At 41.8% G+C, this 72,089-nt stretch overlaps 1 protein-coding gene and 1 pseudogene across 1 annotated transcript; both read left to right on the plus strand.

Moving 5' to 3' along the window:
* The first annotated feature begins 1,862 nt into the window (after positions 1–1,862).
* LOC101843823 (alpha-1-inhibitor 3) lies at positions 1,863–48,099 on the plus strand. The gene is made up of 36 exons (XM_040737099.1): positions 1,863–1,948; positions 3,070–3,253; positions 3,958–4,117; positions 4,230–4,282; positions 9,856–9,876; positions 10,151–10,319; positions 10,693–10,777; positions 11,719–11,827; positions 16,453–16,570; positions 16,717–16,826; positions 17,518–17,679; positions 19,289–19,513; positions 19,699–19,762; positions 24,178–24,326; positions 25,715–25,864; positions 29,492–29,644; positions 30,653–30,725; positions 32,096–32,249; positions 33,250–33,478; positions 34,184–34,310; positions 34,559–34,680; positions 35,166–35,217; positions 37,419–37,502; positions 37,753–37,929; positions 38,821–38,908; positions 39,698–39,854; positions 40,087–40,161; positions 40,535–40,715; positions 41,462–41,685; positions 43,055–43,273; positions 43,435–43,562; positions 44,938–45,028; positions 45,654–45,722; positions 46,482–46,584; positions 47,651–47,692; positions 47,958–48,099. The coding sequence occupies exons 1-36, from the start codon at positions 1,863–1,865 to the stop codon at positions 47,972–47,974; spliced, it is 4,410 nt and encodes a 1,469-aa protein (XP_040593033.1). The 3' UTR covers positions 47,975–48,099.
* Positions 48,100–67,107: 19,008 nt separating this feature from the next.
* On the plus strand, positions 67,108–67,732 carry LOC101843553 (annotated as a pseudogene).
* Positions 67,733–72,089: the final 4,357 nt, after the last annotated feature.

The raw sequence follows: 72,089 nt of genomic DNA on the forward strand, positions 1-72,089 counted from the left end.
GAAAATTCCACTCCCCCTCTCCCTACTATTGATATTGTAGGATAGTTTACACCTGTTAGTGTCAGTTTTCAATTATTTTAGAGTTGGGATTGGAAGGAGGTATTCAGACTTCGGTATTTCTTTCAGATAAGCTTAGGTTTAGATGGCATAGATGTTTGAGACATTTTGTTCATTAACACAAGTTACTTTTGTTTTAAGTTTAAATATATTCTTTAGACTAAAAGGGGAATTGTAGGAGGAAACTTGGGACTGTGCCATTAGCCACGTGGCACTCTAGAGGTGCATACAGATGTGGTAACGAAAGGGTGGAACCGTGCCACTAACCACAACCACTTTGGGCATGACTAGAGACGTATACGGATATAGTAATCAAAGGGCAGTGAACTACGCCGCTAGCCAGGGCCCACTTTTGGGCGTGGCTAGAGGCGTGTACGGAGGTGGGAATAAAAGACCAAGCAGCAGAGCCTCTTGCCCTCTTTTCGGCTTCCAGTTTAGTAGCGAAAGCTACTTGACTCATCTGAGTTGCCCGTTTTCTCTTGTAATTTCTACAATAAACAATTACCTATACCCTCAACAAGTGTGCCGTTTATTGTTATAGAGACAATCTGTGAGTTCTGAGCCTGAGTTATGCACTGTCTCAGATGGGCCCTGCCATCTGATGTTATCCTGCATTATCAGCACCTGTCAATGGTTTTGTATGTGTTGCTTCTAGCATTATCTTACAAGAATGTAAGGCCATTCGTTGTCATGCTCAAAAATAAAGAGCAGGGAGTGAAGATGGGAAAGTCTGATTATTGTTTCAGTGGGATTTTGAGAAAAAGGACCAGTTCAGGAGCTGATTGGGCTTCCTACTGATTAATTGGAGTTCATATGTCAATCGATGAAATACAGAAGTTTTATCTCTCTTTCCGGCTTTACATGCTTGCCCTACATTCCCTTTTAGCATATTCTCTCTCTTTACTTAATGATTCAAGATTATAGTTTATTTAGCTTATGCTATACCTTCCTCTCAAGCCACTGTCATAGCTCTTTGAAAACTAAACAGCCCCAGGATCTAGAATAGAAATGCTAATGTGTTTCCCAACTCATACTGTAATGCCATTCCAAAGGAACTGAGTTGCATCCCCAATACTGATCACCTTAACATTCAAAGCCATCACCTTTAGTTGCACAGATTATATTTGGCTTCTCCGTAGATCGTGAAGTTAAGACTTCTCAACTGTACCTCTAGATGAGGTTTGTGAACTTCTAACAAAGTAGGCACAGTGACATGTAGTATGTGAGTTTTGGAACTTTAGAGGAATCCACAGTCCCCTCTTTACACATAAGACCCATAAAAGCAGATACTTGAATGACCAGAGACAGAAAAACTGAAAATCTCTAGCCTGGACTACTCTAGTGACTCTCAAATGAGGAAAGAGAAGCTGAGGTGTCCCATCCCAGGGAGTAATGCTAGATTCCAGGTGACTAGAAGCAGTGAGATAGCAAATGTCACACAATCATAGCACAACAACCTGCTGCAAAGATTTACTGGTCAGTAGTATTAAGACTGTGAAGGTCTGCTCTGATTCAAAGTAAGTAGAGTCTATGACCTTGACCTTTTGCCAACACCATCCACAACTACTCTGGCACCTTTCCTGAGACTGTTGCAATTTATTTGAGTTGTACTGGGGCCACCACTGAATACAGTGACACTAGCAAAAAAAAAAAAACTTTTCTTGTCTGTTTGGATACCTGGGGTGGAGCTTCCTGATTATACAGGGCACCCATAAATAAAATGCTGTGTATCAGTGAGCATCTGGAAACGGTATCAGGGAAGAGGACACCAGAGGCACGGTCCTCTTGTCCTTTCTTCCTACACCATGTGGAAGGGCAGACAGACTCTGCAATGTCTTATTCCAGTTCTTCTTGCCTTCCTGCATTCTGCTTCTTCACTCTATGCACAACCGTGAGTACCTCCAAGGCCCTCTTCCGTATTGTTCCTCTTCCAATCCAAAACCACCAATCTCCTTTCACAGTCCCTTCTCCCACAAACCTCTCTCTATGCTTTTTAATTAACAAATAATAACTGTATGTATGCTTTCCATGATTCTATGTGATTTTTTCAATTATTCAGCAATCAGTGTTACTATACTACTGCGATATGATTTAGAATAACATTTCTCTTATGACCGTACCAGTAATATCTAAAATCCATTGGTCAGAGACATCCTTACATGTTGAAATCATTTAATCACTTTGAAAGTAAGAATTTACATTGTTGGCACTCTTGGTTGGAAATGTGTAGCCTACAGTTTAACCTTGGGACAGGTGAGACTTCAGGCACACCAGAACTCTATGAATGTTTGTGTCCTAAAGCAACACCCTTGTTAGGATCAAAGAACTTATACTAAGCTACGGGTAGAACTCACTATTTGGTTCCAAATAACCACATTATCAGAATTATATTGTTGAGTGACTTTTCTTGCCATTTTTAATCAGAAAAATAAAATTAAAGTGGTGATTTTTTTCATTATGTGATGTAGTAGTGACAGGCTAGATTTTGGGCTAGTTGGGTAGAAAAATTCGAATTCCAGAAAAAAGTAGAGAATGATTCCTACAGACAGTCTTTGGCACTTGCTCAAGTGTAATATATGTGAATTGTGCAACTCTGAGTTGCACAGTCACTTATAAATCTTAGGTTTAAGAGTACCTAAAAATAAGAACATGGTACTGAGCTATTTTTCAAGAATTAAGAGTGGTCATTAAGAACAACCTTGATAAGTTTTACAGAAAGGATAATTATTCCTCCCATGTTTTCATTTTAAAAAATTAAAAACCCTTCTAGAGCATGAATGTTAGCTGCTTAAGTGAAGGGAGTACAGGCCATTTGAACCTGCCTTGATGGATATCACTGCTGAAAGCTGAGATATTATAAAAACTGATAATTGTCTGACCTCTCTGCTGTATCATGCTGTCAACCTGCCACCTCAAGCTATAGAAACGTGGATGGTAATGATTATTGTGATGAAACAACAGTCATGAACAATGATATCTATTCTCAGCTGGCCTGAACTCTTTCCTTGCCAGGAAGTTTATGGTGCTGGTCCCTTCCCAGCTCCTCACTGAGACCCCTGAAAAAATCTGCCTCCATCTATACCACCTGAATGAACCAGTGACTGTTAAAGCCTCCTTGCAGTTTAGGTGGGGAAACAGAAATCTGTTCAATGAGCTTACGGTTGACAAGGACTTGTTCCACTGCATCTCTGTCACTGTGAGTACTAGACACCGTCCCAATTTGTTTTCTATATTTATGTACGTGTTTACAGATATGCATATACTAACATATTTCTAAAACACATCTACTGCTTCAAAACAACAGAAACCTAGAACATTTACCAAATAAACAAATAGCATAGATCATCCCACCCCAACATGGGAAGAGCCAATACTTGTACATATGCTACTTTCCAATTCAAGTCCCTCAAAAATCCTACCACCCAGAGAAAGAAGGGTTTTGCCACTTCATAATACTTCCCACTCATATGTTATAAGTTTCAAGTAGCACTCCAACTAATCAGGACCACATCTCCTTTGTGTAATTGATATCCTGAATAAGTGCTGAGCTTCTTCTTTTGGACTGATCCTCAAGACACAAAAGACACAATTCCTACCACCATTAATATATTAGTTTTTCACTCTACCACAGTTTCAGAGTTAGATCTAATTTTCCAATCAAGATTATGTTTACTCCATAAAAATAGCTGCATCTTTGATGTTTCCATTGACTCATGAAAATTTGTGTTTTCTTTCCATACCTTTTTTCTGATGTACCCTCCTCCACATAATATGTAAACAGAAACTGGTCTCCCCCACCTCCTTCCTGTGGCATGGAAAGAGAGGAGGTTAAAAAAAAAAGCAATCTAAGAACTCCAAAGGGTCAGATGGTGAAGGGTCTTGTGTTCCTCTCATTCTCAGCTCCCCAGGGTCCCAACTTCTCATGAGAAGGTGTCCCTCTCTGTCCATGTCAAAGGACCAAAACATGAATTCAGCAAAAATAATGTGGTGATGGTGAAGAACCAAGAAAGTGTTGTCTTTGTCCAGACAGACAAACCCATGTACAAACCAGGACAGTCAGGTATGAAGCCATCATTGGCAACGAAATTAAGAAGTCATCAACATGGCACAGAAAAAGCCTGGGTCTCTGGAACTCACTGGGAAATTCTCTTTCTCTCTCTCTTTTTGCCCAGTCAAATTTCGGGTTGTCTCTATGGATACAAATCTGCACCCCCTGAATGAGTTGGTAAGTCATTCACACATGGGCATTGGTGGGTTCATGAAGACATGTTACTGAAATATTCTCTTTTCTAGCCCCTTGCTAAGGTATGAGTTTACATTGTTTTCTATCCTGCTCATTTGCCTATTTAAAACACCGCTGTTCAGTTACCATTGTCCATTCTATGTCTTCCTTATGTGACTTCCTTATTTTGCAGTCTGGTTAAGTGCCTCTGTGTCTTCTTTATACTTCATGGAGACTCTTACTGTACAGAACCATTTGGCTTAATCATGTTTTTCAACCATTTCTTTTGTAGTTTCTGCCATCCTTGAGAAATTCATTTCTAGTGCAACAGGGGTATTTCTCACATATAACTTTTATTTAACATTCAAGCCCTTTCCTAAATGGACTCTCTTAAGCATAAAATAACAATTCACGGTCTCTTGTCTCCTGCACTTCAGCAAGTTGTGGGTATCTATGTTAATCACCCTCTACTATAAATAGAAGCTTCTCTTACAAGGACTGAGATATACTATAATCTGTAAGTATAAAGATTAGTCAGTAGTAGTTGGTCAAGTACTATGTCCTTTAGCAGCCTAGGGCCTATGACATGTCTAGCCAGAGGTTCTTGGCCCTACAATGATGCCAAATGTGGGTTTCATCTTTCATAGTGGGACTTAAGTCCAGTCAGAGAGTAGCCTGTTACTCCCATGACATTTGTGCTACCATTGCACAAGCGGGTATGTCTTGTCAGACCAGAGGTTCTCATAGTTTATAGATTCATAGATGGTTGAGTTTGATGACCCCCCAGTAGTGTACATGGCACCTTCCAGCTCTGTGACAGTTAGCCAGTAGGGATGATGGCTCTAGTCAGCACCAGTTTGACTGTGGAATGCGAATGCCCAAATTAGACATCTGAATAACATCCTCTCCCCCCAAGGAACAGAGGTTACTGTGTCAGAGAGGAAGGAGAGACTATAAAAACTAGATGTAGTGAATGGATACAAAGAAACAGTCCTCTAGACTCAGCATGGCAGCCAGACACGTGAACTTATGATTGTGTTAGCACGCACAAGCACATCCAAGATCAAGCCAGACCAAACCTTAGAATGGAGAGGGGAGATGTACATGATATCCCACCCTTAGCTGAGGCACTATTGCTAGCTGATAGCTACTGAGAGAAGGTCAGTTTTCTTTTAGAGTATAGATGCATGTAAGTTAACTGTACTCCAGTGGAAGCCCACATATCCAAGAATGTTTGGGCACCACAAATTGGAGTTAATGGGTGAAAAAAAGAAAAAATGCTAAGTCAGGTTGGTAGGGAAGGGAGGTAGATCTGTAATGAGTTAGAGGAAGGGCTGAGTATTATCAGAAAACACTGTGATAATATTAATCCCAGTGCTCAAGAGGCAGAGGCAGGTGGATATCTGTAAGTTCGAGGACAGCCAAGGCTACACAGAGAAACCCTGTCTCAAAATCAAAAACAAAATAAACAGAAAATTAAAATAAACAATAAAATAGTGATCTGATTTTACTTAACTTGTTCTTTACAAAGTATAATAGACACCGTTTGTTGGAGAGTCTAAAGATTGTCTTATCACAATAATCTTTTGTATAATTCTATCAAGGATTTTTTATTTTTATTTATTCTTCTCTCATACTGACCATGACCTCCCCTCCCTCCACTCCTCCTAGTCTCCCTCCCTCACCTAGATATCAGTCACGCATAGCATAACAAAATGCAGTAAGACCAGGCACAAATCAAGCTGGATGAGGCAACCCAAGAGGAAAAGGGTCCCAAGAGCAGGCAAAAGAGTTGAAGACACCCCAAATCCTACTGTTAGGAGTCCCACAAAAACCCCAAGCTAAACAGTCACAGCATGCATGCAGTGGACCTAACACAGCCCCATGCAGGCCCTGTGGTTTCTCCTTCAGTCTCTATAAGCCCTGCTTAGTTGATTCTGTGGACCATGTTCTCCTGGTGTCCTTGACCTCTCTGCCTCCTACAATCCTTCCTCCCCTCTTTTGCGGGGTTTCCTGAGCTCTGCCTAATGCTTGGCTGTGGATCTCTGCATCTGCTCCCATCAGTTGTCAAAGGAAGACCCTCTGATGACAACTAGACTAGTCCTTAATCTTGTAAGTATAGCAGAATATCACTATGAATCATTTCATTGACTTTTTGGGGGGAGAGTCGGTCATGTTTGGTTCCACAACTTTCAGTTACTGACCATCCAGTCAGTGTGGGACATGGGCTGCCTCTAGTAGCTTGGGCCTCAAGTTAGATGAGTCATTCATTGGCCACTCCCACTAGCTCTGAGCCACAATTGCCCCAGCACATCCTGCAGGCAGGAACAGGTTGTGAGTTGAAGATTTTGTCGCTGGGTTGGTGTCCCAGTCCCAGCACTGGGAGCCTTGCCTCATTACAGAAGATGGACAGTTCAGGCTCCATATCCTCCATTGCTAGAAGTCCTCAATAGGATCACCTCATAGGTTCCTGGAAGTTTCCATTGCACTATGTTTCCCATGTCCACTGGCCCCCAGTCCTCCTGCAAAATCTATTCTATTTCCCTGTCCAAGGGAGATCCATGCATTGCCCCTAGTTCCCTCCTTGTTCCTTAGCCTCTCAGGGTCTCTGGACTGTGGCATGATTACCTTTTACTTAGCAGATAATATTCACTAATAAGTGAGTATATATCATGCTTGTCTTTCTGGGTGTGGATTGCCTCATTCTAGTCCCACTATGTATGGTTCTGCTGGACAATCTCTTAATCACTTTACCTATCTCTGTAGACTTATGACATTGTAAAATTTCCAGTGTAGAGTGTTGACTCACTTCCTAGTACTTTGTGTGTCTCTGTGTAATACATGCTCAGTGTGTGTGTGTGTGTGTGTGTGTGTGTGTGTGTGTGTGTGTATACACATGAAGATGCTACCCAGAAGACAATCTTAGATTTCATTTCTTGGGTGCTGAACAACGTGGGTTTGATTTAGGGTCTGACTGGCCTAGGGTGGCCTAGCTAGTGACCCTGTGAGAGCTGGCTGTCTCTGCTTCTCCAACTGGGACTACAGTAAGCACTTGTCCCTCCTTTCATGTGGATTCTGCAGGTGGAACGCAGGTCCTTCTGCTTGAGCAGATAGCATTTACCAATTGCCTCTCCCTTCTGTCTTTTATCTCCTAGTTTCATGAGGGTTACAGCACTTTCCTTCTCCTTTGAATTAATCCTTTCTTCATAATTTTATCAACTGCTCTTGGATGCTTTATATGAATTTTATTATCAGATTGCAGTTCTACAATCAGAGTTGGAAATGTCATTGAAATATTAATAATGTATATATTGATTTGAAAATATATAATATATAATAACAAATGTTTTTGTCTAGTGCACATACATATACCCATTATTTTAGATTTTCTTTTATGTATTTCCTGATGGTTTTCAATATTCTTCTTAGGCCTATTGAATTCCATAATTAATGTAGTGTTTGTTCATGAGCATGAGCATAAATTATTAAGAAGGCAACTTGGCACCATGACAATTTGGCTAAACAAAGGTGTGGTCTCTCCACTTGGACTTAAGACTTCCTCAGCCATGGGTTGTTGACTGGCTTTTCAGTACCCAGCATGAACTCCATCTTACAGAACAAGATTCAAATCCAATCAGAGATCAATTGGTTACCGCCATAAAAGTTGTGCCGCTATTGACGCATGTGCACAACTTGCCTGGCAGGTTGGAGTCTTAGATCCCAGGGTTCTCACCTGGATGAGAACATTGATGCCTTGTCTCCTTCAGCAACCGGTACAGCACCTTGTGGCATTGTGAAAACTAGTCAGCCTGGAGGCAGGGGTGAGGGGGTGGGGAGATGGGAGGGATGTCAGCAGAACACCAGTTCAATTGCTCTACACCCTTCAACCAAGGTGTGTGGTGTCTTCCACAATAGAACATTATAACTAGTTATTGTGGGCAATCAAGAATAGCATCAAGATCCTATAATGCTTGGGGTCTCTAGGGCCTCCCTGGCCAGCAACTCCCAAGACAGTGTCTCATGCCTAGCACTGGGACATTTGTTAGTGACCCTGGGCTGTTAGGAGCAGCATTATCTAGACATTCAATGCCTCTTCCCCCTGACTCTCCTTTTAACTTATGCTTCTAAATAGACTTAGAAAACAGTAAATTTCCACGTGGCTTTTCATGGATCCTTGTTTCGGTTAACCCTCCCACCCTCCCCTCTCGTCTTTCCCAGCCCACACACTCATCCCTGCTTAAATGTTCTACCCCCAAAAGTGTGACTGTGTTTTGACATCACCTATGTCATGCTGTCACCACTACTTTGAGGGATTTCCCACCCCAGTGGTCCTCTTCTAGTTCCCACGTATGAGAAAGAACATACAGCAGTTCTCTTCCTGAGCCTGGCTTACCGTTATAATTTTCTCAAGCCTTACCCATTTGCCTGAAAATTCTGTGATTTCATTTTTTACAGCTGAGTAAATCTTCATTGTGTGCACGTGTACCCTAGTTTTGTCATCCATTGTCATGATTTATTTTTCTATGCTTTCAGAAGTTCTATATCGCTAAAATTCCCTTGCAATTACCACTGCTTGCTCCCTCTTCAGCTGCTGGAAATGACTGTTTGCTTTAAGTTGATGCTTACCCAAACTTAGTTTACCTCTTCAGACAGCTCAGTTATTACAGAACTTTGAAAGACCTTGTCACTGTCTTTACGGTGTAGTCTTCATCTGACCAATCAGAAACACCTCACCCGAAAGACCTCTGAACGTGCAGCCCGTGCCTTAGTCAGCACCAACCCTCCTTTGAAGCAAGAGCAGCTGCTGAGCCCTTTCTTCCTCCGTATTTCCAGGGCAATGGTTAGGCACTGGTTTGCTCTGTTGGCGCCATGTTCAAGAGGTGTACATTAAGCGCAAGTGCTAATCCTACGAAACTCATTAGGCGAGGAATGGGAAGCCAGTGCCTTGTGTAGAGTGGGCATGTATAGCTTGCCCAGGACACCCCCAAGTTAAACATTTTGACTGGATGTATTTAAAACTAGCAACCCCATTTCACACTAAAAAATATTCCTGATCTGAACAATGAATTCTGTAATCTCCATACTGTAAAGTCCCAGGGTGGGTCTCAGCACAGAAACATCTTAATGATAATGTCCCACATAGTTCCATTTCTCAGTTCCTATCGGTTAAGTAATTCACAGGACTCAGATAGTTCTAGAACATATAATTACAGTGTTTCTGTGGTGGTTAGTTGGCTTTCAGTTGACTTTGTTATTGGATATTAAGTTCATTGAATTCTGGCTGGAACTCCCATCCGAAGGCCCATTCCATAAACTTATTGAATTTGCCATATGTGTGAAATTTCTAAATCAGTGGTTCTCAACCTTCCTAATGCTGTGACCCTTTAATACAGTTCCTCACATTGTGGTGACCCCCAACCATAAAATTATTTCATTGCTACTTCATAACCATAATTTTGTTACTGTTATGAATCATAATGTAAATATTTTTGGAGACAGAAGTTTGCCAAAGGGGTCATAAACCATAGGTTAAGAATTGATGTTCTAAACTAACATAATTTTCCCTTTTGTTTTAGTTTCCTCTGGCTTACATTGAGGTAAGAAACTTAACTATTTTACATTCAGAGAGAAATTAATCCACTGAAATTAACTGGATGCTGGAATGTTGTAGCAGTACTATGGATCAGCAGCCTTCCACCATTCCAGATAATTGGTTCATTATTTCCTACTTTACCTTTATTCCTCCCTACCCAAAAAAGAATATTAATATTAGCAAGTTCCCAAATGCTTCTATCACAAACACAGTGGTCTTAGATGTGTTGTTGTAATGAATGCTTTATTTACTTAGAAAATTTACTACCTGTTTCACAGGATCCAAAAACAAATCGAATTATGCAGTGGCAGGATATTAACACAGAGAATGGGCTTAAGCAACTGTCCTTCAGTCTGTCATCTGAGCCCATTCTAGGCTCCTACAAAATAGTGGTACAAAAGCAATCAGGAGCGAAGAAAGAACACTCCTTCACCGTGGAAGAATTTGGTATGGCTTGAGAAGGTTGAAAGGGGAAAATAAATGTCATAAGTTTTTGGTTATCATAGGAGGATGAATTCTTTTGAGTTCCAAAGGTAAGGCTGGGCTACATCTGACTCTAGCTAGGCTATCCATCTAGCAACATGGGACTTTCAGAAAGTTCTGGGATCCATGGCAAACTATTTGGTTTTTCTTATTTAAGTAGATACCTCTGTGATTTGTAAAACCTGATCTAACCTATGACCACTCAGTATTCTAACTTTATTGGGGGAAGGGGCTGTGACCTTAATTATATGAAATCACCGTTTCTTGGCAGAAGCTGACCATTTAGACAACTAGAAAAGTCATTTCCCACCTGAATTTCTCCTCTCTCCCCCAATAGTGCTTCCCAGATTTGAAGTTCAAGTAAAGGTCCCGAAGGCCATCTTCATGAAAGATGAAACAATAAACGTGACTGTGTGTGGAGTGTGAGTTACCCGTATTTAACCGTCTATCCTTAAGAAACACTTGGACACAAAGTAGCCAGGATAATGTCTCCCTGTAGACTGTAGAAACGCTATGGCTGTGTGTTTCCCTCCTAGCATGCTTCCCTATGTATTCATTTCTTCTTCGAGTCCCTGACTGCTCTGCATTGATTACTTCTTGAACATTCATTGCGTATGTTACTGATGTTAATTCTGATGATGCCAATGGTAGAATCAATTTATGTGGCAGTAGAGAGTTCCTACCTTTGGAGACAGGAAGGTACCTAAAAAGATCCCTTGACCCACGTGAAGAGAACACAGGCACTAGACACAGCATTTTGATGACCTGTTATGGGTTGACAGAAAGAGCAGAGAAAAAAGAGCTCCCGGCCTGGCTCCAGTTCCAACCACTGCAGCCCAAGTTTAACTTTCAAGCATCTCACTTCTCTGTTTGCATTTCTGTACCTGATAAATAAGGATCCCTCGCCACAGCTCTTTAAGTCAAATCACACCAGAAGGAGCCTGAGTCCAATAGAAGAGACACGCCTTAGCTCACATTTGCTTGTCTATAAAATAAGTGTGCTCAAAAGAAAATTGAAAGAAAGAAGGAAAGAGATTGAGGAGGTCTGTTAGAATAGTTCTGAGTCATGTCGCCCTGTTTCCCACTCATCTCAGCCCTGCCATTTACTGCCTAAAGATCCTGATTGGATCGCTAGTCTTTTCAGAGCTACAAAAGGGAGAAAATTGTGTCTCCCAGAGGTTCTTAACAGGGCTAAATTGTTAATATATCTAGTAAGACAGTGTCAAGTGGTACTCCATATTTGCTGTCAATGTGAAAGTATACAATCTATGGTTACAGATTGGCAGTGTGGACTATATGTGGGAGGAGTGTGTGTCTTTGCTTTAGGAAGACCCTTGGTCTCTCTGAATTTATCTTGTGACAGATACACCTATGGGAAGCCAGTGCCAGGACATGTAAAGATAAGTATGTGCCATAAATATCAGCAGCACGGCAAGGAGACAGAGACTAGATGCCAAGAGGCCAGTTACCAGGTGAGTAAAATTGTTCAAAGGCCTGTTTTCAATATGCAGGGTTAACTGATACAGAAATACAGACGGCAAGGCCGAGAGGAAATGCACACCCAGATACTGAAAGAGGTTGTTCTGGGACCTTGGTACCTTGGGATCTAGGTGTGTAGCTCTGTGGTGGAACACAATGTTTAAAAGTTCAAAGTCTCTTGTGGTGATATATTATTTATGATTTATTAACGCTTGCCTGAGTGTTCAGAAAGCAAACCAAGCCTCAAGCTATAGAGATCAGGCAGTGGTGGTACACACCTTTAATCCCAGCCTCAGAATTAAGAGGTAGATTAATACCTCAGTCCAAGACCACCCTGGGCTACTAGACAGTGAATCAGAGCTCATGTCTTTAATCCCAGGATTTGAGAGGTATAGAAGGTAGAGCCATTCATTCTCCAGCCACATTGAGCATAGGAAGACAGTCAGTCTCAGGATTCTCCAACCATGCTGAGGAGAGCATAGCAGTCTAGGATTGCAGTCTGAGGTTTGGTGGAGCCAAGATTGCCTTCCAGTCTGAGGTAGAGGTAAGAGCTAGCAGCTGGTTGCTTTGTTTTTCTGATCTTCAGCTTGAAGCTTGAACCCCAATATCAGTCTCTGGGTCTTTTATTTATCATACTACATTCTCTTCTGAGACTCATGCAATCTTTTAACCTTAATCCCCTATAAAATAAAAATAAAAAACATATCACATACTTCCAACATATAATGTCATAGGATATCATTACTGTTCCAAAGCATATGAAAAGGGGCATAGTAAGGAAGTACTGGACCAAAGAAAGACCAAAAACCAGCTGGGAAAACTCCAAATTCTGCATCTCCCTGTTTGATGTCAAAACACTCTTCAGATCTCCAACTCCTTTCAGCTTTGTTGGCTGCAACACACTTCTTTCTCTTGGGCTGGTTCACTCCCTGTTAGCAGCCTCCTCAGCAGGTATCCCATGGCTCTGGAATCTCCAACATCTTGGGGTCTCCAGGGCAATCCAGGCTTCAACTTCACAACTTCATGAAATGGCCTCTCTAGGCCTCCATTCAGGGACACCCCTGTCACACTCCTGGACTCAGCAGCTTTCCTTAGTCATGGAGGCAAATTCCATAGCCCCTTAGAACTTTCCTTAACTCCAGAATCGTGGCTGAGGCTGTCAAATTCTGTTGCTTACTGGAGCTGGAACATGGCCCCCTTGTTCAGTTATGTTTATACAAACTTTCTATTTTTTATGCTTTCCTTCACTGCCTAAGCTTGGATGTCCTGAAATTGGATCTGAAGACCAGGCTGGTCTCAAACTCAGAGATGTGCTTTCTGTGTGCTGGTATTAAAAGTGTGCACCACTACACCCTGCTTTAAGCTTTTCTTTAATTCCTTTCCACAAGTTAGAAACTTAACTGGGTGGGATCTTACCCTGAGGGTACCACTCCCTTTATTCCATTTCTTAATTTCTTAATTAAGAAATCTTTAATCTTGATTAAGAAATATTTAATTTAAGGAAATTAATCTTTATCTCCTTGAACACAGAACTTAGCTCCATTCCACTCCCTGATGCTCTTTTTCTCCTCAAATTATACATTTTGTATTTTTTTCTTGCTCAGCTTGCTAATTTTCATTATAAATATGTATAAGAGTGACCAGTAATAACTACACAACATAGCCAATACCAGGTTGTTTTGAGATTTCCTCTACCAACAACATTAATCCAAATCTCTTCACTTTAGCCTCAGGCAGACTCTTCAAACAAGGGCAACCACATTCTGCACCAAATATCTTTGCAAGAACAATCTCTATTAATTATTATCAGTATTCTTCTCCTTGACATCTCTTGAGCCAGGCCTTCACAGTTCAAATCCCACCCAGCACTACCGTCTTCCATGTTCTTACTAGGATGTCCCATTAACTTAAAATATTCAACTGCTTTTCCAATCCACAGTCCCAAGGTCCCTGGTGCCAACTTCTGTCTTGGTTAAGGTTTCTATTGCTGAAAATAGATGCCATGACCACAGGAACTCTTTTTCTTTTTTACTTTTTTATTTAAAAATGTTTTATTTACAAACTAACCCCAGTTCCCCTTCTCCAGTCCCCACCTTCCCCTTCCACCTCCCACATCCATTCCTCAGAGGGGTTAAGGTCTTCCTTGGGGAGTCAACAAAGTCCAGCATACCAAATTGAGGCAGGACCCTCCCCCCGTATCAAAGCGAGCAAAATATCCCACCATATGGAATGGGCTCCAAAAAGCCAGTTCATGCACTGGGGGTAGGTCCTGGTGCCACTGCCAGCCCCCTCACACACAAGATCAAGTCACATAACTAATTTGGTTTCATGCAGGTTTACCAGCTGTCAGTCCATAATCCATGAGCTCCCACTAACTTGGGTCAGATGTCTCTCTGGTTTTCCCCATCATGATCTTGACCCTCTTATTCATATGAGATTCCTCCTCCCTTTCTTCAACTGAACTCCAGGAACTTAGCCCAGTGTTTGGCTGTGGGTCACTGTATATGATTCCATAAGTTACTAGATGTAATTTCTATGACAATTAGGGTAGTCACTAATCTGATTAAGTGGGAAGAGCTGTTTAGATAAACCTTTCCAGTACTGCTAGAAGTCTTAGCTGGAGTCATCCTTGTGGATTCCTGGGAATTTCTCCCTAACCCCACAATGGCTCCCTCTATCAAGATATCTCTTTCATTCCTTTCCCCTTCCATCCCTCCCCCAACTTGGCCTTCTCCATTCCTCCTGTTCCCATCCTCCATCACCTCCTTCTACCCCTTCCTGGTTTACCCAGGAGATCTTAACTATTTTCCCTTCTTGGAGCCCTCCATATGTGTTCCTCTTAGAGCCCCCTTTTTAAACCTGTACCCATGTGTTCAAGGCTACTTCCCATTTTCTCTTCTATCAGGTTCGGTGTCACTGGATTTATGTTGAGGTCTTTGATCCATTGGACTTGAGTATTGTCCATGGGGACAAATATGGATCTATTTACATTCCTCTATAGGTCAACATCCAGTTATGCCAGCACCATTTATTGAAGATGTTTTCATTTTTCCATTGTTAACCACAGCAACTCTTATAAAGGAAAAACATTTAATTGGGTAGTTTACAGTTCAGAGATTTAGTCCATTTTCATCATGGTGGGATCTGGCAGTGTGCAGGCAGACATGATGCTGGAGAAGTAGCTTGTGCAGGCAACAGAAAGTGTCTACAAAACTTAGTATAGCTTGAGCATATATGAGACCTCATAGTCTGCCTCCACAGTAACACATTTCCTCCAACGAGACCATGCATACTCCAACAATGCCACACTTCCCAATAGTGCTGTTCCCTATGAGCTTATGGGGTAGGGGGGAATTGCATTCAAACTACCTCGCTATCTTTTCATTTTTTAGTCTAATTAGTTATCATGTGTCTCTTAAAATCATGTATATTGCCGGGCGGTGTGGTGCACGCCTTTAATCCCATCACTCAGGAGGCAGAGGCAGGCGGATCTCTGTGAGTTCGAGGCCAGGCTGGACCAATAGCCTCAAAACAATACAGAGAAACCCTGTCTTGCAAAATAAACAAACAAATGAAATCATGTATATTTATTTGCTGGCAATTATTTATTTATTTACTATGACTTTATTGTGTGTTCTGGTTGGTTCACACGCTAGTTGACATTCTCATTTTTGTCCCGAATTGATGACATTAATACCTTCACCTGCTTGTTTGAGTCCTCTTTGAGATCACTAGCCTTTTCCAAAACTAGACAATTAGACTATTTGCCAGCATGATGACAATTTCAGTATTCTGGGATTTAGTTAGTGACGAGTTGTGCCCTTTTGCAGTTGTCACACTGCCTTGCTTCCTGTTTCCTGTATTCCTACACTGTGATCTACACATCTCTTATAGTAGAGCTCTCCTCCAATTTTATTTGGGGGTCTTTTTGGTAAAAAGTTTTCACTTCACAGCTCAATCCCCACTATCATTCAGAGACAAGAAAACAAGCAGCCAGACACCAGGAATCCAAAGATGATAGAATGATGCAATTCAAACTAAATAAAGTGCGCTAATGTGGCAGCAATCACTTTAGACATGAAAACGGCAGAAAATGTAAAGTAGTCTATGAGTTTGAGTTGAATTAAGAACAAAGTAATACCATTGTGGTGACTTCTCTCACATTTCAGAATAATGTCACAGAAAAACACAGAGGCAGCTCCTAAGCCCCCACTGCACTCTGGGAGTAGACTTCACTTTATCTATTTACTAGTACTCAGTATCAGGTCAACAGTTTCGTGCCTGCTAGTAAAATGTACCTGTGGCTGCTATTTTAAATAATGCAAGGTGATTGTTAAGTCCTAATGACATACAAGTGTTCTGATTACATTGTAATTGTGAGTCTACTTAATACTTCCTATTGTCTATAAAGGTAATCATGATTTTTATAGATGACAAAGCCAAGGCAACTGTGTGACTGGCTCACGATCATGGCACACAGCAACTCCATGTGTGAGCTGAGTTCCACGCTTATGACCAGAAAGCCATGCTGTGAGGCCCTGAGCCCTCACATGTGGGTTTGAGTTGACCGTCGATCTGAATAGTGTGCCATGTCACCTTGTTTCCTCTTGCATATCAGCTAGACAGCAATGGCTGCAGCACACAAGAAGAAAACATCACTGCGTTTCAATTAAAGCAAAGAACAAACGAAGCCCAGCACCTTCATGTGAACGCAACGGTGACAGAGGAAGGGACAGGTATGTGAGTAACCTGAGAATATAGAAAATGAAGTTGGGAAATTTCACACTTGCTCACACCAGTGGTGGTCTGAACGCTATAGAAAGCAAGCAATTCTTCTCCAACTGGCTTGGGCTCTCAATGCTGCTGCTAATTTCTTTTTCAGGACTGGAATTCAGTGGATCTGAGACAACTAAAATTGAAAGAGCCGTAACAAAATTCATATTTGTGAAAGCGGATTCACACTTTAAACAAGGGATTCCATTCGTTGTGAAAGTAAAGTACTTTTTGATTCGTAGATGATTGGGTTGTATCGTGAGGCCTCAACCTAAGCCATTCTGCTTAGGTGTTAAACTTGTCTGACATCACTGGTTGCAATGCAAGAATTTAACTTGCTGGTAGAGTTTGCACCTCACATGCTCAAGTGCATGCGCTCAATTCCCAGAGCTAAACCGAACACTTAGAAAAGTTATCAAGAAGCCCCAAATCTAAAGCATATGTAGCAAAATTTTTATTTGTAACTACTGTCCTTGAAAACCTTAAACCCAAAAGTGTCACTGCGTTTCAACCATGAAGCAAGATATGCTAATATTCATAAGAAATGCACGCTCTCCACTCACCTGGGGCCCTAACTAGCTTTTATTTTGACTGTGTGGCTGCATCTGCCTTCCTTTATCCACACAATGAACCCATCTGTGATTTCTTATGAATAACAGGCAAGTGTAGGAAGCATCTGTTACTGAGTCATATTAAGAATGTGACACCTTCAGCCTCTGGTTTCCACAGCGCATCCAGCTCTGCTGGTGTCGATCTCAAAGGGTTAGATGTTTGAAAAACACTTTTTTGCATACTCAACTAGTTGGTGCATCTTTTCAGATCTTTATATAATATTGAAACAGGTTTTTCTCTTATATTCTAAATAGTATCTTCATGCCTAAGCTATACTTTTCTTCTTTGTTCAATTTAGGTCCGCCTAGTGAATCTAAAAGGAGCTCCTGTCCCAAATGAGGAAGTCCTCATCAAATCTCAGGAACTTGACTACAGCAGTGTTAGTACCACTGATCAGCACGGCCTGGCAGAGTTCTCTATCAACACCAACAACTTCGAAAAGCATTCCCTCACTGTCAAAGTAAGTCAGAAACGAGGGCATTAGACACGTGGTGGTGAATCTTTGTAACAGCTTGAACTCAATAATGTGTAGCACAATGAAAAAATATTCCCATGCCAAACTTTCTTATTTTAGGGTAAGACACAAAGTGTCTCTACTGAGTAATAAAAGTATGAGCAAAGAGGCTATAGAAATAAGCACAAGCACTATAAATGCATTCTTTTTAATGTAATATTTTTCATGGTCTTTCTCATCTTGTCTTTATGCACCTTCATGCAAAAATGATTTAAAAGCGTGTGTTTATCTATTCAGTCAGGGATACGTGCTGTGTATCCTCAAATTCATTGTCCAGATATGCTGTGCACATTTTCTCAAACAAGGGACAGTTATTCTCAAACTAAGTATGTTTGATGCTACACTAGTTCCTGTTTTAGGCAGGCAGGCACATGTACACACGCACGCTCACACACACACACACACACACACACACTCATGCATGCACTAAGAGGGTTCCTCTAGTGTAAGAAACTCAGCCAGTCAGAAGATAGGTTTAGCTGGTTGAGATCACATGATGCTCATACTGTCATTGTTTAACAGCCATAGACTCAGTGACCTAAAGTCAGCCCTGCAGTGTTTCAGACATTGTCTTGGCTCAGCTAGTAGCTTAGGCTAGGACCTATTCTTCTAATGGCCCATCTACCCTCTTCTTCTGATGGTCCGTCTACCTTCCTCTTCTGGTGGCCTGTCTACCTTCCTCTTCCGATAGCCTGACTACCTTGATCTTCTTGACTGGGTCTCAGATGCAACGAGTCACACCACTATACTTTCTCATCCTTGGATTCCTGGTGAATCCTAGAAATAAAGCCCTGGGAAAGATTGGTTTCCTCCTAAGTCACAATAGTTAGTTTTCCTTTTTTTCTTTTATGGTTTTACTTCAGGTTTTTCCTCCTTGCCCTCCTGCCCACCCCACTTCTCTTTTCCCCCTCCTCCTTTGAGTGTGTTACTTTTGTTTGTTTGTTTGTTTGTTTTAGTTAGCATAGAAAGTAACAGGTTCCACTATGGCATTTTCTTTTTTTTTTAAGATTTATTTATTTATTACGTATATAGCATCCTGTCTGCATATATGCCTGCAGGCCAGAAGAGGGCACCAGATCTCATTACAGATGGTTGTGAGCCACCATGTGCCAAGAGGCTCCTTTCTCTACTTTTTAGCCCAAGTGTTTAACTTACATTATATTTTCCCCTTTCTATTCATTGGAATTGGAAGTATAGTATGTATTTTGAATTGTTTTGTATAATAGTCATACTTCACTTTGCTTTGGTGTTGATGTACTTTTTGAAATTTCCTCCTTGCTCCTGAGGTTTACTGGCAATCAAGCCTTTAAAATAAAGCTATTCATTAAGAAAATTCGCTTATAACAGCAGATGTCTTATATCCATCTTTACAAATGTACAAGTTGCAACATCAAAATAGAAGAAATACGAAAAACAAAACAACATAACTTACCCCAAACCTCCTAATTTTCCAGTACCTGAGCTCAAAGCTATTGAAGCACATGAAATAATATATAAATAATCTTATAAGTCTAATTTTTTAAATGATTAATGACAAAATGTGTTGTTTCTACAGGTCTACCACAAGATAGAAAGTTCATGTTCCCATGATCTTTGCCAAACAGAACACTCAGAGGCACGCCATGTAGCTCACAGTGTTTACTCCTACAGCTGGAGCTATATCTACCTGGAGACGGATGCCAGCGTCTTACCCTGCAGTCAGAATCACACAGTTCGGGCACACTTTATTGTGAAGGGACAGATCCTGAATGTGCTGAGAGAGCTTACTTTTTATTACCTGGTGAGTTCTAGCCCCACATTGAGAAATACAAAGAATCCTTCCATCTCCTGACAACATCTCTCCTCCTGACATGTTGGGTTCCAGGCTGGGAATTTCTGTCTGAGTCTCAAACAATAGATTTGTCAATTAGAAGAAAGCATTGTAAACTATAGATGTAAGATTGGAATCCTCTTTTTTTATTTTAGGTCATGGCCAAGGGCAGCATTATCCAGACTGGAAGCCATACTCACCACACAGAGCCAGGAAAATGTGAGTGTTTCCCACCCAGTAACAACTCTCCAGCTGAGTACCCAACACACTCACCAGGGACACCTCACCACTGAGCAGCTAAAGATGCCATGATGCTCATGTGTCACCCAAACACTCTTCACAGTGGGAAGTCAAGGTTCTGCCATCTAATGTAGGTGATCCCTTACACCATGGCCTTCAGGAAGGAAAAGTCTCAGACTCCCAAACTGGGTATCATTCAACATGGTGAAATATCTATTCTGAAGGTGTAACACCTAAAACACAAAGTACTATAATATGCACCCCCAAGTGAGGAATCTATGCATTTATACACACATTATCACCATCAAGACAAAATGTGTTATCTTAGTGTCTGTCCTCCCCCAAAAAATCTGGGGGCTCCAGCCTTGGTCTTTAAACCATTCTAGGTACACCAATTTTTATTTATTTGATTCATTTTTATTGTTTTAAATAGTGGGGGGGGGGTTAGGGTGTGTGTGTGTGCAGGTGCCCTCAAAGTCAGAAGTATTAGATCCCCTGAAGCTGGAGTTACAGAGAGTTCTACACAGCCTGACGTGGATGCTAGGACTCACACTGTGGTCCTCTGGAAGATCCTCAAGTGATCTTAACTTCCTAGCTATCTCTCCAGTCCTCTGGATTTCCTCGGTGTCTGTTATGTCCCCCTTTTTGTTTCTGATTTTGTGAGTTTGGATAGTCTCTTTCTATCTTTTGGTTAATTTGGATAAAGGTTTGTCTATTTTGTTGAATTTCTCAAAGAACCAAGTCTTTGACTCATTGATATATATATATATAGTTTCCTTTGTTTCTGTTTTATTGCTTTCAGCCCTCAATTTCAGCCATCTACTCCTTCTGGGTGAGTTTGCTTCTTTTTGTTCTAGCACTTTGAGTTGTTCTATTAATTCACTAGTGTGGGATTTTTCCAGCTTCTTTATGTAGGCATTTAGTGCTATGAACTTTCCTCTCAGCACTGCTTTTATTGTGTCCCATAAGTTTGGGTATGCTGTGAGGTCATTTTCATTAAATTTTAGGAAGTCTTTAATTTCTTTCTTTTTTTCCTCCTTGACCCAGTGGTGGTTCAGTTAAATCATTGTTCAATTTCCATATGTTTGTGGGTTTTCTGAAATTAATGTTGCTGTTGAATTCTAACTTTAAGCTGTGGTGATCTGATAGGGTACAGGGGTTTATTCCAAATTTGTATCTGTTGAGGTTTGCTTTGATACTGAGTATGTGGTCTATTTTTGAGAAGGTTCCATGAAGTGATGAAAAGAAAATATATTCTTTTGTTTTTGGGTAAAACATCCTATAGATGTCTGTTAAGTCCATTTGAGTCATAACATCTGTTAGTTCCCTTATTACTGTTAAGCTTCTGTCTGGCAGAACTGTTCAGTGGTGAGAGTGGGGTGTTGAAGTCTCCCACTATTCGTGTGTGGGGCTTGATTTGTGATTTAAACTTTTGTAATGTTTCTTTTACAAATACAGGAGCCCTTGTGTTTGAGGTATAGATGTTCAGAATTGAGATTTCTTCTTGATGGATGTTTCTTGTGTTGACTATGAAATGCCCTTCTTTATCTTTTTTTATTAAGCTTGTTTCTTAGGTCCATTTGATTGTAAAAAAATTTTCCCAACCATTTACTCTGAGGTAATGTCTGTCTGTGAGGTTGAGGTGTGTTTTTTGCATGCAGCAGAATGGATTCTGTTTTCATATCCAATCTATTAGCCTATGTCTTTTTATGGATGAATTGAGACCATTTATGTTAATGAATATTAATGGTCAGTGATTGCTAGTTCCTGCTATTTTTCTTTTTATTGTTGGTGATGGCGTTGTGTATTCAGTTCCCTTCTTTGGGATTTGCTGCTGTAAGCTCATCTATTGTCTGTGTTTTTGTGGATGTAACTGACATCCTTGGGCTGGCATTTTCCTTCTAGTACCTTCTATAGGCCTTGATTTGTGGATAGATATTGTTTAAATTTGGTTTTATCATGGAATATCTTGTTTTATCCATCTATTGTTTTTTAAAGTTTTGCTGGGTAAAACTTTGCTGGCATCCATAGTCCCTTAGTGTCTGGACAACAACTGTCCAGGACCTTCTGGCTTTCATTGTTTCTGTTGAGAAATCAGGCGTAATTCTGATAGTCTGCTGTTACATGTTACCTGGCCTTTCTCGCTTGCAGCTCTTAATATTCTTTCTTTATTCTGCATGTTTATTGTTTTGATTATTATGTGGTGAGGGAACTTTTTTTTTGGTCTAGTCTATTTTGTGTTCTGTAAGCCTCTTGTATTTTTATAGGCATGTCCTTCTTTAGGTTGGGAAAGTTTTTTTTCTATGGCTTTGATGAATATATTTTCTGTGCCTTTGAGTTAGACTTCTCCTTCTTCTATGTCTATTATTCTTAGGTTTGGTCTTTTCATGGTGTCCCAGATTTTCTACATGTTTATGTTAAGGATTTGTTGGATTTAAATTTTACTTTGACCAATGAATCTGTATGTTCTATAGTATCTTCAACATCTGAAATTCTTCTGTCTCTTACATTCTGTTATTTATGCTTGCATTTTTGTGGTTCCTGATTGTTTACACAGATTTTTCATTTCCAGAATTCCCTCAGTTTGTGTTTTCTTTGTTGCCTCTATTTCAAATTTCAAGTCTTGAGTCGTTTCCTTCACTTGTTTGATTGCTTTTCTTGGTTTTCTTTTAGGGATTTGTTGATATCTTCCAATTTTTTGTTTGTCTTTTCCTAAACTTCTTTAAGGAAAGTTTTCATTTCCTCTTTCAGGGCCTCAATCACCCTCATAAAGCTATTTTTAGGTTATTTTCTTTTACTTCATCTGAGTTGGGATGTTCAGGTCTGGCTGCTGTAGGACCGCGTTTCTAGTGATGCTCTTTATGTTGTTGAGTGTGCTCTTCCCTTGTCTGTGCATCTCTTCCTCTGTTGGTATAGGTGGAGCTTTGCTTCAGGGGTCTCTCTTTCTCCAATTGGTATATCTGGGGGCTATGGCCCTGGTGACCCCTCCCTCAGGCGCAAGCAAAGCAGAACCTCTGGTGAACGCTCCTCCTGTGGAAGTGGATAGAAGTGGGCTCAAGGCTCAGGTGCAACTTGGGCTATAGCTCCAGTGGATGCTCCTCCCATTGGAGGCGGGACCACAGCTCCAGTGATTGCTCCTCTATGTGTAGATGGCACCAAGGGTCCAATGGTCGATGGAGCAGTGGGTTATCTCCAAATGAGAAATGACAGTGGCTACTGACTGGGACACAGGTGCTCTTTTCCAGAGGAACTTCTTGCAATAGTTTCTGGAAGCTACTGCTGGAAACCATTACTGTTGTCTCACCCAGTGGCTGCTCCCTGTTCCTGGGCCTGATGCTCAGGCCTACCTCTGATGCTGCTTCCGGGCTGAGGTTCTGGCCTCCCACTGATCCTCTTGTTTCTGTTCAACAGGCCTCTCATGGATATCAACAAAGCATGGAGTATCAAATTGCAGTAAGTCTAAGCACCTCTCTTGTATTAAGGCTGGGCAAGGCAACTCAGTATGAAGAATAGGTTCCCAAGAGCCAACCAAAGGATTAGGGACAGCCCCTGCTCCCATTGTTGGGAGTCCCACAAATAGACCAAGCCACACAACTGTCACCTGTATGGAGAGGGCCTAGGTTGGTCCCACACAGGCTTTCTGGTTATTGGTCCCGAGTCTGTGAGTTCCTATGAGACAGATTAGTTGATGCTGTGGGTTTTCTTGTGATGTCCTTGACACCTCTGGCTCCTCCAGTCCTTCCCTCTCTTCAGCAGGATTCCTCAAGCTCAGCCTAATGTTCAGTTATGGGTCTCTGCATCTGTTTCCATCGGTTGCTGGATGAAGACTCTCTGATGACAATTAGGGTAGTCACCAATATGATTAGAGGAGAAGGCTAGTTCAGGCTATATATCCACTATTTCTAGGAGTCTTAGCTGGAGTCATGCTTCTAGATTCCTGGGAGTTTCCCTTGCACAAGATTTCTACCTGACCCAAAATGTGCCCCTTTTCAGTCATCTTTTTTAGTATTCTCTCCCTCCCTCCACCCCCAACACTATCCCTCAAGTTCCCATCCTCACCCACCCCCAGTCCACCCATGAGATCTCTTCTATTTCCCCTTTCCAGGGAAATCCATACTTGGGATGTTAGGGTATAAAAGAGATTAAGAGGTTAGTATATCATTAGCTACAAATAACCAATATAACTTACCACGATAGACATCTTGATGGAAGATATCTTTCTGTGAAGGTGCCATACCTCCTGAGAGCATTAGCATAGAAACAATTAACCACAGAACAGACCAGAGGTCAGAATGTCTTCCACAGACAGATATTCCTCCAGATCCCTGTGTTTAGTTATTTGGGTTTTCCTGCCAATATTCTGACCCATAACTCCCACTTCCCATTCCCTCCAGCTCCAATAAAAGGTTACTTTGACCTGGAGATCCCTGTGGAGTTGAGCATGGCCCCCGTGGCTAGCATACTCATCTACGCCATCTTTCCTGATGGAGAAATTATTGCAGATTCTGCAAATTTTGACATTGAAAAGTGTCTTCTCAACAGAGTGAGTGATTTGTTTCTTAAAACTTCTATTTAGAAAGGAAAAAAATGTCTTAATGAGACAGAATTCAGATAAACTAAACCCAGCAATGGGTGTGTGCCTCAATGGCAAAGATACAGGCAGCACTGAGTGCCAGATTTCAGTTCACAAAACCCCCCATGGCTGGAAGAAAGAAAGAAAGATACAGACAGCACTGAGTGCCGGATTTCAGTTCACAAAACCCCCCATGGCTGGAAGAAAGAAAGAAAGAAAGATACAGACAGCACTGAGTGCCGGATTTCAGTTCACAAAACCCCCCATGGCTGGAAGAAAGAAAGAAAGATACAGACAGCACTGAGTGCCGGATTTCAGTTCACAAAACCCCCCATGGCTGGAAGAAAGAAAGAAAGATACAGACAGCACTGAGTGCCGGATTTCAGTTCACAAACCCCCCATGGCTAGAAGAAAGAAAGAAAGATACAGACAGCACTGAGTGCCGGATTTCAGTTCACAAACCCCCCATGGCTGGAAGAAAGCAAGGAAGTGGGAAGTGAAAGAGGGGAGCCGAGGGCTTGATAACTGACTAACTCGTTCAAAGTCACAAAACGCAAAAAGTGTATTATACTTCCCTGCGCGTGCACGTGTGCACATGAACGCACAGATGAGGAGGAAGGAGAACCATTTTCAGGTGTCTGTCTCCTTCCACCAGTCCAGGAGACAAAGTTCAGGCCATCAGGGTTAACAGCGGGTGCCTTCACCCAGTGAGCCATCTCATAGACCCTTAACACTGCACACTTTTATGCAAGACCAGCAGTAGAATCCAGGCCTGCCAGTTGTTAGTATATTTATTTTCCCTCCGGCTTTTCATTCTGACTTTTCTATGTGTGTGATAAGGACTTAAAGCCTTGCTGTTACTAAATTTCATGACACAAATGTGTGCTGCATCCCGGATCCCCAGGACTCAAGTAAAGCACTCAAGGCCCGCACGCCTGGTAGCTCTTATAACCTGGAGACCGAGGCAGGAAGACTGCTGGAACTTGGTGCTTGCCAGCTCCAGGTTCATGAGAGACAATCTTCAGTCGATAAGGCAGAGAGTGAGAGCAGCCCACGCACACCCTCCTGCACACACACATGTGTATTACACCACACTCACATACATGTGCACACATACCAAAAATGAGCTATTTGCAACAATTTCAGGGAGCCGGAATAGTCATTTATTGCCTCAGAGTTTGACTGATAGATTCCCGTCTTCCTAAATCAATCCCAGCGATGAAAAAGGAAGCGAAGAGCCTCGGCCAAGCCTCCAACAGTCGCAATGTGGCAGACAGATGTGCGCAGGGTGACTCATGTGGCAGGTTTCCGGGCTAAGAGAGCAGGAAGCTGACTAAACTTGATTCCCCTTCTCACAGGTGGACCTGAGCTTCACCCCAGCCCCAAGTCTTCCCGCCTCACAGGCCCATCTACGAGTCACAGCTTCTCCTCAGTCCCTCTGTGGCCTAAGGGCCGTGGACCAAAGTGTGCTGCTCCTGAGACCTGAAGCTGAGCTCTCCCCTTCCTGGGTGAGTCCCCATCATCCTCTGTCCAAGAGGGGCCAGTGGTGAGGCTCTGAGATGCTGGTTCTGATAAATCGGGTCATTCAGATACTAGGGTTCCTTAACATAAAAATACCGTGTTTCATGCTAAAGGCATCGTTAAGGGAGCCCTTAGTTATAAAATCCCAAAGAACAGCTCAAAAACTTCAGTAAATAAACTCAAGTCAAAGCCTAAATCAAGTGTTCAGTGAGTTGTAAAGCTTGTGTGTGACCCAGGCGCTCCGGGTCGTTACTGCCCCTCTCCTGCCCCGGGAGTGGCTGGCCTCCCAAATGCTCATGATGGAGCTTTTCCGAAAGATGCTGTCTGTGGGGTCCAAACAAAACAGTTTATACAAATGGAATCGTGTACCTCACAAGAGTTCCCCAAATAAGAAAAAGACAGAATGCTTTAAAATTTAAAAACAGAGTAAAAGGAGGCTCTCAGCTTGTTTTGAAAAATTCTTAGACATGCAACTGAAACCATCAACTATTTACAGGAGTCTCACCCAAGTTAACCATAGCAAAACTCTTCTTTATATTGAAATTAGAATAGGATTTAATAAGAAAAACTACAGGATCACTGTAATCGTTTAAAAAATTATTCTTAACACTGGCTAATAGCCTGTTTTAGGATGTATATGTAAATTTAAAAACATTAACCTTTAGTCCAGATAATGCTGGGAACTTACCGGTCTTCATAATGTGTAGGTTATATCAGCATCTAATTTAATTTTAATAATGAAATTTTATGATGCACATGCAGAAAATGCTTAGGAAAATATTTGACTAGAATGTTTTTCCTTTAGATTTTGACTTCCCCAAATCCATTCAGTAAGAGATTTTTTGAGCAATTATTTTAGCTGACAAATACAGGCAATTAGTTTTTAAAAAACAAAAACAAGCAAACAAAACCACATATACTGCCCAAAGAGTAATGAACAGAATTTCCTTGCTCCCACCACCCTATCCATGTTTTGGCTGCTTGTGCTTTCACTGATTACAGCTATGTCTTTAATACTTTATCCCACATTCTCTACTAGTCTTTGAAAATATTGGCCCTCCTTCATTTTTAACATCATTTGTTCGTTCTTCTTATTATAAAGTGGCATATTCAAGCTGATTAGACAGACCCTTCCTGTCTTCATCTTGCCTACAAATCTATATGATTACTGTGTGAAATCCTTAGACAGTTTTATTTCTATAACCAAAAGATGTGGCTAATTATTAAGTCAGATAGTGTGCTGTGGCTGTATTTCCTCCCATTTGTGTTCCTACGTCCTGACATTTGATCATTCCTTTTCCTATTTGCTGTAGGGTCATCCTCCACACTTCATTTCAGTTCTCTAACGTCTGTGGCAGTTCTCAGTTCTACTCCTGTCCCCAGTGGAGTTCTCTGTCACCCTGCTCTCATCCTGGATGATGTGCAGTCCAGATTATTTTGGGGAGTCCCTTCAAAATTCCCTGTTTGGTTCACTATTTTCTGACCTCCTGTGACTTCTTTTTTGGGTGCTGCCCCTCTTGGGCATTCAACATGTGGTAGTGAGTTTCTGAGAAAAGGAATCAGAGACAAACTTCTTTTGCAGCTATAAATACTTACACTTATGGTAATAATTAATACTTTGAAATGGGGCAAACCATCAGCTAAGAAATTATGTTCTCTGAGAACTCTGGAGACATTGGGTCTATGGATTTATATCTTCCTAGGTTAGTGCTATAATGCTCGATGCCATTAATTCTGCATCTTTCTATTTGTTCAGTATTTCCCCTCTGGAACCTCTTAAGGTCTTTCATTTATATCTGATCCCCAGATTACTGAGTAAATCATCTAACGTTTCTTTTACTCCAATTGTCCTTGGGTTTTCTATTTTCTGAGCAATTTCCTTCAGATGTACCTTTCACATTTTTGAATATTTTGTTGCAATTTAGCTTTATGTCCTAACCTATTTTTTTTCCTTCTCTAGATTTTAGTCTTGAGTTGCTGTATGGATACAATGTTTCCTATCTCTGTGAGAATGGTATATTGTTTATTTCTTCCTTTCTTTTTACTAGAAGGTTTCATTTTATTATTTTGTTTCTAATTACTGCTCTTTCCTCAATGCTCCTATCTCTGCTCATGTTGGTTTCTGTCACTGACACTGGAACTCTGCAGAATCGTGAGTTTATTCATAGAGAACTGAAGCCAGCCCTGTGGTCTGGGCTGGGGTGATGCTGTCTGTCACATGACTGGCTGTGTTGCTGTTTTATAAGCACTGTTCTTTAGAGAGAAGCCACCAAAGGCAAAAGCCAGTTTGTAAGGTTTGTTTCCCCAGAGTCACCACGCTGTCCCAAGAACAAGTTCATGTCTCAGAGACATAGGTTAGGAACATCATGGATTGACAAAGCTTTGGTTTCTTGTTTTCCTCACACACCTTCACCTAGCCTTGCCTTCTAGGGACTCCTGACCTCCAATGCCCAGGCTGGGTCCTGTGCAGTCTGGCAAAATTGCTTGTATGTCATCAGCATCCCCTACGGCTAAAGCATGATGTGCTTCCATTTGGACATGTCACCTGCAGTCCCTCTACCTCTTTCTAATTACACAAACTGCAATTTGAAGGGTTGAATGCATCCTTCTGTCAAAGATGGAGCTGGATTGGGTTTGTTTGTTTGTTTTGTTTTGAAATTTTTCCCCTGAATTTTAAGAAGAAAAATATGTAAAGAAATCTTCATTCAGATCTCTTCAGGCTATTTACATACTGACTAACTCGACTTTTGTTTTGTTTGCTTGTTTTTATAGTATACCAGTAGGTTGAAATATACGACCTTGGCTGGTTGAACCCCCAGAAACAGCTGACCAGACAAAGGTTAACTCTTGAATCCCAGGCATCAGCCTGGGAATCCAGCATGGGACTGATCAAGACCCCCTGAATCTGGGTGTCAGTGAGGAGGCCTAGGTAATCTATTGAGCCTTGGACAGCAGATCAGTACCCATCCCAAGTATACACACGGTCTCTGGACTCCCATAGAACAATGTGAGGTGCACTCTCACCCTGAACTCTTGGGGAAGGGTCTAGGCCCTGCCCTATATGAAATGACAGACTATGGACACCCCCATGGAGGGCCTCACCCTCCCTGGGGGAATGAGGGGATAACGGGGGGGGATGGGGGAGGGCACGGGAGGAGGGAGGGAAAGGGAGAGGGACCTCGTACTGACTTGTGAAGCAACCTTGTTTCTTATCTAAATTTAAAATGGAAAATAAAAAAATATTAATAAAAAAAAAAAAAAAAAAAAAAAAAAAGAAATATACGACCTTGGTATTTTGTATTTATTGAAGTTTATGCAGTGTAAGCATATTTCTAAATGTTTAATGTTTTATATTAAACTATGTTAAAATACATCATTCTCAAATATAATATGCAGGATTTACATTCATACCTCTATTTTTAATATGTGGAGTATGTTTAGTCTTTTTCTACATCTTGTGAACACCTTCAGAATGAAGTACTTTTCAACAGAAAATTTAGAAAACCTTGAACATTCTAGAAGTGATTTGCAGTGATCACACTGACCCGTTTCTTTTCATGAGTATCTTCTACAAAAGTCCAAGAAAGAGGCTCCCTTGTCCCCTGTTCTTACAGATATACAATCTGCCAGAAATGCGGCATAGCAGCTTCATCCCAAGTCCAGACCAACTTGAAGACTACGACCTGTGTGTGTGGAGTGGCTATACACCCAATCGTGAAGAAGTAGTCTTAGACCCAGAGGAGAAGGACATCTACAGTTACATGGAGGTAAGCTCTACTTCCCATTAACGTGTTGCTTTGTGTATTGTTTAGGTTTAATGAGATGCTGTATTAGTAAAGAATTTCAGAGTCAGACAAGGGATATGAATCACCAGCAGACCATCTACCTTATGCGTGGTGGTTCACGGATTCAAATCCAAGCATTCCAAAATCTGCATCTTGGAAAGTGCCCAGTCTAGACCTTTTTTTTTTTAATTCTAGTTTTTTTAAATAGGCTGAGCTGTCACTATGTAGCTCTGGCTGTCCTGGCACTCACTCTGTAGACCAGTCTGGCCTCAAACACACAGAGATCTGTGACAAGTCTTTCTCTGCCCCACCAGCCAGTTGCCAAATAAAGACACAGAGACTTGTTATTAATTATTAATGTTCAGCCTTAACTTAGGCTTGCCCCACTAGCTCTGACAGCTTAATTTGACCTGTTGCTATTCATCTGCAATTCGCTTTGGGGGCTTTTTACCTTTCTTTCATTCCGTATATCCTGTTTCCCTGCTTCCTCTGCCTAGCTGTCCGGCTAGCTGGCTCCTGGCATCTCTTTCTCTTTTTCTTTCTCTTTTTCTCCCCCCACCCTGTCCCCTCTATCTAAATTCCTCTTCCTACATACTTTCCCTGCCTGGCTATTGGATGTTTCCCTTTTTATTAAACCAATCACAGTGACATATTAAACCTTCACACAGTGTAATCAAATATCTCGAAACAGAGATCTACCTGTCTCTACCTCCCAAGTGCTGAGATTAAAGGTGTGCCACTGTGCATGACTATGAGTGACTTTTTAAAATAACAAGGCATTGTATCAGAAAGAAGACCAGCACACGTGCCTCACTACGAATTTTGTGTTCCTCACCACACTCTCTAAATAGTATGGAAAACGCAATTTGAATATAAATTCTACTTGAACCTGTAAAACTATATCCAAATTAGTTACTATAACTTTTATACACATTGAGTTTTCTTAGGATTTTGAGATATTTTGCTTGATTTAATAATTTTCTTTTCCAGGGCGTGGGTTTAAAGGCATTCACCAACTTGAAGATCAAACATCGTAAATTTTGTGTTAGACATCCAATAGCAGGTAAAATAAGCAACCAGTTTTCACAGCACCTTTGTTGAAAATGCTGTCTTTCCTCTAGTGTGTGTTTTGGCATCTGTGTCAACTATCAGATAATTACATGAGCTTTATATCTTGTATTTTGTTTCATTGACCTACGTGTCTATTTTTGTGCCAGTACCATGCTGGTTTTATTACTATACCTCTGCAATATAACTTGAAAACATGAATCCCTATCTTCATTATTATTTATTATTTCATTATATTTATTATTCTATTATTATTACTTAGTATTTATACTAAGTACTAAAATCTGCTTTTACATTTGTGTTAACATAAAACATAATTTTGACTGGGATGTATTAATTTTCCTCATACTGATTTGAAATCAAAAGATCATCACAGGTTTCTAAAAGCAACAGGACCTAAGGCACTGTGACTACTGTAGACCATGGATAAAAGGAGAAACTATCCCTGTAGCTGCTTAAGGTAAAGAGTGAAGAACTTAGTCACTGGGAATCACCAAGTAAATAAAGGCAAATAGACAGGTTAGAGATTGTGCCCAGCACAGAGAAGGACCTGTAGACATGAAGCTCTCTGTGTGGATGTGTTTTAAATAGGGGAGAGATTTTCATTGCTGAGATTCAGTTGGGAGACATGTAGGTGAATCCCTGACTGAATCGGCATGTATACTTGTTCTTGGAAGAAGCAGAGCATAGACTCTCCGTTACCACCTTGACACCTTGCATTTCTCACCAGTACAAATCCAAAACAATGCTATGATTATTGAGTAATGAACTTCCTTTGCATCACCAATAAAAACAAAAACAAACAAAAAAACACAACCTCAATATGGACTTTTCCATTGTGTGGATTTCTGATCCAAGAGTTTGTACCTATACCCCTTTTAGTTTTTATATACATTGAAACCTATTAAACTACTAGGTTAATCCTACAGATCTAGAGATCTAGAGAAAGAAAAATCATTCCAATAATGTCTCTGCTAATGATATAGCCATCATTCAGCTCTAGTCTGAAGTGATTCTCATTGTAGTCACAGGATTTGTTGTCTGGGAGGTAGTATTATGGATCTTCATTACCCCGGGGGCACATTACATTTGCTAGCATTCCCTGACTATCCAACCCAAGAAAATATGTACCATGCTTCCTTCCAACTCCAACTACACTGAGTGATGTTTTCTCCAGGATGTCATAGTTTCTGCTTTTGACAAAGATGTTACCCACTTTCCCCCAAAATGAGAGGTTCAATGGATCATTTCCAGTGCTGTTGTAATAGCATTTAACAGCCAGAAAGAAAGTGAGTATTAGCTATGTTAACGCTGCACATTGTGTCCACTGTGCTCAATACTTTGTTCATATCTTGCACTTCGTAGTGCCTGTCCTGGTATATGACTATATGGTCACCAATGAGGACTCACCAGTCAAGAGCACAGTGGAACGTGAAGATCCACCGCCTGTAGATCTAGCCACTGAGACCATTCGAAAATATTTTCCCGAAACCTGGATCTGGGATTTAGTCACAGTAAAGTAAGTAATTTCCATTTGTAGGATTCAGGCTGGGTATGAAAATTCTATTTCTTTGTTTTCTAGTGCTTCTCTAATTTCCATCATAAACAGTCAAAATGGCTAATCAGAAGAGCATCAATTATAAAATATATTTCTATCACTCTCATAAAATTCACATAAAATTATCATATACCTCTTCAATGCTTAAATCCATTCAGGAACACTATATTGAGTATTAAGTGAGGCAGTCCTACATGGAGTACACCATATAAGTCATAAAATTGTCATATAGTGTTTTGGAGATGGGAGTTTAGAGACAACTTTGCAGCACAAATAAATAAAAACCAGGCACCAATATGTAACATGAAAAATAAAAGACCCAGAGATTGATATTGGGGTTCAAGCTTCAAACTGACGAGCAGAGAAGCAAAACAGTCAAGCCAGCGGATCTTAACTCTACCTCAGGCTGAAGTGGCAATGCTGTCTCCATGAATTCTCAGAGACAAAAACTCTCAGTTCCTGTCTCCTCCTCCTTGTTTTCCTTTCTCCACCCAGCCATATCCTTCTGTCTCTTCCTCCCTAGTGCTGGGATTAAAGGCGTGAGCTTTTAATCTTGTGTAGGCCAGGGTGGCCTTGAACTCAGAGAGATCCGTCTGCCTCTATTTCCTGAGTCCTGGGATTAAAGGTGTGTGCCACCACTGCCCAGCTTCTACAGCTAGCTAGTGTGGCCGGCTTTGCTTTCTGATACTTCAGGCAATCTTCATTAAATCATAAAATAATAAATCACCACACAACTTCAAATGTATGTTCAAATTTCCGCTAGCGTATAGACTTTGAAGTGTCATGAGGCCATGATTTGACGTTTTATTTTCCCATCTGGAGTCCTGTTCACACTGTTTGCTCTCTATCACTCCTTTGAAGGACTCAGCGGGGTGGCTTTAGGTCACACTCTTTGGTTACCACCTCAGAAATAAATCATCCCCACTCTAACTTCCCACGCTTCACACTCTCACTCTCCCAGCTCATCTGGAGTGACTGAAATGGAAGTGACGGTCCCTGACACCATCACTGAGTGGAAGGCTGGGGCCCTCTGTCTTTCCAATGACACTGGACTTGGCCTCTCTCCTGTGGTATCTCTCCAAGCCTTCCAGCCCTTCTTCGTGGAGCTCACGATGCCCTACTCTGTGATCCGTGGAGAAGCCTTCACGCTCAAGGCCACTGTGCTGAACTACCTCCAAAAGTGCATCCGGGTAAAGACCTTTCCCAATTAAGCATGACCAGTGGGAAAGGGGGAAATTAGTGTGTGTAAATTTTAACTAAGAATTAAGTGAAAAGAAGGAATAAAGGGAGGAAGAAATTGTATTGACCCCTCAGCACTGGTTCCAAATGCTTAAAAAAAAAAATCTCCAGACTCTGACTACATATACATACAGCAAAGAGTTGTTTAGCAACATGGACACTACATAAAATGCACTAGGTTATTTTGCCACTATTTAAATAGTACATACTGTACTGGCAGACCCAGGATATTCCATGTGGCCTCTGGATACAATCAAAAGGTAGGGTCCACAAAGATATAGTAAGCTATTGTCAGTATGAAATGGCATATTTTTCTACAATGGATTTTCTTTTGTTAGAGATAGATACATACTTAACATAGTAGTTAAATCTAGTAAATTAAATATATCTTTGCCATCAAAATAAAGCAAATATAAATAGATAAATAGATAATTATCTATTTGTGTAGCTAATACATAAACAATAGCTAAATTAAGTTCTGGACATGTATGTGCATATGAAGCCTATACAAGCCTTCTGTGTCAGCTTCTGTGACATTTTAGGCACATGTGTTCTGCTCCTACTCTCCACACCCTTTCACTGACCTCCACCCACACCTGATACGTTGTCCTTCTGCGGTGACATCTCTGACTATTTCTTGGCCCATGGGGCCACAGGTGGGGGTGCTGCTGGAAGACTCTCCTGATTTCACAGCGGTCCCAGTGACAAAAGACAAAGATTCCTACTGCCTCTGTGCCAATGGGCGGCACACCACATCCTGGTTGGTAACTCCCAGATCATTAGGTGAGTGAAAATTCTGTCAGGGTTCCCAAAAACAAAGGGTGAAGGTAGGAAGGTTTCTTAAGTTACTTCCTTCTCATTGGGTCCCCCAAGTTCTCGGTCACCGCTGCTTCTGGCCCATGCTCACCACATTCTTAAATACAGGACAAGCCCTTGGACCACTCACAGACCTGAGGATGCTTTGCAGATCTTGGGGTTTGGAGGAGGCCAAGTTCCTGGCACATCTGAGCTCAGCTCTGTGTGTGTTTCAGGGAATGTGAACTTCTCTGTGACCGCAGAAGCACGACAGTCCCCAGAGCCTTGTGGTTCTGAGGTGGCCATAGTTCCTGAAACTGGGAAAAAGGACACAGTTGTCAAAGTCCTGATAGTTGAGGTGAGTACCCTCTCTTGATTGACAGTGAGCTAAGAATGGAGCAATGTATTTAGATGAAAACTAAAAGATACTAACGCATAACCTCGAGACACTTCACAGCACAGGCGAGCTGGTGCTGTTAAACCAGTGTGTGTTCTGTTTCTTTCCTTCCGGTTCTCTTAACTGGAGCTTGGCGGGATGGGCCATGCCAGTTTGTCTTCTTAAGCACTGCCTCTTTCTTCTGATCCTATTACGACCCCCTCTTTTGTCTTTATTATCTTTCCTAATTACCTTCTTCTTGACCTGGCATGCCCAAATTCTCAAGTGTTTATGCCATTCCTGCTATGATGGAAAAGTAGACCATCTAATTCCAGCCCCTGCCCCAAAAGTAAAGAAGCTCTCTCCCCCAACCAAAAAGAAAAATATATATATATATATATATCCAGCATCTTTGTGTTTACACACGCAGTAATTCCTCTTGTCTGAACTTTCTTTCTTTTGTCAAGCCCGAAGGAGTAAAGAAAGAACATACCTTCAGTTCACTGTTCTGTGCATCAGGTGAGAATCCTTCAAAACAACAGTAAGACAATAACTGGCGTCATCTACTTAGGTCTCTTGCAGCAGTAAGAAAGCCAGGATGGCTGAGCGGCTTGGCCTGTTTGTGGGGCTCCTAGCAGTGGGATCAGGACCTGTCCCTGGCACAAGCGCTGACTTGGATGCAGCAGCCAGCCTCGATGCTGGGGGAGGGGGTCCTGCCTCAACTTGATGTGCCATGCTCTGTTGACTCCCATGGGAGGCCTGCCCCTTTCTGAATGGAAAAGGAGTGGAGCGGGCAGTGGACTAGAGGTGGAGAGGAGGGGGAGAACGGGAAGAGAGGAGGGATGGAAACTGTGGTTGGTATGAAAATACTTAGTCAAAAAAAAAAAAGAAAGAAAATCAGGATACTGTGTAACTTAAAACCACTAAAATATAAACAAACTGAGTCACATAAATTAGCAAGATCTTTACTTACCAGATACAGTTATCAAGAGTGCAGTCATAGTTCTACCTGGGACTTCAGAGTTCATTGCAGCACTTCTTTTTAGAACACAGAAACCTTTTCACCCAGCCCATCTCAGCACTTAGAAAGTTATAGCTAGGAAAAAACTAAGAAGAGCTCACAATCAACATTTTCCTTACAAAAGGAAAAACACAGAAATATCTTGGATAGGACTGTATTTGTTTTGTATTAGATCAAAAATAAAAACAAAGATTTTATAGCTGAATAACTTCCACACATAAACCAAGCTAAACTATGATGTGTACTAAACATCGTATTTTTCTTTAATGGTTGTTTTTATGACTTGTTCTTTCATCCGTGCTCCTCACTGGATGCACTATTGCACAGGAAATACAGCATCACAACAATGACAACATCACCAGCATCTACACTAGTGAGCGGTGCCGTGCATCCTCAAAATGTATTTATCAAAAGAATAAAGAAATTGGGATAAAAGTTTTAAAATGTAAAATCCATTATTATATGAAAGGCAGCAAAAGAGATGAAGTTAAGCATATTTGTCTGTAAAAGGGATACACTGATGTAACAGTTACTAATACAGTGTGAGAAGAAGGCTGTCATATAATGCTAAAATCCTTTAAATGTTTTCCATGGAAGGAAGCACACTAATTTTTTAATCATCCAAGGGCAGGATAAGAAAAACCTTATTCTTCCCATCGATCAGTTTTGCTTCTCCTGATAATTATTTCTTACAAGGCAATCTGACCATCACCCCGCCATAGGAAAGCCCTCCCTGACAGCAGCATGGGCGTGATCAGTGAGACCTCCTAAGGTAGCTCAGGGGGAACCCAGAAATCACAAAGGCTAGTTCAGAATGTATCCATTTTCTTATTCTGACATACTGGATGTTTATTCACATATTGCCGTATTTTAGGTTTCCATCATTGTGATAAAAACACCATGACCAAAAGCAACTTTCAGAGGAGTGGTTTGTTTCATCTTCCATGATGGCGGGAAGACAGGACAGGAACCTGAAGGCAGGAGCCGAAGCAGAGGCTGTGGGCTGTGGGGAGCGCTACTTACTAGTTTGCTTTCCCTGGCTTGCTCAGTTTGCTCTCTCATATACCTGACGGAGCCACCTGCTCAGATGAGGCACCACCCACAGTGGGCTAGGCCCTGCCACATCAAACATTAAAAAAAGAAATGCCCAGCCGGGCGTTGGTGACACACGCCTTTAATCCCAGCACTCGGGAGGCAGAGGCAGGCGGATCTCTGTGAGTTCGAGCCTCCAAAACAATACAGAGAGGCCCTGTCTCGTAAAACCAAAAAAAAAAAAAAAAAGAAATGCCCCAAGACTTGCCTATAGGCCAATTTTATGGAGGTGTTTTCTCAACTGAGGTTCCCTATTGCCAGAAAAGGCTAACTAATGTCAAAGTTTACACCCACAAAACAAACAAAACAAAAAACCCTAAGCAGAATATACCTAAACCAAAACTCAATCAATAAACAAATAATTAAGTAATTATCAATTAATAACTAATAGGAGACTCAGACATTCCTTTTGGAGATGCTTTGCTTCAATACAGTAGGAAACAATAGTACAAGAAAATGTGGACTTGTGACATTTACAACAAGATCATGTTCCTAGGGAGGCAAGAAGTCAAAGCTTAAGACACGGTTTTAAAGTGACCGGCCTTACAGCAGTTTAGAAATGCAGAGAGCAGAGATAACCATCTGCACATTTGTTTTGCTTATTAAGATGCCGGGATGTCTGAAAAAGTGTCCCTGATGCTCCCAACGGCGGTGGTGGACGACTCAGCCAGAGCCCATTTCTCTGTGTTGGGTGAGTCGTTTCATCCCTGGAGGACTTGGGACAATAGTCACTACCACCACCCTGTCCCCATCGTGACTACAAACGTAACTTCTGAACTACTACACTTAAACTCTGTGACATCTTCTGTCTCTATCCCCTCAGTATGAGCCTGGTTCCCAGCACACCTTACCCTCTCATTGAGAAATGATTCTACTAAAGATGCTGTTTTGTGCTTGAAGATGATGGTTGTTCTATTTGATGCTATATCTCTCACTTCCAGGTGACATCTTGAGTTCGGCCATAAAAAACACACAAAACCTTCTCCATATGCCCTTTGGCTGTGGGGAGCAGAACATGGTGCTTTTTGCCCCCAACATCTACGTACTGAAATATTTGAATGAGACACAGCAGCTGACTCAGAACATCAAGTCAAAGGCCATTGGCTATCTCAATAAGGGTCAGTATTGGGAGTGCGTAAAGGGTGGGGGAACAGACAGCCAAAATCTGAAGCAAAAGCAAACTTTATTCCAAGTCAACTCGGGGTACAAAAAAAAAACCTTATCTGTTAACTAAGACCACAGCCAGAGTTCTGGTTACCTGGGTGGGTTCCCCACTCCCCAGCTCCCCAGCTCCCCTTTTGTAGCAAGAAGTAAGCATTAAGCATGGACAAAAGAATTTTCACAATCTCAAGGCAAAACTTAAGTACAGATTATTTTTACAATTTCCATTAACGGGGTCTTTGGCTAAGTTAGTGTTTATATTAGCTTATTGTTTCTCCCGTGCACTTCTAATGGTGTTGCCAAATGCTGCACTTCCCAAGGCAGGGAGGAGTATGGAACAATGCAACTAAAAGTCACAACTCTGTATTAAAAGTTAACTCAGTTCACAGCAGCTGTCTGTTGTAAGTGGCAAGGGGTTACCTGATAGCTAACCCTCAGTCTCAGGGAGCCACTGAAAAAAATGCTAACCTTTGATCACAGACAGCTCCTGGTCATAAGGCCAGGAGCAACATTGTTAAAAGTTAATCCCTAACTGCTGTCAAGGCTGGTGACTGTCAGCTCCTACTTCTTTTTAAGCTACAAATTCACATTCCCATACTTCTATATCCCTATTCTTGGGTTCTTATTTCTGGACCCTTCAGTCAGTAAGGCTTAGAGACTCCACTTGGTTCTTGCGCATGGTCTCTCTAGAAATGTGCTTAGCATCGGAGGGAGGAAGCTGAGCAGTGCTCTCATTGGTCAGTCCTACAAACCAGAGTATATGAGGGCCTCTCTGGCTCCAGACTTAGATCCTATCATTCTCTGGTGCATCAGTTTCTTCAAAACACAACCAAAGTCTTCCATTCCAGGCTATCAGAAGGAGCTGAACTACAAACACAAGGACGGCTCCTACAGTGCCTTCGGGGATCAAGGTGGCCGGAAACAAGGAAACACTTGGTAAGAAAAGTTCACTCTGTGTCAAGCCTCATTCAACTCTTGTTCCTCATGGCAACTATACATGCACCCTGTTTTATGGAAATACAACTGATGCCCGGGCCTGAGAGGGACATGTTTGAGGTAGCCGAAACATTAAGTACAGAACTGAAATTGTCTCAAGGCTCATTGGCTTTGACTCCATACCACCTGCTAACTCAATTTAATAAGCGGGGTTTCTCATTTCTCCCCCAACATATTTCATCAGTAAATGCCTAGCTACATATCACTGAGCATCCAAAGATGCTCATGACTGAGACTTGCAAAGCTGTTGCCAGTCTTCATGAGACCTTGCATTGCATAAGAATGTGTTCTTGAGATAAAACACACAAACAGGTGACAAACGACATAGAAACTGATAGAAATAGGAAGTAAGCCAAGGAGAGGGATGGAATTTTTGAGGCAGAAAACACATGGCAGGGGCTTTAGAAGATTTTTCTTATCTACAAAACGAACTCATCTGAAGGGGAGGAGGTATGAGATGAAGATGAGGGTGTTAAGGAAACACCAGAGTGAGCAAGGGGGAAGCAACGAGAGAGCAAAGCAGCTGAACCACACTGTAGTGTCCACATCCAAAAGGACCAAGGGATGGGAGACTACGTTGGAATAGCAAGAGACACTGTCCAGCTTTATACACTCAGAGAGCCTTCGACTAACTGCATATGATTGTGGTCCAGACCCCTGGAAACCTGTGTGTGAAGGCGCTGCATCAGAGCAAACACCTTCATCTCCCCACCCTCCCTTCCTTATCAGGCTCACAGCCTTTGTGCTCAAGTCTTTTGCCCAAGCTCGAGCCTTCATCTTCATCGATGAAACACACATCGCCCATGCCTTCACCTGGCTCTCCCAGCAGCAGCAGGACAACGGCTGTTTTAGGAGCTCTGGATATCTGTTCAACAATGCCATGAAGGTGACCTACTCTGAACTACTTATAAGCATGGTGACCTAATAATTATGTCTGAAAGTCAGGCCTTACTACTTACCATGCTAGCAAATAAGCCTCTAGGTTAAGAATGTACTTTTTCATAATGGGGATATAAATGAAAACTTCCACTGAATCCAGAGGGTTGGCTGTGAGCAGGGAAGACTTTGATGGATTGCTTGCTGTACCTTTCAGCTCTTTCATTCCTTTTGCTCTGCAGGGTGGAGTAGACGATGAAGTGACCCTCTCTGCCTATGTAACCATCGCCCTTCTGGAGAGTTCACTCGAAGACACAGTAGGTGTCACATTGCTTCTCCAGCTTCCCAAGCTGGTGGCAGCTTTCTTCTTTTTTACAAAATTTTTTGCATTTGTCAGATTACATTAATGAGCATCTACCTGCTCGATTAAATTCTGGCTATGTTCAAAAAAACCAAGCCAAAAACACGGCCTCTAATACTGTCCCTATCAGTCTATATTTAAATGGAATATACATATTTAAATTTATAAAAAGGGCTGCCTCCAAAAAAGAGGGAGGGAGAGGGAAGGGAGGGAGGGAGGGAAGGGAGATGCTGATTTGAAGAGCATAAATGTCTATATCCTCCATGTTTGTTCCAGGGCCTACTAGGACCTTTTTGCACATTGCTCGGATTTTGTTTCTCTGCCAACAGCATCCGGTTGTCTCCAAAGCCCTGGCCTGCCTAGAGTCATCCTGGAAGACGATACAGCAAGAGGGAAATGGCAACTTTGTGTACACCAAAGCGCTGCTAGCCTATGCCTTTGCTCTGGCAGGGAACCAGGACAAGAGAAAGGAAATCCTGAAATCTCTTGATAATGAGGCTATAGAGGAAAGTAAGAATGTGTGCTGTCATGTTTGTCTCCATCCAGATCCAGTGAAGGAAGCAAGGGAATATACAAAGTGTCAAAATAGTTTTTTTTTTAGTTCTGTCTCTATGGCACACGAAGGTTTCTCCTTGGACTGACCCAGTAGGAAATTAATCTTTCTTCTATACACAAACAATTTCTCTCCAGTATTTTCTCATACTATTGACCCAAATCAACAAATGTAACATCACGGTAGAATGTATACAGCCACCCCTATCATTACAAAGGTAAATGTAGTTAAAATTGAAGTTTTCACTCTGATAAGTATATACCCAATCAGGAAGAGCAAAGACTATGAAGAAAACACACAAAAAGAAACTTTGCTTTAAGGTTGTGCTGTTTCAACCGCAATTCTGAAACCAATGGGAAACTTTCCTAAGACATTTGGACTGAACCCTGAACAAGTGATGCTTTGTTGGGTGTAAGGGAGTCAATGAGTGAAGGAATGCTGTTGCCTTCTCACCAACTCTGCTGCAGCATCATTGAGGATGTAGTTTAGTTAACATCTTAGGAATTTCTGTCTTGATATCTCTGTCAATCACACCCTATCATGCCAACTGCAGATTTTTATTAGGGATTAATAAATCTGGGGATGCTGTGAGTGAAAATTTAAAACCTACTACAATCTTCAATAGTTCCTTCTTTCTAGATGTAGACATAAGTCATGCACTGACTCTTCATACTTTTTATTATTTATCTATTTTTACCCTAAGAAAACTCCGTTCATTGGGAAAGACCTGAGAAACCGACGAAACCAGAGAGGTGTCTGTACGAACCACAGGCTCCCTCTGCTGAGGTGGAGATGAATGCCTATGTCCTCCTCACTCTCCTCACTGCCCAGCCAGCCCCGAGCCCTGAAGACCTGGGTTTGGCAGTGCGCATCGTGAAGTGGCTCACGAAGCAGCAGAATTCCCATGGTGGCTTCTCCTCCACACAGGTCAGTGACTTTCCTCAGAGTCGCCGTGCAATGAGGGAATTTGAACAAGGAATGCAAGGACAATAAACAGGGGAAGACAAAAAACAAGGACATAGGAAGTGAGGGGGGATGATACATCCCATCATAAATTTTTCTAGTTCCTGTGTTCAAACACAGAGTTCTCTTCATACCACATTCATGGTGAAACAGACCTGCATTGCTGAGAAATTCTAACCCAGACCCAAATCTTGATAGAAAACAATGGCAAAACCCCTGGAGTATCCAGAATCCTAGACATGATACCTCACCCTGGAACAGCATGTGGAGTACCTAAGAGATGCTACTTGGACTAAACTGACATCTTTATCATCCTGCTGCCCTTAGGTGTGGCTGTTTCCCTTCTCCTGACAGACTTGCCTAATCTTGTGTATGGGGAGATTGCCCTCAGGTTTTCCCCAAGCTAGTAGGAGCTCCTACTGCCAGCCTTAACCTCTCCATAGTTGGAAACAATCAAGACTGTAAACTATTTGCTTTATCATCTAGTCAGTATAATTCTCATGAGGTAATATTTTCCCAAAAACACACATCTACCATAAAATCTATATTATGCTCTGGGTATCCTGGGCATAGGTGGCAGAATTTATCTCCAGAGAAGTGTAGTAAGATGGTCGGCTCCTCTGAAGGAGAAATAAAATGTACAAAGAGGACCCCCCCCATGATACTGGCCATCCTGCTTTGCAATCTGATTCTTGTGCTTTCATTTCAATTGGCAGTCTGCATTGTAATAGTCAAACCCCCACTGCGTGCCCCTGCTTTCTTGTTGGGTTCTGTAGTCAGGACAGCATCTGGCCTTGTCTTGGGATAAGGAGGGATCCTGTGGGAGACAGCCTCTCTAGAGCACGGCGTTCGTCTCCATAGAGTGTGCCACCGAGGAGCAAGGCGACTAAGGACGACATTAGATCATAGTTCTCCCTTCTGTTTGATAAGACTGAGTTGTGACTAGCACTTCGCCATGAAGTTGATGTCTCTTGATTATTCAAGTGCAGGAGAAAGTCTCGTGATGAGAGCAGGAATGCAATCTTGTTGGAAGATGGTAGGGCATCATCGTGGGAACCAGGGACAAAGGAAGAAAAACAGCAAACACTAGGAGAAAAATCTATTTTGTATTTATACTTTGTGCTGGCTAAGAGGGAATCTGCATTTGCTATGGCACTCTGTGTAATGAAAGAAATCATGAGAATGTTCTTGATTCTCAATTATTTCCTAAATTAAAGTCTATAGATCAAATAACTAGAGACAAAACCTCATGACGCTTTTGTCACAGCTTCAGGAAGAGCCCAAGCCCTTCCACACTAATACCACCCTGAGCTTTTACACTCATTCCTCGCAGGACACTGTGGTAGCTCTCCATGCTTTGTCCAAGTATGGGGCAGTTACTTTCGCCAGAAGTCAGAAAACTCCTTCAGTGACCATCCAATCTTCGGGGACATTTTCCAGAAAGTTCCAAATAGAGAACAGTAATCGACTGTTACTGCAGCAGGTCTCCCTACCAGACATCCCTGGGGACTATAACATCAGTATGTCAGGAGAAGGATGTGTGTATGCTCAGGTAAGATTCTGGGGAAGCTGTAGATATATGGCTGTGGGCCTCCTTCTCCCAAACAGAAAGTCTCCCTTTACCTACCTGCCCATGTTATACTCAAACTGGGAGAAATCAATCCAAGGACTCAGTGCAATGGAGGTGAAGTATTTCTATTCCCTACTTATCAGACAACACTGAAGTACAATGTTCACTTGGAGAAAGAGGAGTCTGCATTCACTCTACGGGTGCAGACAGTACCTCTGACTTGTGATAACCCCGAAGGCCACAACAGTTTCCAGATCTCACTAGAAATCAGGTATGGACCTCTGTCTCTCTTGTCTACTACACTATTGTCTTCCTAGAACTCTTCACGAAATGGGTTCAGAGATATCTAAAGCAAGTCTCTTCATTAAGATTTTGCTTTGTCTGCCTGGCAGTGATGGCACACACCTTCTGCACTCAGAAGGCAGAGGCAGGAGGATCTCTGTGAGTTTGAGGCCAGCCTGGTCTACAGAGCAAGTTCCAGAATAGCCAAGGCTATACAGAAAAACTCTGTGTCCAAAAAAAAAAAAGATTTTTCTTAGTCTATTGAAAATAAACAAAAAAAAATCACTTGACTTCAGCAAAGTGAACAATAAAGGATTGTAGAATTATAATCTCAAATTAGTCTACTTTTGGGTGTCCTTTCTCACCCACTATCATAGTAAAATAATAGATTATTCTTTTCCATGATATCTTACTGTGGGCTATTCTTCTTCGCCCACAAAGGCAAGCCTTCCTGGCCTTTTAAGATTCCATTTTTCTAGAGGGGGGAAGAAGATATTCTGCCCTTCTGACACTTGTCAAAAGCTGCATATAAAATACAACCAGCAAAAGGGTCTAACTGCAAAACCTGAAGGCCTCTCAGATGAAAAGAAGATCCACAGTGTGACATATCATCTTGTTTCACCACAATGTGGTGGGGTATAGCTGGTCTGTTTACTCTTTGGAGGCCTGCCACCCAGCTCCCAAATAAATACACAGAGACTTAGTCTTACTTTATGAATGTCTGGCCTTAACGTGGTTTATTTCTAGCCTGCTTTTCTAACTTAACTTAAATTATCCCATTTCTCTTTAACTATGTTTTGCCCTTGGGCTTTTTATCTTTCTTTGTTCTATATCTTGCTGTCCTTCTTACTTCATGGCTGGCTGGTGGCCGGTCCCTCGTGTCCTCCTCTCCTTTTCTTGCTCCTCATGCTTCTTCTCAGGCCTAGATTTCTCCTCCTGTTTATTCTCTCTGCCCAGCAGCCCCACCTATCCCATTTGGCAATACATTTTTTTCATCATTAAACTAATATTCCACAACAGTTGTGTGTGTTTGTGGGGGGGGGGAAGGACAACCTCAGCCCATCCGTCTCCAGGTTCTATACATACTAGGGTTTTGAGATAAGGTCTCTAAATTTCTGGGGCCTTGCTAAGCAGACAAAGCTGTCTGGCCAGCAGACCCCATGGATTCATCTATTTTTAATGAACTCTGCAAATGATATTGTTACATAATATTTTCAGGACTATTTATATTGACAGTAAAGACCATATATTTTAAGGTATGGAAAAAATCACACAGGGTATATCAGGAATTAATGCTGGACCTGGAAGGAGGCAAGATTCAAAGTATGAAAATTACTCCTTCCATTCACTTCTCTGGTCTGCAGTTACATAGGGAGCCGTCCAGCCTCCAACATGGTGATTGTTGATGTGAAGATGGTATCTGGCTTCATTCCATTGAAACCAACAGTGAAAAAGGTAGGTAGACCAGATGTTTGGATTTTCTGTATCCTCAGACTAGGAACATGCCAATACCATCATGATAATGCCAACCTGCACCAAAGCAATGTTAGTACTAATTTAACAAAATTGGATTTATATAATGCTAAGTATAGGTGTGTACTGTGATAGCAACCAACAGAAGAAATATAAGAAAGTTCACTGAGTCTACAATCTAGCTAACAATAATTTTTAAAGTGTAAGGAACCTGGTCAATAATGATTCAGGAGGAAATATTATTAAATACCAAAATTATAAATGTGGTGTTTTCAGAACTATGAAAATTAAGAATAAGCTAAGATCAAAAGCAGAGTACAGAGAGAGATACTTGCACAGAGAATATGAAATAAGTAAGTTCCATCAAATGCAGGACTACTTCACCTTCAAACAAAAGTCAAAACGGCAGATTACTAAGTCAGGCCTCTAGTAGAGTGGCATTCACAATTTTCTGAATATATTTGCTTTCTTATCAGGAAACTTTCTTCCAGTTCATCTAAATGAGTTAATGACATCTCCTTTTTTCACCTTCAACTGCACAGTTCATTTGCCTCAGCCCCAAGGACTTTGCTTTTTCAGTAATGCAGGTATTTTGTCTCGTCTTCAGCTTGAACGATCAGAGCATGTGAGCAGAACAGAAGTGAGCAATAACAAGGTCTTGTTATATGTGGATCAGGTAAGGTCCTTTCCTGCCTCCCAAACATGTCTAGGTGGACAGTCCTTCATCTGTGTTGGTCAGGAGGGTCCTTCCTGCCTCCCCAGACATGTCTAAGTAAGTCTTTGTAGGAAGCATAAGACAGGAGAAAAGCAATTCTAAAGGAAGTTTTTTGGAGAGACACCTTCCCTCTCTTCGTGCTAGATGATGTTTAAATTCTCTTTCAGTGGCCTGGAGACACAGTTGAGAGCACCTACTGCTTTTGCAGAAGTCCAGAGTTCAGTTCCCAGAACACATACCACCTCACAATTGCCTGTAACTCCAGTTCCAGGGGACCTGATATCCCCACTAGTATATAAACACACACACACACACACACACAAATAATGATAATATAATGATGATGATAGTGATCTTTAAATTCCCTTTTCTTGCTGCTGGATTTCCTGGGACTTGCCATTGGGTCCCAAGTCAGCAAGTCAAAGGACTTATCTCTCACACAATGGACAAAGTCCTATATCACACATTAAGGAGAAATATGGGTTTGGGGGATAGTCTAGTAGACTAGAAACGTTTCATGTACTCCCAGGAGCCTCTACATCAGTTCATCAGGCCCCTACTCTAAAATCATATCATCATCCACCTATGTGAGCAATTACAAGCACAGTGGCTGTGAGAGGGTTAAATGCTACCCAATGCATAAGTCTTTCTCAAATGCCAAGGACTGAGTGACGCAGAAGAAAAACAGTGGCCACCTCTGTGATTTTTCTCTCTTTGCAGGTGACCAATCAGACACTGGCCTTCTCCTTTGTCGTTCAACAAGACATCCCAGTAAGGAACCTGCAGCCTGCCATTGTGAAAGTCTATGACTACTACGAGACAGGTGAGCAAGAGATTAGGAAAGACCCTAAAAGCAACTTGATTTCTTTTCTTTTCTTTTCCTTTTTTAAAGACTGCTTCTCAATATGCAACCCAGGCTGTGCTCAAGCTCTTGGTCCACCTGACTCAGTCTCCCGAATGCTATTATAGGCACATACCATCACACCCAGTTTTAAAAACAACTATTTTTGAGACAGTGTCATGTTACCTAGGTCAGACTAGCCAAGTCAGCCCTTAATAAAAGAATATGAATGCAACAGATGTAAGATTTCAATTTATTCAGCCACTGATGTCTTGTTCCTACCTGTTTGTCCAGTCATGTGGGACCAAACATGTCCAAGTAACCCAAGGGACCAAACAAAGAAGTGTCTGTAGGTTGAAAGACACACAAATCTTCTTCTGAATACAGCAATGCAAAGACAAAGAACTGTACAAATAATTGCAGTAGGAATAAAAGGTGAGAGAAATATAGCCTGAGTGGTCGTTGATGACCAAAGAGGGCAAAGCCAGAGCTGGAGACTTAAATGGGGCTTTCTGTGCCAAATGTTCCAGAATAGAAGACTTCAAGGGATACTGAAGGAGAAAATCAGAACTATAGAAAGGCACCTGAGGGAGTACACATCTACACGGACCACTCCTAGCTCTCAGCTCAAACACTGTAGGATAAGCACACTCGGGTTTCCTCAATAGGGTGAATTATTCTGGTGTTGTTGCACATATGTGTATTTATTTCGTGAGAAAGAGGCATGCCACGGCGCCTGTGGAAGTCAGAGGGCGATTTAGGGGAATGGGCTCTTGCCTTCTGCCATTTGGGTTATATGGCGTCAGGCACGGCAACTAGCGCCTTTCCCCACTGCGCCATCTGCCGGCCCAGAATAACGGCGTCAACCAGTGGCTTCAAGAGGAGAAAGTCCTCTGCTTAGTTTGCCTGATGCACCCAAAGAGACAACTTTTCAGCAATCACCCAGATCCTGACTGAGGGAACTGGTCAATCCTAAGACATCAAGTGTGCTCCAAAAAAATCCTCTCGCATCAAAGCTCCCATTCTCAATTTTTTCCATGTCTTTCAGATGAAGTGGCCTTTGCCGAATACAGCGCCCCCTGCAGTTCAGGTGAGCACCTAGCATTCCTTGCCACAAACCTTCCTCTGACCTGCTTCCCTCCAAAACTACCTAGAACTTTTGTTAGATGAGCTCAGAGCCTTGGGATTGCATACCTTGGGGTTGTCACACTAACCAAAGTATATTGTATCGTATGGTAGAAAATCCGATGGACCCCATGCTCCACCATGGCCAGTTTGCTTTCCTGCAGAACACCCTACTGTCCAGTTAGAATTATATTCATCTGGTGTATTGTTTCTTCTCTCCACATGCACAGAGAAACAAAACTTTTGAAACTCCAATCTGTGGACAAGCCATTGCTGGAATCCCCAAACCCCTTCAAGATGGTGATTTTTGCCTGTGTCTGCAATACTAATTCTGAACAAGCATGATGAATAAACGCACACTTCTAGACAGTCTCTCTCTGTCTTTGGTTCTTTCTTCATTTAATGCACATTTACTCCATGCTCATTTGGTGCCTTGCACCGTATCCCACATTTGCAATGAACAGACATGACATTCAAACAGGAGAACATATACACTGTTAAGCTGCCTCAGTAATACAGAGCCTCAGAACATGAAGAATAACACAGGGCAACCCTTCCTCCATAACAAACATCACAATGGGCATATTAGTGAAAGCACTATGAAGCAAGCAGGGAGTGGGGATTCAAGCCCGCAGTCAGAGCATTTCTGGAGGATGAGGCAGCAGGATTGCACATTCAAGAGCAACTTAGGCAACCTAGCAAGTTCCAGGTCAGCCTGGGATTCATAACCAGACTAAAAAATCAAAAGACAAGAATTATAGATTGATTGTAGAATACTTGGCCAGCATTTTCTTATTTTTCAATTTTTCCTTGTTATTGAAAATAGAAAATTTTGCCTCACAAAATATGTACTGATTAGAGTTTGCCCTCTCTCTACTCCTCCTGAATCCCTCCCCCACCTCCTCTCCCATCTAGATCCACCCCATTTCTGCCTCTCAGGAGAAAACGAACAGCAGCCTGGCGGTGGTGGGGCATGCCTTTAGTCCCCACAGAGGAGAGGTAGAGTGAGGCGGATCTCTGTGAGTTCAAGGTCAGCCTGGTCTACAGAGTGAGTTCTAGGACAGCCAGGACTACACAGAGAAACCCTGCCTCAAAAAAGCAAAAAATAAAAATAAGGTAAAACTTAAAAGAGAGAAAAGGGTCCCAACATGAGTTGTGAAAAGGAAACACCAAACATACTGCTGAGTTCATTTCCTGGTGGCTGTCTATCTACCCCCGGACATGCAGCCAGCTCTTCAGAGTGGCTTGTTCCCCCGGTGACTGTCCCTGGGGTCGCTTTTGGGTTAGGGAAGGAGGCATGTGCCCACCTCTCCTTTCATCTCTAGGCCCCACCATGTCTGGTTCAGACCCACGCAGACTCTGCGCATGCGGCCACAGTCTGTGAGGTCATATGTGCGTTGTGACCTGCATTTTCAAGCCTGTGGATTTGATTTTCAACATAGGGGGAAAAATATAAAATGCATCCGAGTAGAAACACTTTTTGAAAAGGAAAAAAAAAAAGGAACCTTTAGTAGCATTAAAATGGCTATCCTGACTAATGGGAGTTCCTTGTTGACAACAGTAATGACAAATCTGTTAAGTTATGCAAAAGAAGGTGTTGTGGTTTTTAAAGTGCAATATCCCCCACGGGCTCTGGTGTTTGGGCAATTGGTCAGCCCCGAGCTGGTATTGCTCTTTAAGGCTTTGAATCTTTGGATGAGTCCTAGATGACAGTAGCGGTGAAGCCTGAGAATTCTAGCCCAGCCAAGTTCTGTTTGCTTCTTAGTCTGTGAGGTAAGAAGAATCCGTTTCAAAGGTTTGCATCCTTGGACCTACCACTATGCTTTCCATACCGCGCTGAGCTGTATCCCCTCAACCTGGGAACCACCAGCTGATGGCCAGGTGACCACCATGGGCTGTATCCCTGTCTAAGTTGATTGTGGCAGATAATTGCTACAGTAAAACAAAAGGCTGTCTTAGCAAAAACATGATGGCAATGTTTTTTTATGCCACTGTGAGACTGGAGATACGAGTTGAGATTAATTTACCAAGGGTCTTACTTTATTGTATAAGCTGGTGGGATCATTTAAAAACAGTGTTGGTGAGGCAGGCATTTAGTCCCAGTTCTCAGAAGGCAGAGGCAGGCGGATCTCTGAGTTCGAGGCCATCCTGGTCTACAGACTGAGTTCCAGGACAGCCAGGGCTACAGAGAGAAACCCAGTCTCAAAAGAACAACAATAGCCGGGCATTGGTGGCGCACGCCTTTAATCCCAGCACTCGGGAGGCAGAGGCAGGCGGATCTCTGTAAGTTCGAGACCAGTCTGGACTACCAAGGGAGTTCCAGGACAGCCTCCAAAGCCACAGAGAAACCCTGTCTTGGAAAAAAAAAAAAAGAACAACAATAAAAAGCAGTGGTAGTGTAAGCAGATATGGGGTAGGGTGACGACAAACAGAGGAAGAGACACGGCGGGAAGGCTACAACAGATCTGTCTTGAACAAACTTCTGCTTCTTAAAACCTCTTTTTTCTTTAGGGAAAGCCAAAATTGTTAGGGCCAATGCAGTCAGTTCTAGAACAAAATGAAAATCTCCTGGGAGATTTTAACAAGGGATACTTTTCTGGGGATTAGGCCCAGCTTCCTGCGCTGATTTTTTTTTTTTTTCTAGAATCCACTTTGGTAAAGAAACAGGATCGGCAATGTGTTTCCAGAGTCGTTATGCATCCCACTTTGATTGGAATCAGAAATAGGCGACTACTCAAATTAGCTTATGTGTAGATGAATGGGATTTTAAATAATGCATGCTATTATGAGACACATATGAGCTGTGCTGGATGCATGTCTCAGATCTTTGCATCTAGTGTTCCCTGTTTTGTTCCAGTTCTGGTCAGAAGTAGTTGAATCCTCCCCCCCCAGTACAGTAATGAAAGATTACCACACGGTGGCAGCAAGTGTTAAAAATATAAGAACTGCTCTTTTATTAGCACCATGCAAATTGGAGAACCTGCTCCAGGGGATGGCTCTATACCCACATGCAGACAAACAGCCCTAACTGAACTCAGTGGGTTATAAAAGAAAAGAGGAGGAAGAAGGAAAGGAGAAGATGAAGTGAAGTTTGGAGAGGAGCATGACGTGGGTGATATCAAAATACTATTGTATAGATATATTTACATATTGTCTAAATATATGAAATTCTCAAAGAATGAATAAAATAAAATGGCCAAAAGGAAGTGAGACAAGGAAAGGAAAATAACTGTGGGGACATAAAATGATAAAATACAGCAATGAAGTATCTAGCATAACAGTCAATTCTCCTTAACTTAGCAAAGCTGCAGTCCCGCCTTCCAGGACAGACCCATGTGGACAGAGGGGCTAAATTCCATACTGGAACAGTATCCAGCCCGTGGTATTGCTGGACAGGAGTCAGGGCCAGGAGCTTCAGAACATGCTTCTCCCCACTCCCTGACTTTTGGTGATGAGTTGATCTGCTGAAATATAGACGTAGTCTTCAAACTAGTTCTCTGGGCTTAGTACTAGGACACCAATTATGTGGATGAAAGTTCCACCCACATGACCTAATAATTTCCAAAGGTCCCCATCTCTCAATAGCACCATGTTGGGAATTAGGACTTCCAAATATTGAATGATGAGAACCACTGAATCTATGACAACGCAGTTATCATACTCTACAGCAGAGTCAAAGTGATAAGATAATGTGACCCCCACAGACCCACTGGATTGGCTAATTAATGACCATGTCTGCAAATAGTATAAATAAGCCTCCTGATTCCTCACTTGATTTTTATAAACAGGAAAAAATTCAGGTCAAGTACATAAAAACTGTCAAAGCCGATTCCCAAACAAGAGCCAGTTTGCAGGGAAGGGCAGTTGACTTCCTCAAGGAAACACCCTGGTAACACCAAACAAGCACACAGTCGATGGCTCCTCCCCTAAAATGACCTCGGACCTTTATCAGTGTTAGTGTGCACTGAAGAGAAGGCAGTAATTATAATTAGGTCTGTAGAGAACACCTGAACATAGACTTTAACTTGATATTAGTTCCAGGAAACATAAACTATCACTGCCCTCCAGCCACAGGAGAAGGTATATGGGTAAGGGATGATAGTTAGGAATTATTTTGAAAGATTAAACTCCAGTAAATTTGGAAGTCTAGAGGAAATAATAAATTTCTAAGATATACGTGACTGATAAGGTATATACATTTCTAGGTATATGCATGATTCACCAAGACATCAACAATATAAACAGATCTAATGAAACTATCCACAGAAGATAGTTATTGACAACCATGCTAATTATGTTGATTAAAATATATGAATCCTTTTATTAGTGGGTGACCAAGAGCAGACTCATGCCTCAAAGTCTCTCCATGCCAAAGCTCAGGGTACAGCATCTCTAAAGATAAAAACCACAAAATTACATCAGTGTTTGAAAGGGGTCAGAGCAACATCTGTCTTCTTGCAGGGCTTAGTGGTATTTTCCAGACACCACATGACAATTATTTTTTGACTTACACTTCCTCTTAGTTATTTTAGTTTTATGTTTTAGTCTGCTCAAACATCAACTATTTTGGTTAATAGGTCAGGGTCACAGTCTCAAAAGCATTGCCAAGGAGGATGTGGCCATGGGAGTGCGGTGTGGAAGGCTGAGGAGTGTGGAGGCAGAAACAAAACAGGACAAGATGGCCTCACCTTAGCCATTTCACTATAATCAGCAACAAGACTGATGTCGTGATAATCTCCTAACTAGGATGGATAGAGACCAGTTGGATCCACTTCTGAATTCTAAAGAAAAAATTAGAAAAAAACTAACAAATATTTCTCACGCTATTCCATAAAACAGAGAAGGAAGGAGAGCTTCTTGGCCCCTGTGAATAGAAGGAAAAGCTCAGATAAAATGCTTCTACAGCCAGCATTACCCTGACACCAAAACCAGACAAGGACACACGCAAAAGCTAACACCAAAACCAGACAAGGACACACGCAAAAGCTAACACCAAAACCAGACAAGGACACACGCAAAAGCTAACACTAAAACCAGACAAGGACACACGCAAAAGCTAACACTAAAACCAGACAAGGACACACGCAAAAGCTAACACTAAAACCCCATTTCTTTGATGAGCACAGATACAGAAGTCCTCAAAACTTCATAAATTTAATTTCACTTTAGAAAGATCATCCACTAGGATTAAGTTGCCTCTTGTTCTTGGATGCAAGGATGGCTTGACAGATTATTAAGTGTACTGAAACACGTGATCATTTCAGTACATGTAGAAAGTGTTTGACAAAATCCGGTGTTTTTCCTTTGCTGTTCATTCGCTTTTTCACTTCACGGAACCCTGTTTGTCAACAATTGATATTATTTCCTGAGATATTAGAGTTCTACTAAAATTTTTATTTTTCCATGAAAGACCTGAAGAAACTGAGAACAGAAAGAATGCCCCTCATCATAATAAAGACTGTGTACCGTCCTACTGAATAGAGAAAAACTGAAAACATTCTCTCTAACATCAAGAGTGAGAGAAAGATGTCCATTCTGGCCGTTATTATTTGATAAAATACTTGAATTCCACTGGGTGTGGTGGTACACACCTTTAATCCCAGCACTAAGGAGGCAGGGGCAGGTGGATCTTTGTATTTTTGAGTCAGCCTGAAGTAGTGATATCTGCTTGCACAAATAAAGCCTGTCTGGGAGTCAGAGAAGGAGTTTTACCACTAGCTAACCATAGAGGTCTGGAGGTCTGTACAGACAGACAGGAAGTGACATAGCTGGGTGGAGCAAAGAAAGCTTAAAAAAAAACCCAAATCTTTATTGTATAGAAATACACATATATATATATATATATAAAACCAAAACCCCAAAGATGCTATTCTCTCATTTCCCCATCTTCTTCAACGCCTCTAATATAAAGGACATTATTACATCTTATTAGAACTTCACCCAGATGTCCAGACAATGCACCATCTATGTATTCTTCTGTATTTGCAAGCTGCATGTTCATGTAGCTATCTACAGAGACCAGGTAGCCTTTATATTCCATTCCCACTTGAGTTTCACCATTTTTCATAATTTTTTTAATTTTTAAATTTAAATTTAAGTTAGAAACAAGGTTGCTTCACATGTCAATTCCAGGTCCCTCTCCGTTTCCCTCCCCTCCTCCCACACCCTCCCACCAACCCCTCCAATATCCCCTCATTTCCCCAGGGAGGGTGAGGCCCTCCATGGGGGTGTCCATACTCTGTCATTTCATCCAGGGCAGGGCCTAGACCCTCCCCTAAGAGTCCAGGGTGAGCCCTCCAAGACTCCAACCCCAGGGAGCCCAGCTTCAGGTGAGATTGGGTCTCCAGCGGGGACCGCCTGCCCATCACCCATTCCCCCTTCCCCCCCCGCGATCTTCTGGGCTGCTCCCGGCATCCAGAAGACCCGCCCACAAGGAAAGAGATCAGCCCCTCCAAGACTCCAACCCAAGGGAGCCCAGCTTCAAGTGAGATTGGGTCTCCGGCTGGGACCCCCGCCCATCACCCATCCCCCTCCATCTTCGGGGCCGCTCCCGGCTTCCAGAAGAGCCGCCCACACAGGAAAGAGATCAGCCCCTCCAAGACCCCAACCCCAGGGAGCCCAGCTTCAGGTGAGATTGGGTCTCCAGCGGGGACCGCCCACGCATCACCCATCCCCCTCCATCTTCAGGGCCGGCTTCCAGAAGAACCGCCCACACAGGAAAGACATCAGCCCCTCCAAGACACCAACCCCAGGGAGTCCAGCTTCAGGAAAGAGATCAGCCCCTCCAAGACCCCAACCCCAGCGAGTCCAGCTTCAGCATCCCCAGCTTCAGCTGCAGTAAGGAAGGAGACCAGTGGAGACGGAAAGACCCCACCAGCACCCACTGGAGGAAGAGATGGGAAGAAGACAGAATAAGAGATCACTCAGCAATAGAAACACCAACATGACCCCACCAGAATCCAGGGATCCAACACCAGCAAGACCCGAAAAGCACTACATAGATGAAGAAGAGGAGACAGACCTTAAAAATTATTTCATGAAGATGATGGAGACCCTCAAAGAAGAAACGAAGAAATCCCTTAAAGAAATAGAAGAAAAAACAAACAAAAAAATCCATGAAATGGGGGGAAAATTCAAGAAATAAACAAATTTCTCAAAGAATCTAAAGAGCACCAAGAAAATTAAGGAAGCAGCTCAAACAGTTGAAGGATTGAAAGCTGAAATAGAAACGATAAAGAAAACACAGAATGAAAGGATGCTGGAAATAGAAAAGCTCGGTAAACGGTCTGGAACTACAGATGCAAGTATCACCAATAGAATACAAGAGATAGAAGAGAGAATCTCAGGTGTTGAAGACTCATTAGAGGATATAGAGTCATCAACCAAAGAAAATCTCAAAACCAACAAATCCTTAACACAAAATATCCAGGAAATATGGGACACCGTGAAGAAGCCAAACCTGAGAATAATAGGTATAGAAGAAGGTGAAGAACTTCAACTTAAAGGTACAGAAAACATATTCAACAAAATCATAGAAGAAAACTTACCTAACCTAAAGAAAGATATGCCTATGAAAGTACAAGAATCTTACAGAACACCAAATAGGTTTGACCAGAAAAAGAAGTCACCTCGCCATATAATAATCAAAACATCAAACCTACAGAGTAAAGAGAAAATATTAAGAGCAGCTAAAGAAAAAGGCCAAGTAACATACAAAGGCAGACCTATCCGAATTACACCTGACTTCTCAATGGAAACGATGAAAGCCAGAAGATCCTGGTCAGATGTCCTACAAACGCTAAGGGAACAAGGATGCCAACTCAGACTACTATATCCAGCAAAACTCTCAATTACCATAGATGGAGAAAACAAAATATTCCATGACAAAGCCAGATTTAAACAATACGTATCCATGAATCCAGCTCTACAGAAAATGCTAGAAGGAAAACCTAGAGCCAAGGAAGATAACTACATTCACGAAGACACAGGCAATATATAATCATACTTTACAAAACACCAAAAGAAAAAGGGAGGAGAAACTACACAAAATAACATCACTAACAATAAGTCAAGCGCAAACAAGGATCACCAATCAATGGTCATTAATATCCCTCAATGTCAACGGCCTCAACTTGCCTATAAAAAGACACAGACTAGCAGAATGGATACGAAGACAGAACCCTTCCTTCTGCTGCATACAAGAAACACATCTCAACACCAAAGACAGACGTTATCTCAGAGTAAAGGGCTGGGAAAAGATCTTCCAATCAAATGGCCCCAAGAAACAAGCGGGCATAGCAATCCTAATATCTAACAAATTAGACTTCAAATTAAAATCAATCAAAAGAGATGAAGAAGGGCACTTCATATTCATCAAAGGAAAAATACATCAAGACGAAGTCTCGATTTTAAACATCTACGCCCCAAATACAAAGGCACCTACATTCGTGAAAGAAACATTACTAAAGCTCAAAATGCACATAAAATCTCACACACTAATAGTAGGAGACTTCAACACTCCGCTCTCACCGCTAGACAGGACCTCCAGACAGAAACTTAACAAAGAAACAAAAGAATTAATAGAAGTTATGACCCAACTGGGTTTAACAGACATCTATAGAACACTCCACCCAAATACAAAGGGATATACCTTCTTCTCAGCACCACATGGAACCTTCTCTAAAATTGACCACATAATAGGAAACATAGCAAATCTCCACAGATACAAAAAAATTGGAATAACCCCCTGCATCTTATCAGACCACCATGCATTAACTTTAGAATTCAACAATAACACAAATCGCAGAAACCCTACAAACTCATGGAGATTGAACAATGCACAATTGCACCATCCCTGGGTAAAGGAACAAATAAAAAAGAAATTAAAGACTTCCTCGATTTCAATGAGAATGAAGACACAACATACACAAACTTATGGGACACTTTGAAAGCAGTGCTGAGAGGAAAGTTTATAGCACTAAGTGCCCACATGAAAAAACTGGAGAACAGTCATACTAGAGAATTAATAGCACAGCTGAATGTTCTAGAACAAAAGAAGCAAACTCCCCAGGAGGAGCAGATGCCAGGAAATAATCAAATTGAGGGCTGAAATCAATCAAGTAGAAACCAGGAAAACACTGAGAAGAATCAATAAAACAAAGAGTTGGTTCTTTGAGAAAATCAACAAAATAGACAAACCTCTGTCCAAACTAACCAAAAGACAGAGAGAGAACATGCTAATTAACAAAATCAGGGATGAAAAAGGGGACATAACAACAGACTCTGAGGAAATCAAGAGAATCATCAGGGCATACTTTGAAAATCTGTACTCCACAAAATTTGAAAATTTAAAGGAAATGGACAATTTCCTGGATAGATATCACTTGCCAAAACTAAATCAAGAACAGATAAATAATCTAAACAGACCTATAACCCTTAATGAAATAGAAGCAGTCATCAAAAGTCTCCCAAACAAAAAAAGCCCAGGCCCAGATGGCTTCAGTGCAGAATTCTACCAGAAATTCAAAGAAGAGCTCATTCCAATACTCGTCAAAGTATTCCACACAATAGAAGCAGGTGGCTCACTGCCAAACTCTTTCTTCGAGGCTACAATTACCTTGATACCCAAGCCACACAAAGACACAACTAAGAAAGAGAACTATAGACCAATTTCCCTCATGAACATTGATGCAAAAATACTCAATAAAATACTTGCAAACCGGATTCAAGAACACATCAGAAAAATCATCCACCATGATCAAGTAGGCTTCATCCCAGGAATGCAGGGATGGTTCAACATTAGAAAATCTATCAATGTAATCCACCATATTAACAAACTGCGAAAGAAAAAACCACATGATCATCTCACTAGATGCTGAAAAAGCCTTTGACAAAATCCAGCACCCCTTCATGATAAAGGTCCTAGACAGATCAGGGATAACAGGAACGTACCTGAATATAATAAAAGCAATATACAGTAAACCAACAGCTAACATCAAACTAAATGGAGAGAAACTCAAAGCAATTCCTCTAAAATCAGGAACAAGACAAGGCTGTCCACTCTCTCCATATCTCTTCAATATTGTACTTGAAGTTCTAGCTACAGCATAAGACAACAAAAGGAGATAAAGGGGATACAAATAGGAAAAGAAGAAGTCAAACTTTCACTATTTGCAGATGATATGATAGTTTACATAAGTGACCCAAAAAACTCCGCAAGGTTACTCCTAGAGCTGATAAACACCTTCAGCAATGTGGCAGGATACAAGGTAAACTCAAAAAAAATCAGTGGCCCTATTATATACAGATGATGAAGTGACTGAGAAAGAAATCAGAGAAACATCACCTTTTACAATATCCAAAAACAGCATCAAATATCTGGGGATAATGTTAACCAAGGAAGTGAAAGACCTGTATATCAAGAACTTTGTGTCTTTGAAGAAAGAAATCAAAGAAGATACCAGAAAATGGAAAGATCTCCCATGCTCTTGGATTGGTAGGATCAACATAATAAAAATGGCAATCTTGCCAAAAGCAGTCTATAGATTCAATGCAATCCCTATCAAAATTCCATCACAATTCTTCAAGGACCTGGAAAGAACATTAATCAACTTTATATGGAAAAACAAAAGGCCCAGGATAGCCAAAACATCCCTATACAATAAAGGAACTTCAGGAGGCATCACCATACCTGACTCCAAGCTCTATTATAGAGCTATAGTCCTGAAAACAGCTTGGTATTGGCACAAAAATAGGCAGGTAGACCAATGGAACCGAATCGAAAGCCCTAATTTTAACCCACACACCTATGAACACCTGATTTTTGACAAAGAAGCTAAAACTGTACAGTGGAAAAAAGAAAGCATCTTCAACAACTGGTGCTGGCATAACTGGGTACTAGTATGCAGAAGACTGCAGATAGATCCATGTTTATCACCTTGTACAAAACTTAAGTCCAAATGGATCAAAGATCTCAACATACATCCAGCCACACTGAAACTTTTAGAAGAGAAAGTGGGAGATACTCTTCAACGAGTTGGTACAGGAGACCACTTCCTAAACATAACACCAGTGGCACAGGCACTGAGATCGACAATTAACAAATGGGACCTTCTGAAACTAAAAAGCTTCTGTAAGGCAAAGGACACAGTCAAAAAGACAAAAAGGCAGGCCACAGAATGGGAAAAGATATTCACTAACCCTACATCTGACAGAGGGCTAATCTCCAAAATTTACAAAGAACTCAAGAAACAAGTCTCCAAAACACCCAAGGATCCACTTGAAAGGTGGGGTACAGAGCTAAATAGAGAATTCTCAGTAGAGGAGGCTAAAATGGCCAAGAGACACTTAAGAAAGTGCTCAACATCCTTAGCCATCAGGGAAATGCAAATCAAAACAACTCTGAGATACCATCTTACTCCTGTCAGAATGGCTAGAATCAAAAACACCGAAGACAATTTATGCTGGAGAGGATGTGGAGAGAGAGGAACACTCCTCCACTGCTGGTGGGAATGCCGACTCATACAGCCTCTTTGGAAATCAGTATGGAGATTCCTCAGGAAAATGGGAATTAATCTACCACTAGACCCAGCAATTCCACTCTTAGGCATTTATCCAAATGAGCCAGGTTCATACAACAAGGGCATCTGCTCCACTATGTTCATAGCAGCATTGTTTGTAATAGCCAGAACCTGGAAGCAACCTAGATGCCCCTCAACTGAAGAGTGGATAGAGAAAATGTGGTACATTTACACAATGGAGTATTACTCAGCAGAAAAAAACAATGGAATGTTGAAATTCGCAGGGAAATGGATAGCACTGGAAGAAACCATCCTGAGTGAGGTAACCCAGTCGCAAAAAGACAAACATGGTATGTACTCACTCATATATGGATTTTAGATATGGATCAGTATGTTAAGAGAAGCTTTCCTTGAGAGGAGCCTTCCTGCCTGCCTGGTTCCAGAGCCGCATTAGTCCCAAATAAACACACAGGAGGCTATATTAATTATGAAGCTGTTGGCCTTGTTTGTCTCTTACTGGCTAGCTCTGCCTTAAGTAATTACCCCATAATTGTTAATCTAAGTATGTTTCTTACCAGAGAATAGTTCCCGGCGTCCTACCCCCATGGCGTCACATGTTGACTCTCTTGTGTTTCCCCTTCCCAGAATCCTCCTCGACTCCTAGTCCCTCCTATCTAGGTTTTCTATTGGCCAGACAGTACTTTATTGACAAATGCACAGGCAAATAACAGGACTTCCCCAACATCTCCTCTTTTGTGTTTAAACAAAAGAAAGGTCTTAATTTTAACATAGTCAAATTGTATATGACAGAACAGTTATCAAGTAAGAACATAGTTACAATATTTTAGCAAGATTTAAAGAAAATATCATCCATCCCATCCTTGTGAGTCAAAAGTTCTATATGTATCTTTTATCATAATTAAGGAAAACTATAATTATAACTATCTGTCTTCAACTCCATCAAAGACCACAGAAGGATAATATATAAACACTAGGATTAACAGAGATATCTTACTGCCTGGACAGTCACCCGAAGTTCCTCTGTAACATTGGGGCATCCATCTTCAGCCCATAGGCCACAATGTGTCCAGAAGATTTCTCAGCAAAGCAGGAAATTTCAAACTGTCCATCTGCGTTGGCAGTCTGTCAGTCACTTTTCTTTGTCCTGCAGAAAGTCTCGTAGACTCTTCCATGAAGCAGGAACCCTGTAAGACTGAGTTCAGCATTCACTTTCCTGTGGGTCCTGCATGTCCAGTTTATACAGCAACAGTCAAACAGTCTAGGCAAGAGCAGTTTCTTGCCCAAATGGCTAATCTTGCCATGTTGAAAGCAAACTCCATAACAAGTTTCTTCGATGCCCATCTTCCTCTCAGACGTAATTAGTGCTGCCAGGAGCAGACATTTCTCATTGTCAAGAAAAGCCCTAAACCATTTTAAACGCCATTTTCTGAAGGTCTTTGAGAGGTTTGAAGACTGTTTATCTATCTCAAATATTTTTCTGTGTATCTAGAAAACCTAACTTACCTAACTATAAATTCCATTATAAGTAACTATCTATAGTCTGTATTCAATTATGTATTATGTTTTAAAAGATCAGTATAAGCACAATACTTAATCAAGAGGAGAAATATACATATCACAAAATTGACCTTGAATTTGTATCAATAAATGAAAAACCCATACCATAATTCCCCTTTTTTCCATTAACAAGAGATCTGCTGTGATCATTAGCCAATTATAAACAATCCCATTTAAATGAAAACAAAGATTCATAAACAAATGGGAATTAGGACGTCGCTCATTCCAAACTGCTTCCTGCTGGAAGGGGGCGCTGTTCATACCATGGGGATCATGACAAAACTCAGAAACCTGTATAAGTCCGTATTTTCGGGGTCTGTAAAGCTGCATCATTTTAGCTGTCTCAATAGTTGGAACACCTGGTCCACTGCTTCCGGGGGTCTTGGTTCGTCAAACCACAGAAGTCTGGAAGAAATCCTCAGCTTTTTATGTTCTGTGGAAACATAAATTAAAACTCCTTTTCCGAGTAACATATCCTTATACTTAAATTTTGAGGTCAAGGCATTTTCAAAAGATATAAGTTGAATTAATTCAGCAGTATTTATAATCAAGTGTACTTCAGTAGCTGTTCCTTCCTTAGCAATGAAAAAACTGAAAAACATAATAGCGTACAGTATCCAGACTCTCTGTGTATTTTCCATCTTTACGTGGCTTATTTGTTTATCTATTAATACTTTATTTCTTTCACTTTTATTTATTTTTCTCTGAGACAGGGTTTCTCTTTGGAAACCTGCCTGCCTCTGCCTCTGGAGCAATTCCTACCGGCGTGCGCCACCACAGCCAGCTTTTGTATTTATTTACCACTTTGCCGTTTCATTTTCTCTCTCAATCTCACGTATATTTTTAAACACACTGTAAACCTTTAGAGGTTTTTCTTTATCCAAGTCTGACTTTACTGTAAATCTTTATGTTTTTCTGGCCACGTGTCTTATTTGTAAAACCGCGGCTGTTTTAAACTGCCGGTTTTTCGTCAAGATCGCGGGCGTAAGCGTGATTTCAGCTTACCGCCTCAGTCCATGCTGACCTCCAGCAAAAGCTACCACTTCCAGCTGTACGTACACACCTTTCAATCATTAGCAGAGTCTTTTAAAACAACCTTGTTGTTGTTTTTGTTTTTGTTTTTGTTTTTGTTTTTGTTTTTTTGTTTTTTTTTTTTTTTACGCCGAGTCAGGAAGACTCCGGTAAGCAATCCACGTGAATCTCGTCTTGTGGCTAGCAAAACAGAGCACACCTGAGAAAAATGCTGCTACCAAAATCTGTGCTTCTCTCCGTTCTTCTGTTTCTAAAATTCTTTTAAATCTTTTGTTATTTTGCGTGGAAATTCATGATCCCACTCCTGACACCATTCTGTTAAGGGAAGCTTTTTCTTGCTAGCCGCTTGGTTTATCCCCCGCCAGCCGCCTGGATAGTGTCAGTCTGCACTTCCACAGATAGAGAGTCTGGGAAACAGGAAAGAACCTAAAAGATATGCATATATGCATAGTACCCAAGAGAAGAGGATGGAGACAAGATCCTCTGAATGGATGGGGAACACGGCGAGGGGTGGGGGGGAGTGGGACCTGGGAAGAAGAGAGGGGGTAAAGAGGAAGGGAGTTGGTCATGGGGAAACAGGAAGTTGAGGGGGTGGGGGTAGAATAGGGGGAAGAGGGAATTATAGGATCGAAGACAGATCAGGCACCAGAGTGACCTCGAGTGATCTAAAGGTATAACATCAATTGGCAAGCTAAGCAATAGTGGAGGGACCACCTCGAATGCCCATTCCTGATAATGAACTTGATGTCTATAACCATCCGGGAGCCTTCATCCTGTGACTGATGGAAGCAGAGGCAAACACACAACTAATCACTGAACTGAACCCAAGGAACCCAGTGACAGAGAGAGAGGAATGATGAGCAAATTGGCAAAGAATAGGCTGGCAAAACCAGCAGAGACAGCTGATCTGAACAGGGGAGTGCTCTTGGACCCCAGACCGACAGTGGGGAGGCCAGCATGGGACTGATCTGGACCCCCCAAATGTGAGTGTCAGTGAGAAGGCCTGGGCAACCTATGGGGCCCTGAGCTGTGGATCAGTGTCTATCCCTGGTATACAAACTGTCTTCATGTGCCTATAGCACAAAGAGAGATGCTCTCTCAGCCTGGACTCTTAGGGGAGTGCCTTGACCCTACCATGAGTAAAATGACAGACTCTAGATATCCCCTATGTGGAAGGATTTGGCAATAGGGTTGGAGGGAGGGGGGAAGGGGAGTGCGGGAAGAGGGGAGGGAGAGGGAACTGGGATTGACATGTAAAACAAGCTATTTAAAATTAAAATAAAAAATGATAAAAAAAAAAGAGTCCAGGGTGAGAGTGCATCTCTCATTGTTGGATGGGCACCCAAAGTCCATTTGTATGCCAGGGATAAATACTGATCTACTACCCAAGGCTCAATAGATTACCTAGGCCTCCTCACTGACACCCACATTCAGGGGGTCTTGATCAGTCCCATGCTAGATTCCCAGCCATCAGTCTGGGATTCAAGAGCTAACCCTTGTCAGGTCAGCTGTTTCTGGGGGTTAAACCAGCTCAGTCTTAATCCCTTTGCTTATCAGTCCTCCCTCTCTGTCACTGGATTTCTTGAGTTCAGCTCAGTGTTTAGCTGTGGGAGTCTGCCTCTGCTTCCATTATAGCCATTGAATGAAGGTTCTGTTACCCAGACTCTCTGGCCATGGGATTGTAGGCTGGGACTCCCCAGATCTATGTCTAAAATCCATATATGAGAGAGTACATGCCATGTTTCTCTTTTTGTGACTGTGTTACCTCACTCAGGATGGTTTCTTCTAGTGTCATCCATTTGCCTGCGAATCTCAGGATTCCATTGTTTTTTTCTGCTGAATAGTACTCCATTGTGTAAATGTACCACATTTTCTCTATCCACTCTTCGGTTGAGGGGCATCTAGGTTGCTTCCAAGTTCTGGCTATTACAAATGCCTTATTTGAACATAGTGGAACAGACATCCTTGTTGTATGAATGGGCATCTTTTGGATATATGCCTAAGAGTGGAGTTGCTGGGTCTTGTGGTACGTTTATTCCCATTTTTCTGAGGAATCTCCATACTGATTTCCAAAGTGGCTGTACAAGTTAGCACTCCCACCAGCAGTGGAGGAGTGTTTCCCTTTCATCACATCCTCTCCAGCAGAAATTGTCGTTGGACTCTGCGTCATCAATCCCAACATTCTCTGCAGATTCTCGGCCAGGCTGAGCAGCCGGCGCGGCAGGAGGTATCACAGAAACTGGTTTCAAAACACACTGCTGAGCTGTAGAAATAAAGCCACGCAGCTACAATCATCAGACCCTCCATAAAGGCACCACAAGCACACACTGAAGAAACTGTCTTGGCAAGTGCTGCTGGGAAAACTGGATACCCACATCTAGGAAACTGAAACTAGAGCCCTATCCCTCACCCTATCAAAAACTCAACTCATAATAGATCAAGGTCCTTATCGTAAGATGTAACTTTTACATTTCTAGAAGAAAACACAGGGAAAAATAAACATTTTAGTAGAACTCTAGTATCTCAGGAAATAATATCAGGTGTTGACAAACAGGGTTCCGTGAAGTGAAAAAAGCGAATGAACAGCAAAGGAAAAAACTCCTTACAGGGTAAAGAAACAGAAGAAGGAATGAAGGAAAATCTTCTCCAGTTATTCATCTAACAGGGAACTGATTAAGAAAAAAGAAAACACATGAGGGAAAATATGTAGACCTGGAAGATATAAGATCTATGGCCCTGTGGTATGTGTCCCTAGTCCCAGCTCTCAGGAGGCTGCCACAGGACAATACAAGTTAGACCTGGCTCTCCTGGGCTGCATGGCAAGTTCACAGTCCACTTAAGCTACATAGCATGCCTGTTTGATTTTTTTTAAGAAGGAAAGAAAAAGAACCCAAAATATAAACACCAGAGTACCAAACAATCCCATTAACACACACAAAAATTAACGGAACACTTCTCAAATACGTGAAAAAAAAATGTTCACCATCTTCACCCATCAAAGAAATGGAAATCAAAAAGTAAACTGGGATGTTAATTCTCCCAGGCTGAGTGGCTATGTGAAAAAATAAAAGCAATGGATATTGGTGAGATGTAGGGGAGTCGTGGCTCTCTGCACTGTTGGGGAGGATTTAATTAGTGCGGTCAGCATGGAGACAGAGTATGGAATTACCCAGACACATCGCTTGTCTTAGAATCTCTGTTGCTGTGATGAAGCACATGACAGAAAGCAAGTTGGGGAGGAGAGGGCTGGTTTGATTCACACTTCCACGTGGTAGTCCATCACTAAAGGAAGTCAGGACAGATCTCAAGCAGCACAGGAACCTGGAGGCAGGAACTGATGCAGAGGCCATGGAGGGTGCTGCTTACTGACCTGTTCAGCTTGCTTCCTTACAGAACCTAAGGCCACCAGCCCAGGCATGGCTCCACCCACAACGGCTCCTACAGGCCTGCTTACAGCTGGATCTTACAGAGGCGTTTTTCTCAATTGAGGTTTCCTCCTTCCAGATAGCTCTAGCTTCTGTCAGGCTGGCATTTGGCTAGCCAGCACATCACTTTGGAAATCCAAAAGAATCATAGGCCAGGGCTGGGGAGATGGCTCAGCAGTTAAAGGCACTGCCTGTTCTTCCGAAGACCCTGAGTTCAATTCCCATCAACCACAAGGTGGCTCACAACCATCTGTAATGAGATCTGGTGCCCTCTACTGGCCTGCAGGCAGGCATGCAGGCAGAACACTGTACATAGTCAACTATGCATAGTCAAATAACTGCTTCCCTGTTTATCACAGCACTGCTCCCAGCAGCCAAGCACAGAATCACCCACCCAAAGGCCCGTCAACAGATGGAGGGATCTTTGCAAGTGTGGTATATGTACACAATGGACCTTTACTCATCCATTACAAAATGAAATTATGTTATTTGCCTGAAATTTCATGGAATTCTGCCATCATATAAGCAAAACAAAGCAGCCTTGCAAGGACAAGCATCACATGTTTTCTCCCAGACATGGAGTTTAGGAGAAAGGGGGGCATGAAAGAAAAAGAGGACCATTAGGAGCACAGGAAGGAAAAGGAAGGAGAAGGAAGTGGGTGTGGCAGAAGGGAAATACAATCATAAACGACATACATTAAGGAGGTACCTGAATTAATCACCACTGAAAGCCACATGGGCACTAATCATTTTAACAAAAGAAACAGCAAGTCAGTATGAAAACTCAAGTCTGCCCATACGATTCTAATTCACAAGTAGAAAAAAATGAGCCAAGAAGAAGCAGGAGAATTCTAATAAGGAAACATAATGGACAGTTTTATCTCACTAAACTATATCATGATATAGTAATTTAAACTGTGGAATGGGTAACTGAGAAAACACACTACTCAGTGGAATGAAATAGAAGGTGGTAAGCTATTCTGCTTTCAGGGAACAGGTATGTGACATTGATAAGGTCTTGAATTAGTTCTAAAAAGGTGAATTAATCCATCAGTGTAATAGTGGCCGGTGTACAGACTTGATGGAAACTCAAGTTACAGCCTCTATCATATTGTGCACCAAAATAAACTCCAATGCTTTTAAACATTTAAGCAAGAAAAATAAAAATGAACTATGTGAAAATGTGAAAAAAATTGGTGGATTCTTAAAATGTAAAAGGAATTATTTGGATTATAAAAACTCAGATTTCCTAAAAGAAATGGTGGGCCAGACGGTGGTGGCACACGTCTGTAATCCCAGCACTTGGTAAGCAGAGGCAGATGGATCTCTGAGTTCAAGACCATCCTGGTCTACAGAGTTCCAGAACATCCAAAGCTACACAGAGAAACCCTGTCTCAGGGAGAGACAGATGGAGAGAGAGAGAGAGAGAGAGAGAGAGAGAGAGAGAGAGAGAGAGAGAGAGAGAGAGAGAGAGAAAGAGAGAGAGAGGGAGGGAGGGAGGGAGGGAGGGAGAGAGAGAGGGTGATGGAGTTAATATGTAAAAAAAATTCAAAATTTCTTTACACCAGAGGAAAAATTCTATCACATGCTAACTAGGAGATGAACAAAAACAAGATATTTTCGGCTAGCATCACATTCAAATGTCTTATACACACACACACACACACACACACACACACACACACAATGTTTAGCCTTGTGTAGTGGCAGAAGGGTCATCACAAATTGAAGGCCAGCCTGTGCTGTATGATGACATTCTATTTAAAAAGTCCACATTGACCATGCCAATTTTTTGAAACTAGGTCTCACTGTATCCCACAGTGGCCATGGGTACAGGAATTCAAGTAACCCTGAAGCCTCACCTGGGAGAAAAAGGCTCGCACCATCTTAACTGGTTATCCCATTAGGGAAAGTATCATTCACCATTCACTTGTTTGTTTGTTTGCTTGTTTGTTTGTTTGTTTTAAGAAAAAGGCTCTGGATTCTGAGCAAAGCCTGGTGCCCCGAGGCCACTCAGCCCCCTGCAGTGGGGTCCCTCCTCGCCTCTCCTCCTAAGAGCAGCAGTAAGGCCTTCAGTCAGCTGAGATCCATTTGGAAAAATAGCCTGTAGGACCACAACTTGGGCATCTCCCGAGCAAATCCCCGGCGGGCGGCCCAGTGATGCTCTACAACATGAATGACTGCTACTCCAAGCTCAAGGAACTGGTGCCCAGCATCCCGCAGAGCAAGGTGGCCAGCATAGAAATCCTGCAGCACATCATCGTTTACACCTTGGCCCGGCAGCTTGCCCTGGGCTCTTCACCATGAGCATCAGCCTGGAACGCCAGAGACCTGGGCAGAACCTGCCTGCCGTCCAGGATGCCACTGACCACCGTGAGCAGGGACATGAGCATTCTGTCCTTACAGACATCTGAATTCCCTTCTCAGCTTATGTCTGTACTCTGTGACTGAATAAATGGAGAACAATTGAAGAGACCTTTCTAAAAAGAAAAACAAAAGGGAAACTAAGAATAATCATCTTCCCCAGGTATTCTCCCACCTGGACTGTGACCCTTATTTATGAGAGACTTTCAATGCCCTTTCTACAGTTGGAAGGTATCCTTTATATGCTATTCCCACCATGGAGAGCGGAAAACATTGAACATCACAAGGAATCGCCCAATCTAAGCCAACTTTGCCTTTTTTCAAAAGTGAAGTGTGAATAACAGAAGAACCCAGTATTCATTCGGTTACTTAAATAAATTGACACAAGTCTACTGAATTAGACAGAGATGGATAGATAGATAGATAGATAGATAGATAGATAGATAGATGATAGATAGATAGATAGATAGATAGATAGATAGATAGATAGATAGATAGACAGATAATTGATAGAGATAGACAGATGATTGATAGATGATAGACAGATAGATGATTGATATAGATAGATAGATAGATAGATAGATAGATAGATAGATAGATAGTACAATGGTATACCTATTTCTGCATAAAAATGTAATGACATACTTATGCTAAGCTTTTTATAAAAAATTAGTTGTAAACTTATACTTTTCATACAAAATAAATCAAGTGCTTTTTTAAAAAAAGGATATAGTTCAAAGAACTGTTCACAGAAAAAGAAATACAAATAGTTCTTTCTTCAGTATGTGAAAAGATATTACCATTCTTAATGACAGAGATGCAATTTAAACCCTTTTTTAACCTCTTTAGAAAAGATTAAATATTTGATGAAAACTATGCCTATTCCGGCCTACACAAGACAAGCCCTGTAAGCAGCATCCTAAGGGCTCCCTCCGGGGAGGAGGGAGACGGTACAGCCCCAAGGGCACAGACACCGATGTCAGGTGAAATGGAAAGAACAGACTCTTCATTTGGCAATGGTGGGGACCTTGTAAACCCTCCTAGCACTCAGGCGTTCTGATTCATTGACATCGAATGGTCTCCCATCATTGGTTAGGCATAATCAGGACCTCTGACAGTGCCAGGCAGACTCCAAGTTGGCTCCTCTCTGGGCCTTGTAGGCCTTAACTTCCTAGAAAAGAAGGGGAAGAGACATGGGGACCTACTCCTTACCTCTAAGCTACAGCCTATTGATAGAGTCTGGGAGGACTGTTATCACTGTTTATTCCATGCTGAGCCCACCAGGCTCCAGTGTTCCCATAGTCACAGCTGGCCCTGGTTATCCTCTGTGAACCACAAAGCAAAACTAACCAAATGAATATATTAAGGAGTCATAGGAAGAAGCAAGGTGTGGTCAGTATGTATTACAAATACATACTGACATGTCTACAAACAAGTTTAATTAATAAAAATCTCTTAAGAAAAACTTCTGGAGGGCTAGAGAAATGATTCAGTCATTAAGGCTAGAACAGCTCTTGCAGAGAACATAAGTTCAATTCCAAGCACCCACCTTAGGCAGCTCACACTGCCTGTAACTCCAGCTCAGGGGTTCTGATGCCCTCTTCTGCCTTCTGCAGGCATGGCATTCCTGTGCACACACACACCTCACACATATCACACACATACATCACACACACACACCACACAAACCACACACACATCACACACACTGTAAAGAACTCTCCTCCCAGCCAAACAACCACCATCTTCAGTTGTGCAGGCCTTCTTGACTGTTAGTTTCCTCATAGAAAGAGAGGACAAGGACAGTCATGGGATCCTCACCCGAATATCCAGCCACTCCTTCCAACCCGCTGTATCCAGTTCTGCCCTAAATGGGCAAGACTTCAGGGTATTAGTGACCAGGAAGAGGATATAGGCTGGGAATGACAGTGGGGACTTCATCTGCACAGCCATGCGGAAGCCATCATCCACGCTGGGCACAAGCCTTCCCGTGATGCTGCTATATTGGGCTCATCATGGTCCTCTCAGTAACCCTTCACTCAGGCTCCGTAAGTGAGCCCCAAAAGTCATGGACTCCCAGGGGAAACTTGGTGGAAGTTAAAAATAAGATAATAAAATATCTTTAAACTGTGTATAAGAAGGTGGGCAGAGTCAGGTGGTAGTGGCTCATGCCTTTAATCCCAGCACTCAGAAGGCAGAGGCAGGTGGATCTCTGTGAGTTTGCAGCCAGCATGGTCTACAGAGCAAGTGCCAGGATAGGCTCCAAAGCTACACAGAGAAACCCTGTCTCCAAAAACAAAAACAAAAAAGGTGGACAGAAATGAATTCTCATTCACTGCTGGTATGAGCTTCATTTACAGAGAACAACTTAACAACGTTTATAAGCACTAAGACTATACAAAAGCACATGTTGGGAAATTGAGTCCTAACAAACCTTTTGTATAGGCAAAAGAGGAAAGGATATAATCCTCTACTGAGAGACAAAGAGATTGGTAAATTCATACAACGCACTTCAATCCAGCCACATAAAAGAATTAGCAAGGCAGCCAGGCAGGTACAGTGACATAGTATAATCTCACCTACGTGGGAGGCTGAGGCAGGAGGATATCTTGAGGCCAAGAGATCAGCCTGAAGAACATAGCTAGACTCCATTGCAAAGTGACAAAAAAATGAAATAAGGCTATTTTAGTATTTATAAACATGGAAAAATACCCTGACAAACGTTCAAGTCATTAGCCAATGTGTGTCTACAGACAGTCTTACAGATGTTAACCATTTTGCTTAGTGACAAACAACAGGTTTAGTTGTTTGTGGGATTTTTTGTTGGTGGTGTTTTCTAAGGCTTGTGGTTTTGTCTTTTGGTTTGGGGTTTTTGTTTTGTTTTGCAGTGTGGGTATTGAACCCATGACCTCCACAAGCTATCACTGAGCTGTATTGCCAGCCCCTCCCCCAAAGACTCCCAAATTAAACCCAATATGGTGCAGACTGCACTATGTCTCAGCTGCTCTCAAAAAAGGGACAAGGGATTTTCTAAAGAAAACTCAAGAAATAAACAAGTTCATATATAAATATAAGCAAAAATAGTCATGTGTCACTTAGAGATGGGGGCGTATTAGGAGAACTCCATCACTGACTGGCTTTGATTTCATCCTTAACCAAACATTACAGGGTATACTTAGGCAAATGTCCATGTTACAGGTCAAACGAGCTCTGTGGCCTCTCTAATTATAGTTGTTAATCCATGCTAATTGTACAAATTAGTAGGATTCAGTGAGGTATTTCCGTTGATCATACCCGCCCCCGGTGCTGTTTCCACCCTCTTTCCTTTCTCCTCTACCCCCCTGCACAGCCTACTTTTCAGGCTCTTAGACTCTCTCTCCCACTTCCAGCCACCCATGGATTTGTTTTGATCTTCCACATATGAAAAGACAAACATCACAGTTGTGTTTCTGCCTCTGGCTTACTGCACTTTCCATCATGACATTCAGTTTTACACATTTTCCTGCAAGTCACAGGATTTCATTCCTCTTCACTGCAGAACAACACTAGGGTGTGTGTGTGTGTGTGTGTGTGTGTGTGTGTGTGTTGTATTTTCTTTTTTGTGTGTGATACCATCTAGACAGATGCCTTTATTTTGGTCATTATTAACAATGCAACAATATGGGCTTGAGAGATGGCTCGGCAATTAAGATCATTTGCTCCTCTTGCAAAGGACTCACTCTGGTTCATACGCAGCACCCACGTGGAGGTTCACAACCGTCTGTAACTCCGATTTGAGGGAGTCCAACATAATCTTCTGGCATGCACAAGGTATACATACATACAGCATACAGGCAAAACATTCATATATATCCAGTGCTAGAATAAACGTGGATACAAAGCAGTCTGGTATAATGTCTCATTACATTCAGGTATATATACCCAGGGGTGGGTTAGCTAGATCCCATAGTAGCTCTAATTGGGGGTCAGAAGGGCAGGTGGTACGGGGGCTTCTGTGCTGTTTTCCATGCATCATGGCTGTACTACTTAATGTTTTACCCCAAAAGGTACAAGGGCTCCCACTTCTCCACATCCTCACAAGCTTGTGTTCATTGTGCGGGGTATTTATTTTAGATGATTGTCATTATAATTAGAATGAAATGGAATATCATCATAGTTTTGTTTTACAATTCCAGATGGCTAAGAGGTACTGAACATATTTTCACCTACTTTTGGCTATTTGTATTTGTTCTTTTGAGAAGTTATCTATTCAGCACATTTATCCATTTTTTGGTTGGATCTCTCTGGCTGGTTTATTGTTGCTGCTGTTTATTCCTTTGTATATTTAGGATGCTCCTCTTCTCTTGAATGGACAAAGATTTTCTCCCACCTGTAGGCTCTCTTCATTTTGCTGGCTGTGCAGCTCATCATCTGATACATTCCTTTTTGGAGCTGGTTTTGTTTC

Source organism: Mesocricetus auratus, unplaced genomic scaffold (genome assembly GCF_017639785.1).
Source record: "Mesocricetus auratus isolate SY011 unplaced genomic scaffold, BCM_Maur_2.0 Super-Scaffold_100676, whole genome shotgun sequence".
Taxonomy (NCBI): Eukaryota; Metazoa; Chordata; class Mammalia; order Rodentia; family Cricetidae; genus Mesocricetus; species Mesocricetus auratus.

Coding starts and splice junctions, on each gene's coding strand:
- LOC101843823 (XM_040737099.1), top strand. CDS start 1,863: ATGTGGAAGGGCAGACAGACTCTGCAATGTCTTATTCCAGTTCTTCTT. Junction 24,327..25,714: donor AAAAGTGTCTTCTCAACAGA/GTGAGTGATTTG, acceptor CCCTTCTCACAG/GTGGACCTGAGCTTCACCCC. Junction 32,250..33,249: donor TGGGATTTAGTCACAGTAAA/GTAAGTAATTTC, acceptor TCACTCTCCCAG/CTCATCTGGAGTGACTGAAA.